This window comes from Pinus tabuliformis, chromosome 5_1 (assembly GCF_031772625.1).
Source record: "Pinus tabuliformis cultivar Carrire ecotype Pingquan chromosome 5_1, CPIR1, whole genome shotgun sequence".
Taxonomy (NCBI): Eukaryota; Viridiplantae; Streptophyta; class Pinopsida; order Pinales; family Pinaceae; genus Pinus; species Pinus tabuliformis.
The window spans coordinates 125,287,691-125,359,779 of record NC_142305.1 but is presented as its reverse complement, the minus strand read 5'-3'; the positions used below and the strand labels follow the sequence as shown (position 1 = coordinate 125,359,779).

At 40.5% G+C, this 72,089-nt stretch overlaps 1 protein-coding gene across 1 annotated transcript; it reads left to right on the top strand.

Moving 5' to 3' along the window:
* Window positions 1-24,108: 24,108 nt before the first annotated feature.
* On the top strand, window positions 24,109-26,299 carry LOC149163737 (cytochrome P450 716B2-like). The gene is made up of 3 exons (XM_089431837.1): window positions 24,109-25,163; window positions 25,549-25,736; window positions 25,822-26,299. Exons 1-3 carry the CDS (start codon window positions 24,167-24,169, stop codon window positions 26,113-26,115), a joined length of 1,479 nt encoding a protein of 492 aa, XP_089287963.1. The 5' UTR covers window positions 24,109-24,166; the 3' UTR covers window positions 26,116-26,299.
* Window positions 26,300-72,089: the final 45,790 nt, after the last annotated feature.

Sequence of the window (72,089 nt, the reverse complement as noted above, 5' to 3'; positions counted from 1 at the left end):
TTTGGCTGCCAAGAAACCGTGTTCATGAGCTTCTACAGGAAGTATGCAGGGGTTCTACAGGATGTTTCAAAATTTCTACAGGATGTTCAGCAATTCCTACAGGATGTTCTACGATTGGATTTTGGATGATGGGTGAGTGGAAGAGGCTGCATGGATGGATAGGGAGGTAGGAGAGGGGTTTGTAATAACTTAGTGACAGAGAGATGAGGTGATGAGAGGGTGTGGAAAGCTAGTTTGTCTTAAAGAGGGCAGAGGGAATGGAAGGCCAAAAAGGTAGGATGACGTGGGCAGTAGAGTAGTTGTGAGACGAGGGGTCTAATTTGGAGATGAGAAGTTGGCCTGGACGAAGCTTAGATGGACGAGAGAGTGATGGAGTTGCACTACACAGTGTAAACTGAACCAAATCATCCACGTCTTGCACATAATCAAAATATTACTAATCTATCCTAACTGTTAATGAAACCGATGAACAACAACGTTATTTCTAAAGAGAACCATGTATGGTACTGAAGCAAAGAAACATTCCAAGAGGTATAAGCGCATGGATAACTTTTACAAATGAAAATATTGCACCAAAGATTGCATGAGTACGCAAACTAGTGTTTTTGTTGGGTAGCAATGTCTGCAATTCCAGCCCCTAGAAAGAGGTGAAAATGGGAGTGCAGGCAACCCTTTTCTGGAACTCTTATCAATTCTAATCTCTTTACTCTATTCTAGACATCTGAAGCAACTCTATCTTCTAACAATGACCTACTTAACCACACCACAAAATCTAACTCAACAAACTGCGTTTCAAATGCATGTAAAGAAAACCATATTGCTGAAAGGAAAGATATCGATACAAAAGGAGGAGGCCCTAGGCTCTCAGGTTGGGCCCAACCCCGAGAGCTATGGCTCCTTTAGAAACTCAGAGCTGAGATCAAATATGACTACTTCTCATTAAAAAATAATAATCATAAGTCAAGAGGTATGCCAATGATGGCTACAAAAGAGCAAAAACAGAGCTGGCAGCTCGTAGTGCAGAATGTGCAACAGTTTTTCAAAAGTCCTTTTCGAAGGCTGAAGCCTTATCATTTATACATCACGAGGCCCCAAGCTGGCCTCCTAAATCTATGGGACTTGGCTGACCAAACTGGGAGTGAACAGCTGCTTCCACAAAATCTGTTTGGCTGCCTTCTAGATCCGGTTGTGGTGGCTTTTAGAGCTCGGAGTTGGGGGTGAAGATCCCGAGGAAGGCTATTTAATGCCGTGGACAACCCTCCTACGAATCCTCAACCCCATCTTGGCTATCTCCTAGCCCTTATCTGCTCGGTTTTGCTCCAACATGTGTCAAAAAACCTGAAATGAGCACGTGTTAGCCACCTAGGAATAGTGACTGCCCTTATTCGTAAAAATGACATAAACATACTAAAAAAATGATGCATAATTTATGAAAGATGAAGGATTGAGCAAGGGTAGTTAGGCCAAATGAGCCCAAAATGTTACCAAATTTAGGGCTCATCATCACCCCCCAGTTAAAATGATTGCTCATCCCTGAGCAACTAATCCAGCTCCTCGTCCTTCATTGCTTTCACCGCCACTCTCACATCCCAGGCTTCTGAAGTAGTATCCTCCTCACTGGCATGGAACCCAGCCTTCCTTTCCACCTCTTCCCACTGCTTATGCTCGTCTTTTTCTGTGCTGCCTTCCATCAATCCTAAAAGCAAAGGTGGGCTTAGCTTGAGGCCAATCCAACTGGCTTGGAGGTTCTGTATGGACTTCTTGTAGAGGGGCACCCGTACTAGAGCTTCCCTCATTCGAGTTGGAGTGTGATATTCCCTGATTTTGAGGCTGTGGGACAATGTGTTCCATCGGCGGGTGCAAGCATGAACACAGTTGTCCCCTAATAGTCACTCCATATCCTCGAAATGTGCTATAGCCTGAGCCTGCTGATCCATGTATTTCAATAAAGCTTGCGGGTTGGTGGCTAAGTGTTGGTGGGCCGATATCAATGCAGTGGGATCCCTTGGCTCTGCTCTAATCAGCAGTGGCTCATGTAACTCTCGGTTCATGACCTCTTTGACCTCTGCTGCTCTCTTTTCTTCATGGTTCAACCATGAGGCAAATGCCATCAACTGCATATCTCCTACGACTGTGTTGGGATCCCATGAAGTCACATTAGGAAGGGCCAAATTATGGAGATAGAACTCCGATAGTTTGGCCTTGTCCTCTGATGAACTGCTATTGCATAACTCTGTGAACTGCTGGGGGTCTTGGATTTGGGAGATACCCCTCTGTGCCAATGCATTAATTTGGAATTGTAGCCACTGGTCCCGTAGGTATAGGCCATAAGATTTGGCCAGTTGTCTACATTGTAGAGCATCCATGGCCCAACTGGCCATGCAGGCCAGTTGTGCCTCTTTTTGCTGCAACTGCTGTTTGAGAGCTTGTATCTCGATTTGTGCTTGTAGTTCCCTTTCCTGTAGATGCGAGGTTAGCTCCCCAAGACCAAATTGCAGTCCTTCTTTGCTTTGAGGTTCTGCTGTAGTGTCCCCTTATGATGTGCCCCTTTCTTTCCTCTGTTCCTGTAGCTGCAGTTTGAGTTTCTCATTCTCTTCCTGTAGGAATACCCGCTGGCAGTTTCCCACGTGTTTGGCCATAGCTAATTCTCTTCGTGCCTCCTTGAGTTGTTCCTCCAAGGGGCCTATATCTGCCACTCCTTTAGATTTAGCTATCTTCATCCACGTGTGGGTCCTCACTCTTTCTTCCTCCAACGCAAAGAAAAGCGGCACTGTGAATTTCTGTGGAATAATTTTTCCAGCCTAAGTTATAATACGAGCTCAAGCTTGGCTGGGGACTAGGTTCGGGAATATGCTCTACCTCTTCTTCCCTCGGTGGCTCTAGTCCGTCTTCCCTAAGTGGTGATGTGGCTGCCTCTCCCTCCATTCTTTCGGTCTCCTTGAGCCTGGCCAATGTTTCCTGTAGAACGGCCTCAGCATCCTGTAGCGGGGTTTTTGAAGCCAACCTGTCCATTCTCTCCTTCCAAGCAGTTGTCTTCAGGCTCCCCCGTTCATAAGTGACTGATATTTTTGAGGGGGACCTCTCCCTTGGTGAGGTAGGGGTGTCTTCTATGGTAATTGGGCTGCTGGATGGAGGTTGGGGCCTGCCTGTTTTGATTCTCACACTTCTCCTGGCTTTGAAATACAGAGGGATCTCCCTCTTTCGTTTTTCCTTTGGCTTGGGAGGGGTACTAAGGGTGGCCAGCACAGCTGCTGCCTCCCTTGCAAGGATTTCGGCTGTCTTCTCCTTCTGTTTTCCTTTCTTAGGACTTCCTGTAGAAAGCCCTGTAGCGGCTGATTTCTGGCTTCCTGTAGAAGCCGTTTTTGATTTTCCTGTAGAAACAGGTGGCACTGTTTTAGCCTGTTTGGCTGAGGGTGCTTTGTCTTTTGACTTTGTTGAGGCTGCTTTCGAGGTGCCTTCGCTGACGTGAACTTGTTCAGTCCTTTCCACCCTACTCTGTAACCTTTTCTCCCTGGGTGTCAATGTGGGTTTGTCATCCTCCGTTTCGGCAACTTGGTGTTTCTCTTGTTTCCCCTTTTGTTCTTTCTTTGGTGCTTTGGCCATGGTTCCTTGGCCTTTTCCTTTCTTCTCTGTTTGTATTGGTTCCTTCTCCTCGCTGCTGGAGGAGGTGAGCTCCTCGGTCAACATTTTGATGTCGCCATCCTTAGTCAAATTTCGAAAGGCTTCCCACGAGAGAGGGACGGTGTATGTGTGGAGTTCATCCTCCACGAGGAGCTTAATGAGCCCATGATGGGCTACCTGGTCTGGCATGCCCTCTCGTAATTTGGTGGCACATTCAGTCATGGACTGCAGGAGGAAGTAAGGAAGTCTTAGCTTGTTTTCTGAAGGTAGGTCCATTTGGTGCCTAAGTTCTGTGAGCAGCCGGAAATGGTACCCGTATACGATGCTGAATCGTCCTTCGCACGTGATATATTTCATAATTTGGAGGCTGACCTCACTCCAGAGCGGCTGTAGGCTAGCTCTGCGAACCCCGTTCTTATCCTCTGAGAATTGCTCCTCCAGTAGAAAGAACTTCTTTTTAGCCTTCTAGCCTAGTTTTCTCTCCTCCTTATCCCATGGTACCCCCATTGGGAGATCAGTGACTATGCTGATGAACTGTGGGGTGAGTCTGAGATTCAAACCCCTGAAATTGACAACGGCCAGCGTTTTTGATTTTGGCTTCAAAGCTCGCAGGAATTCCTCTGCCACCTCGTCATCATAACCTTGAAGCTTGTCGCAGAACGACATCCATCGTGCACGAGAAAACAGGTCTACCACCTCAGGGTTTTCCCGTAGCTTCTTTGAGTATGTCAGTTCCTTCCTAATGAACCCACCCGGCATGGTGAAAGCTTGTTGTGTTAGCCGGAGGTGGCTGGCGCGTATCAAAAGATGGGCCTTTGGGATTTCTTTAGACAGAGCACAAAATTACGCCTCTGTCAAGCACACGGTTCGTGAATTCACAACTATCTACAGGTGAGCCTTGACAGGGGCTCAATTACGAACCAAATCCTGTAGAAAACCTCGCATATACACTTCGACGACAATTCTCATGTAGAAGGAAGACGACGCTTGCAAATTTATGCGCAGACTGTAGTTCTACTTTTTTAGGACGTCGACTTCGCCACCCTTCAAACCAATTGCATGGGAGGACCAGGTTCAGGCTTACCTCTTCCAATTCGCCACCTTTGACGTGAATAGATTGATTTCCTTCGTAGCGGTGAGCTTCCTGTAGCGCAACTTCCTGTAGAAGTCACGCACGGGTTCTGGAGAGCGCGTCAGTGGTTCTGGGCCTTCTGTGCAGCCACCAGATGTTTGAACAAGCCGAGGACTCGGAGTAACAGGCTTCAGGGAATTTCGGACGCTTACTCGACTGCAAAGCGGTTGATGATAAATGAGTGGAGTGCCATACACGATCTAGTCGGTGGATTTGAATCCCTGCGGAACTCATGGCGTGGGGGTGAGCTGTCCCTGCCGGACCGTTGGACGACGTCACCTATTATCATTCCACTGTAAGTCTGCCTGACCACCGCATCATTCCCTGCATATCTACCGCCGCCATTTCTGTTAGATCGCCGCTTCTCCCCGACTGGACGCTTCCCACGTGTCCATTTCCTGTCTTGCTTGACACGACCAACACTTTCCGAATCTGACGAGACCATCGGACTGGTCGTGGTGGCCAGTTGAATGGCTACCCGACTGGCTCAACCCATTCATTTTCATACTCGCATACATTTTAGAGCATTGTTTATGTAATTTGACGAAAAAGGGTGAGGCACTTACCTGTGCGGCCGCGACGTTATTTTTAGGCTTCAGGACGAGGGTGACGGATCCGCTTGCTGCTGCTTCATGCACAGGCACGGGGGTTCCTCCTTGCCGACTGCTGCTGGTTACGAGACTGGTTACCTGGCTGCAGATGGTGCATGTGCCCGCTCTATGTGTTGCAGGTGCCTTCATGGTGTACGCTCTAGCTGGATGAACTGCTACAGGATTCCTGTAGGATATCCTGTAGCCGTTTCTCCTCCTCGGGTGCATGCCGAAACGGTGGAAACGGTGGCATCACGGTCACGGTCGCAGGGTCCTCGGGTGGCTTTGATGAGTAGCGCATGGGGCCTCTGCATAGTTTATTCCATTTGAGAATTGTTTCTTCTGAGAATCCAACGTTCTGATTTGACTGTGCAGGTATTTCCATTGCATGGCAACAGGGGTGGTAGAAGGAGGCAACAACAGTGGGTGATGGAGAAAAACATTGGCTTGCATGCCTCCGTATTGGACCTCGGCTTCGAATCCTCCCACACAGTCGGTCCTGGGCCGTCCCCTGTAGCTTCCTGTAGAAGGCTAAACTGTGATCAAATCATGCCCAGACCTTGGAAGAGATGAGTGTTTCTGGAGGGAGTGCTGGTGAGGTCACCTGGTAGCATAGTAGGGACCCTTGTCCTTGAGTTGAGGGACCTCTTTTCCTGCATGGAATACCTGCAACCTGCATGAATTGTAAAATCTTGAACCTGTTTTCCCTGTTTCTTTGTTCGTTTTTTTCTTTTTTCTTCTTTTTTTTTTTGAAAGACAGCAGGGGTGCCTCCGTGAGGTTTTCACCCTTACCATCTGCCTTGAGCGCCTCAGAGAGGTTTTCACCCAAGGGTCTTTTTTCAAACATTTTCAGAAAGACAGCAGGGACGCCTCAATGAGGTTTTCACCCCTACCATCTACCTTGGGAGCCTCAGAAAGGTTTTCACCCAAGGATCTTTATTATATACATTTTTTTTTTTTGTTTTTGAGATGTTCAGGGTATGCCCAAAAATGAGGCAGAACCCTTCTCTATGACCAGCACTGATTTTTCCACAGTTTTGATGAATTCTTGCCTTGAAAGAGGTTTTCTGTAGATCCTTAGTCGATGCCCATTGACGAGCATGGGGATGGCCTCCTCATCAATGGTCCGAATAAGAACAGACCCATTGTCATTACATTTTTCCACTGCATATGGTCCTAGCCATCTGGTTCTCAGCTTCCCCTTGAAATCCTTATGCCTGGAATCGTACAACAACGCCCAATCTCCCGGCTGAAATTGCTTGTCATTGAGGTGTTGGTAATGCCATACCTTCGTCTAAAGTTGAACCACTTCTGAGTGGAGAAGGGCCTGCATTCGGTGCTCGTCCAATCCATTCAGCTGCAATAACCTTTCTTGTTGGGCATGGCTGAGATCCAAGTCCAGTTGAGCTGCCATCCTCAAGGTGTTGTACTCGAACTCAATTGACAGCAAAGCTCTCTTCCCATAGACCAGCTCATAAGGTGTGAAGCCGGTTGTGGTCTTCCAGGTGGTGTTGTAAGCCCACGTGGCCTCAACCAGGCGATCTGCCCAATCTTTTCTACTGCTGCTCACCACCTTAGTCAAGATCCCTTCCAATGCTCTATTGATGACTTCCACCTGCCCATTTGCTTGAGGATGATAGGGGGTGGAAGTCCTATGCTTGATTTTGTGATGAGCGAGTAGGTCTTCAATTAAGTTGGAGGTGAACTGGCTTCCTTGATAGGTGACTAGCTCTCTTAGGTAGCCAAATTTGTAGAAGATGTTTTCTCTTAAGAACTTGGCCACCTTTTCTTCTGTTGCTGCTTTGATTGCCTTGGTTTCTGCCCACTTTGTCAGGTAGTCTGTGCACACAATGATGTAAGACCTTTGCCTCGAAGGAGGATTGATTGGACCCACAAAATCCATACCCCACTTCTCAAATGGCTCAAGAGTCACTTGAGGTTGGAGAGGCATTTCGTCCCTTGGAGTCGGTTTCCCCATCCTTTGGCATCGGTCACATTGGATGATATACCTTCTGACATCTTGATGAAGCGTGGGCCAATAGTAGATGCCTGTAGGAGTTTGAAGGCAGTCCTTTTGGCTGCAAAATGTCCTCCACAAGGCCCGTCATGACAGGTTACGAGGATATCAAAGACTTCCTCCTCCCTTACACAACGCCTTAAGATCTGATCGGGGCCAAGCTTGAACAGGTTGCCCCCGATCCAAGTGAATGAGGCACTCTTCCTTACGATCCTGCTCTTCTCTCTTAAGGATAGGTGCGGAGGGAACTGTGCTGAGACAAGGTAGTTTGCTATATCAGCAAACCATGGAGAGATTACTGAGATAGCAAACAGATGTTCATCTGGCATTTGGTCATCCACTGTTCCATCCTCACCTGCAGGTAAATCCAATCTAGACAAAAAGTCAGCAACAACATTTTCTTTACCTGGTTTGTCAACGATAGTCAAATCAAACTGCTGCAACAAAAGTAACCATCTAATAATACGAGCATTCATATCTGGTTTATTCATTAAATATCTAATTGCAGCATGATCCGTATGTACAAATGTTTGATAGCCAGTGATATAATGTCGGAACTTGTTCAGTGCATGGACCACGGCCAAGAATTCTTTCTCAGTTATAGTATAATTCAGTTCTGCCTTGGATAAGTTTTTGCTGACGAAGTATATGGCGTATGGAAGTTTTTGTTCAACTTGTCCTAAGGCTGCCCCTATGGCTTTGTTCGAGGCATCAGTGTGGATGTGGAAAGGTAGGGCCCAATTTGGACCTCTCAAGATTGGGGCAGACACCAACTTATCCTTTAATTCATTCAGAGCCTTCTAACAATCGTCAGTCCATTTAAACTCAACATCTTTTGCCAAGAGGCTAAACAATGGCGAGGCTAGCTTACTGAAGTCTTTAATGAATCTCCTATAATACCCTGCTAAACCTAAGAAACTTCGAACATCTCTTACCTTCTGAGGAGGTGGAACCTTCTTGATGAGAGCAATTTTGTTAGGATCCACCTGTAACCCTTGGCGAGAAATGGTATGTCCTAGCACGGTCCCTTCAGTCATCAAGAATTCACACTTTTCAGGACTAAGGGACAGGTTCATCTCAATGCACTTGGTTAGGACTTTTCCCAGATTGGACAGTGCTTCCTGGAAGTTGGACCCATAAGGAGTGAAGTCATCCATATAGATTTCCACCGAATCATGGACCAGCTCAGAAAAGATGCTCAAGACGGCTCTCTGGAAGGTGGCAGGAGCATTGCATAGTCCAAAGGGAAGAACTCGGTAAGCAAAGGTACCCCAAGGACAAGTGAAGGTGGTCTTATCTTGGTCTTCCGGGCTGATTTGGATCTGGTTATACCCGCTAAACCCATCTAGGAAAGAGAAAAACTTCTTTCCCGCCAGTCCATCCAACACTTGATCTATGAAGGGTAGAGGAAAGTGGTCTTTCTTGGTGGCTTTGTTCAGTTCTCGGTAGTCCACACAGACTCTCCACTTCCCGTTTTTCTTGGGAACCAACACCAGAGGGGACACCCATTCGCTATCCGAGATGGGGTAAATGAATCCGGCATCCAACAGTTTTTGCAATTCTTCCTTGACGATGTCCTTCAGGGCTGGATTCATTCTCCTTTGGGGTTGCCTAACCGGTTTACAATCTTCTTTGATGTAGATGTGATGGGTACAGACCGAAGGATGGACTCCTTTCATCTCCTTATAGCTCCAAGCAAAAGCATCTAGATGACTGGCCAACAGACTACACAGCTCCTTTTCCTGGGAAGGAGATAGGGAGGAGCTGATCTTTAATGTTCTCTCGGGGCCGAACTCCACATTTTTGACTCTGGGAGCGACTGGGTTGGTCACACAAAGGTCCCCTAAGGTGTTGGCTTGGGCATCCTCCACCAATTCCTCTAAGGACAATGCACTGGGAGGTGGATTCTGAATCAAGGTCTCAATCAAATCATCCTCGGTTGGGGGGCCTCCCCTAGTGGTGTCTAGGGTGCACAAGGGTGTTGAGTACACCTCATCCTCTTCTCCTTCCTCCAACCACAGTGGTAAGTCATGCTCTAATAAGGGTTGGGCAAGAGGGTACAGGACTAGCTGCTTGGACATAGGACCATTTTTGATGGTCATGTTTCCTGCACGACAGCTTATGTAAGCATCTGCAGTGGCTAACCAAGGCCTTCCCAAAATAAGGGGGTATCCAGTAAGCTTTGCCTTTGGTTGCAGAACCAAGAAGTCTGCAGGGTACTCCCAAGAGTCAACAGAGACCAAGACATCCTCTACAATCCCTTCGGGATTCATGGTGGAGCGATCTGCTAGTTGCAGGACTGTCGAGGTCTTTCTCAAGGAACCCTGAAGGTTGAGTTTGAGCGTGGTATCTCTGGTCATCACATTAATGGCAGCCCCCAGATCAATCAATGTGTGTGGTATGATGGTGCCATTGATGTGGACATCAACTACAGGACTCCCAGGATCCAAATACTTTGGGCAGATTACTTGCCCCAACATAAGATCAGACAGTTGTCCCATGACATTGATGGTTGAAGCGTCTCTTTTTCGCCTGCCTGGGTGTCTGAAACACTTTTCCTTAACCAGTTTGTTGTATATCGGTACATCTTTGATGGCTTGGAGAAGTGGTATTCTCACACACAACTGTTTGAGTTCTCCCAGAAGCTCATCCTCCTCTGGGTTGGGTTGTGTGGTGGCCGTTAGTCTCTCAGGAAAGGGTGGAATGGCTTTTGGTTCACTTTCCTGTTTCTCTTCTTCGTCCTCTGGGGGAGGAGGTTGGCGATCCGGAAGAGTCTTTCCAGATCGCAGGTTGATCTCCTGGATCTCCACAGCATAGGTAGGGCATGATGTTTCCCCAGTATATACCTGCTGGGCCTGTCGGTTGTTGGGGTTCGGGTTTGGTTGAGCAGGCATTTGGGGTTGCCTTGGAGGAGCAGGAGGTAATGGTTGTGGTTGAGCTGGTGGTGGAGGCAAAATGGCGGGAGGAGTATTGTACTGGGGCCTCCACCCCGGTTGAGGTGCATTCCACTGAGGCTGTGGCTGGGCATGTGAGTGAAACGAATGAGTAGTGGGCTGAGTATGGTACTGAGGCGGGTAAGACCATGGAGGAGGCACATACCAGGAAGGATGAGCAGGGGGACCCCAGGAAGGCATAGGAGCAGATTGGTTGGGGCTATAATAAGCTTGGGGTGTCCCTTGCATCCCCTGTTGGTAAGGTCTAGGTCCATGTGGCCTCCTTTGGTTGAGGAAATAGAGAGGTTCCGTGGGTGCTTCTGTCCCTTCGTACATGGCTTTAAGCCCAGGTAAGGTTGGACATTGGTTTGTGGGGTGGTCCTCCTCACAAACAAAACATACCTCAACCGAATGTAATGGGAACTCGTTCTTAGGGTGCTTCCTTGTACACCTAGGGCAGAAGATAGCCAAAGCTCTCTCAGCTTCCTCTTTCTTCTGCTGGATTGGGAATGTATCAAGTTGCATGGCAATGGTCTGTCTCACCTCACTCTTGAGGTCCTCTAATTGATTTGCAAACTCATGTTTGGAGAAAGGAATACTAGCTGAGAGGAGGTTTCCTCTACCTCTTTTTCGGGCTGCCCTAGAGTGGTTTCTAAACACAGTCTTTATATCCTCATAAGGTAGTTGGTAAATATCTCCTCCATTTAACATGTGAAGGGTATCTAAGAGGTCTTCAGGGACTCCTCGGAGCAGGACCAACTTGAAAGATTCAGGGTCAAGTGTGCACCTGGCCCGTTTATAGCTAAGTTGGAACCTTTCCTCGTAATCTTCTAAGGACTCATCATTTCCCATGGTCATCCGAAAGATTTCTCCCTTGGCTTCCTTGGACCTACAGTAGTCCCAGTATTTGGTATTGAAAGCTTGCTGCATTTGGGCCCAAGTGGTGATACTGTTCCCAGGTAAGCCCATGAACCAGCGTAATGCTGCATCCTTAAGGGTAGAGGGGAAGAGTTTCAGTTTTTGCTCATCTTCGGTATAGTCATAGGTTCGACAAAGGACGACAAACTCAAACAGGAAGGTATCAGGGTCCTCAGTAGTCAGTCCATGGAAGTGAGGTAAAGCGGAGGGGCTTATGTTCTTCATTTTCATGTCTCCATTGGTCTCTTGGATGGGGAAGGCACCTTCTATTCTCTCATCTTCTCCCCTATTGTCAGCCATGGCTTCAGATGGAGTGTTCTCTAACTCTTCTTATGTTATAGGATCTTCATATATCTCAGGAGGCTCGCCTATAGGTTCTTCTGGATCACTGTCACCAAAGAAGAGAGAAGGGTGACTCAGTGACGTGGTGGGGGTGTTGGGTAAGAATTTGCCTATTTTATCTCGATTTCTACGAGGCATGAAATGGAAAGACTTTTGATTGCTTTTGTTTTGTTTTGTTTTGTTTTGTTTTGTTTTTTTTTTTTTTTTTTTTTTTTCTGGTACCTGCAAAACTAAAACAGATTGAACTGCAACTAACTATCTTGATGAAATGGAAATGCGGAATTGAAATGAAAGCATGAAAGAACTAATCTATTTTGCTCAAATGAAATTGCAGGAATGAAATGCTAGGCTACGCTTGCGGAATTGAAATGCTAATCTACGCTTGCAGAAATGAAATTGCGGAATTGAAATGTTAATCTATGAAAGCAGGAAATGTCTATGCTACTTTTGCGGAAAGGAAATTGCAGAATGGAAATGAAATAAACTACTTAGCAGAAGGCGAGAGTAGGAAAATAGAAGAAAAGCAACAATCACCAATACTCTAACGCTTCCCCGGCAATGACGCCAAAAAGGTGGTGGGCTCTAGTATTGTAGCAATAATGCTACAACTCCTGGAACTTCTTTCTTTAATTTTATCAACACGGTAGTTCGTAACAAACTTGGAAGCGATGGTGCTATATGCACAAGTACTAGCTCTTGCCGCAGCTGTCACTTGGTCAGCTGGCACAAGTCCGCTAGGGGCTTAAGCCAACTTCTATGAGCTCTTAGAAGAAGATTTTTAATTGATGGATGAAAGCTAACTCAAAGGAAGCTAATCTACTTGCGGAAAGAAACTGGAAGCCAACAAGAAACACAAACCCTAGCAAACCCTAATTCTACCAGCTAGTCCTACTGATGCAAAGATGGGAATGCAAACTATTGAAAGATATGCCATTACTTCTATGAAGGTAAGATGCATGTGTCTAGACTACTTCTACCTGAAGAAAACATCTTTTTGTATTTTTGAATAAGTTATTTAGAGTTATCATGCATGTGCTTGTAACTGGCTTTTTACTGTGCAGAGGCGGATCACGGAGGAGAAATGCTTGGAAGAGGTCGGGAAGGCTCAGAGAGGGTCTAAGGAGTCCCTAACATCCTTCTAGAGAGTTTCACAAAGTTTGGCTGCCAAGAAACAACGTTCATGAGCTTCTACAGGAAGTCTGCAGGGGTTCTACAGGATGTTTCAGAATTTCTACAGGATGTTCAGCAATTCCTACAGGATGTTCTACGATTGGATTTTGGATGATGGGTGAGTGGAAGAGGCTGCATGGATGGATAGGGAGGTAGGAGAGGGGTTTGTAATGACTTAGTGACAGAGAGATGAGGTGATGAGAGGATGTGGAAAGCTAGTTTGTCTTAAAGAGGGCAGAGGGAATGGAAGGCCAAAAAGGTAGGATGACGTGGGCAGTAGAGTAGTTGTGAGATGAGGGGTCTAATTTGGAGATGAGCAGTTGGCCTGGACGAAGCTTAGATGGACGAGAGAGTGATGGAGTTGCACTGCACAGTGTAAACTGAACCAAATCATCCACGTCCTGCACATAATCAAAATATTACTAATCTATCCTAACTGTTAATGAAACCGATGAACAACAACGTTATTTCTAAAGAGAACCATGTATGGTACTGAAGCAAAGAAACATTCCAAGAGGTCTGAGTGCATGGATAACTTTTACAAATGAGAATATTGCACCAAAGATTGCATGAGTACGCAAACTAGTGTTTTTGTTGGGTAGCACTGTCTGCAATTCCAGCCCCTAGAAAGAGGTGAAAATGAGAGTGCAGGCAACCCTTTTCTGGAACTCTTATCAATTCTAATCTCTTTACTCTATTCTAGACATCTGAAGCAACTCTATCTTCTAACAATGACCTACTTAACCACACCACAAAATCTAACTCAACAAACTGCGTTTCAAATGCATGTAAAGAAAACCATATTGCTGAAAGGAAAGATATCGATACAAAAGGAGGAGGCCCTAGGCTCTCAGGTTGGGCCCAACCCCGAGAGCTATGGCTCGTTTAGAAACTCAGAGCTAAGATCAAATCTGACTGCTTCTCATTAAAAAATAATAATCATAAGTCAAGAGGTATGCCAATGATGGCTACAAAAGAGCAAAAACAGAGCTGGCAGCTCGTAGTGCAGAATGTGCAACAGTTTTTCAAAAGTCCTTTTCGAAGGCTGAAGCCTTATCATTTATACATCACGAGGCCCCAAGCTGGCCTCCTAAATCTATGGGACTTGGCTGACCAAACTGGGAGTGAACAGCTGCTTCCACAAAATCTGTTTGGATGCCTTCTAGATCCGGTTGTGGTGGCTTTTGGAGCTCGGAGTTGGGGGTGAAGATCCCGAGGAAGGCTATTTAATGCCGTGGACAACCCTCCTACGAATCCTCAACCCCATCTTGACTATCTCCTAGCCCTTATCTGCTCGGTTTTGCTCCAACATGTGTCAAAAAACCTGAAATGAGCACGTGTTAGCCACCTAGGAATAGTGACTGCCCTTATTCGTACAAATGACATAAACATACTAAAAAATTGATGCATAAGTTATGAAAGATGAAGGATTGAGCAAGGGTAGTTAGGCCAAATGAGCCCAATATGTTACCAAATTTGGGGCTCATCAAAGACAAAGGAGATAGCCAGGTTTCCAAAAGAAAATTCTTTTTAGAAGGTGAGGAACCCACTGAGGAAAAAAATGGAGTAAGGAGGGAAAGTTTTCCATATCCGTGGAATGAGGTAAGCTACCAACTGATCAAATACATTTCGTGTGAGGGTAGGTATAGTGTGGTCTATGGCTATCATTTTAGGATCCTTGAAGAATTGAGATTTGGAGCAGAAGCACCCCCTCACCAAAGGCTCAACATACCATACTTCCTACTTCAATCACTCATAGACTCAAGCACCAAAGTGAAGGAGGGAAATTCCCAACAGTTATCTCACCATGGGTTAATTAAGATCCTTATAGAAGGTGCCCTCCAGAACCTTAGAACTCCTATAACATGCTTAGTTTTCAGAGACATACCAGTAGAGGATGACATCAAAGGTCTCACTTATGATGTTAGTCCTACTTTTAGTGAAGAGGAAGTAAAGCAAGAAGAGGAAGATATTGAAGGAGATGAGGATGAGATGGATGAAGAAGGAGATGACACAGAGGAACATGATGAAGATGAAGAGGAATAGGGAGAAGATAAGGAGGATGATGAAGAAATAGAGGAGGATGTTAAGGAAGAAACTGATAGAGATGATGAATATCTAGAAGAAGGAGAAGATAGGAAGGACATAGAGGAAGAAGGCAATCGAAAAGAGGGGACAGAAAACAAGGAGGAGTCACCTAGGGTGTCTCTAGAAACCACTCAGAGAGAGGCAACAACTGCCCTTACTGCTCTTAGCACCCTAATCAAGAAAAAAGGAAAAAGGCAGAGGCAGACCCCCTTATATTTCATGACAAGAAAAAGCACAAGAATAAGACAGGGAAAACCCCAAGCATTAACCAAAATTCCTATTGTGATTCAAGACTCCCCTACACAAAAAGAGGAAATTCCTTCCCCTGAGTCCCATATCACCTATGTGAGGAGGCATACTACTAGATCAACTTCATCCAAGGGAAAGGAAATCCTACAGGATACACAGAAAAATCTACAGGAAGCAAAAAAAGTCCTACATGATACTATGCTGAATCTACAGGAGGCACAAAAATTGGAAAAGAAGGTAGGTGAGCAACAAGAAACTAAAGAAGAGGACATAGAGACAAAATAACCTAGCCCCCAACCTAACCTGGACTCCTATTACCATTTTATTGAGGGAGGCATGGTCATACCTCAAAAGTTTGCCATCCCACTATTCTTCGAGCTAGAGAAGGAGAGGGCTAGAACTCACCAATGGATGCAGATCGACAAATCAAAGGGGGTGGAAGAAAATGGGCACATGGAAGAGAAACTCAAGGAGATGGGCAGAGAGCTAAGTGGCTTAAGGGACAGAGAAGCAATATTGAGAAAGCAACTAGAGATAGAAAATGCATGGTTGAGGGGACAACTATAGGAAAGAGAGAATCAGTTGGCATGTATGGCCAGTCTCTCTTTGGAAGCAATGCAATGTAGGATTCTAGCTAAATCCTATGCTCTCTACCTCAAAGAACAATGGCTGTAGTTTCAGATTAAGACCCTAGCACAGAGAGGCACCATGCCATTTCAGGACTACAGGCAGTTTATTGATCTTTGTGATCAAAGTACACTAGAAGATAGGGCCAAAATGGTTGAGTTTTATTTGCACAACATGGCCCTCACAGAAATGAATGTATGGGACCCTAATGCTAAGCTAGGAGATCTACAATTAATGGATTTTTAATCATGGATGAACCATGAGGAATCAAGGGATGCAGACATGAAAAGGATATTGGCAAGAGAGTAAATTGAACCTCTTCTGATCAGAGCTGAACAATCAAATCCCATGGCCCTCATCAGTACCCATAATTTTATTGCAAATGATCCTTAGCTGGCACCTAGATATCTTGCTCCCCAAGAGCAAGCAATTTCACATTTTGAGGACACATTCAGGTTGCTAGGAGATGATAGTATACATGCTTTCCTGAGGAGATGGACCACATTGCCATACAGATTAAAGATAAGAGAATATCACTCTCCTCAAATGTTGAAAGAGGAACTCAACATGACACCTATGTATATGCAATCTGTGCAAAGGTTGAAGGTCAATTGGATAGGCCTAAAACTCAATCCACCATTACTCTTAGGGATGCTAGAAGAGAGAAAAGAAGAAGAAGAAAAGAGGCAATGAGAGGAGGTAGAAAAGTAAGCAGGCTTCTATGAACAAGAAGAGGAGACGACAACAGAGGCATGGGATGTGAGAGAGGGGCATGGGATGTGAGAGAGGCCACTAGAGCCATGAAGGATATGGATATTGATTAAGTTGCTCAGAGGATGAGAAACACTTTCAGTAGGGGGTGATGATGAGCCTCATAATTGGGTAATTATATGGGCCTTAATTCACCTCCTACCTTAGTCAAACCAGCTTTCCTCATAACTTATTACATGTTTTTTATTATATTTTATTTATGAGGTGAGTTAGAGTTGCATATTATACTTTGTGGACTAATATGCATTGAATGCAGGATTAAAGGAGAAAATCAAGGAATTTTGGCAAAGACTAAGGTCAAAACTCAAATGGGACAAGGGAGATAGATTGTAGGAGGTAAATCATCCTCATTTACTACTCCTCCATTCATCACATCAGCTCGGAGTGCAAACATCCAAATCATGAGGACTAGAAGGCAGTCGAGCAAGTGAGAGACAAAGCACCAGTTTATCTCGAGTTTGGGAGTTGAGCCTCCCTAATTTTAAGGAAGTTGTTGGGGACTTCAAATGTATAAGTAGAGAGGCCTAGGACCTCAGTAGGATTTGGATTTTTATTGTAAAACTCTAAGCTATTTTTGAGCTGCAATACTTGTGAAAGTTCTCTTGATGTAATTTGTTGTTTTGGTAATAAGAATGAGTTTTGTTTTGAGCCAGCACTGAGTTTACTCAAAGGGCTGAAGCTCTTGGGTTAGGGCCCAACCCTAGTAGCCAAGGCTATTCTTTATTTTACATGTATGTTTAGTGTAGATTCATAGCTTCATTGTTAATTTGCTTTTTAGATGCATCTCCATTACAAGTAGTGTAGCTTAGATTGGTTATTTAATAGTTTGCTTCCATTTGTTCCTTACTTCAAGTAGCAGGTTAGTAAGGAGAAAAAGGATCACCACAAGGTTGTTAGCAGGTGTCTCAGCTTCATTTCCTCCCTTTGGGACCATGACTTGAGGAAGGGACCTTTAAGTAGCCCCAAAAACACAGATTTCTAGTTCTTTTATGAGCTTTGGAGTTTGTTGTCTTTAATTTAGTATTTAGTTAGTTTTTCAAGGTAGATTTCATTATAATGTTTTTCATCTCCATTTCTGCAGAAGATCTCACTCATGCTTTCATTCCTTTCAACAACTTTCTTCATGCATAGGATAGATAGTTGATTCATTAATTCTGATTTTCTAGATTATGACAGTGTATCTTGTTGCATAGATTTTTGGGAAGACACACATGTTTTATGAAGAGCAGGTGCTTCATGAGGAGACTAAGAATTCATATCCAGAAGCCACCTTCCACTTCATCCACCTCAGCGATCTCTTGTTTTCACCATCACCTTCACTAGTTTTCCATCATTTTTCATAGAAATTCTCCCAAGCACATTGAACGAATCTAGCCATCTATTATCTTGGATATTGACTCGTGAGTAATCCCATACCTTCTACCACTCCATTCCACCCATCACACACCTTTCTTAAGCCTCCCATCACCTCCAATACCTCACATTTAGCTCTTGTCTGTATCCTGTAGGTTCCCTGTAATTCCTACAGATCATCCTGTAGGTTTCTAGTACATCCTGTAGATTTTCCTTAAACAACCTGTTTTGAAGCTGAATTGATGGAAAACATATAGGAAGTCACAAAAAACCTCCCAGGGGTCCTACACACCATCCAACCATTTCATAACCCTTCCAGCCATCCTCAAACATCCTTAATTCACCTGCCACATCCACAAGAACAATTAATTTTCATACTTGATTTTGCATAAAAAGACCTTAAAAGAAAATACAGATTTAATTTAGTCTCTTCACTTGCACATTAGTTTTTTTAGATGCTTCTTAGTTCTACAACTTAGATGGTAGAATTTGTTTCATGTTGATTTAGCATTTCTACCTAGCATAGCTTCTTAAATGGTTAAATAGGGAATGGTGTGATTTAGCATTACATGTCGACCTTCTCCATTATTGCAATAGTGTAACTCTTTTAGAAGTAGAGTTACCTTTCTTCCATAAAAGAATCGAGCTTCTTTTGACTCCATAGAAGTCTGGCTTGGAACCCTAGTGGTCTCTCGCCAGCTGAACAGTGACAACCGGTAGGACCATCAATTTTACTTGTGCATACAACACTGTCACCTCCATGTTTGTATGAACCCCGGGTTAATAAGTAAACCTGGTAGCCCAGGATTTGCAGCGTCCTTGCTGCAATACTGGCACTCACAAGGGAGGAATTTGTCCAATCCTTAGTTGTGACTATTATAAAATCTCAAGGAAAGTAACTTGTAAATTATTTGGATAATGTTTGGTAGATATGTTTTTGCATGTCCATTAATATTTAAAACTCACCATCCTCTAGAATAACCAAAAGAGTGGAAGTTTTAAGAGTTCTAATAATCTTATATGGATGCCTCGACTATCTACTAGGGAAATAAAATTAGTAGAAAAATCAAACAACACAACAATGTAAGTGGGATTTTGATATTTTATTATTTGGATTAGTTTTTGGCTCTGCAAATAGTCATGGCATTTGTTGTATAATTGTTGCTACTAAAATTGTGTTGAAGAAATTAGGGAGAAACTTGTTGTTCCTAGGTTTCAAAGGAAGATCATGACCAACCTTTTCGCCATTGATAGTTTTAGGCTAAGTAAGGTGAATATATTGGCCAATGTATGAAAGGATACCAAAGTTGTGAAGGGTATTTCATTTTCTAGCTAGTCAAAAATGCATTATATAACCAAGAAATATTTTCAATTAAGCCTATATGTCATGATGTCCAAGGTTAGTTTTGAATAAAGAAACAATTATTCTTAGTCTCTTGACCAGTTCTTTGATACACAACCTTTATTTCAAGTAGAGAAGGGGAAATACAGTTTCATGGTTATGTTCATAAATGATATAAACCTCCAAATTATTCAATAGACACTCCGTTATCTTTCCTACATTTTGAGCAAAATATCGACAATTCCACTTTGCTTCCTCCTGCTCCTTTTTAACCTATAAGTACCAAATTATGAGATGAATAGACTAAAGATGTTAGTTTTCAATTTTTACAACAAAGTACCAATTTTAGGATGAATAGCTCCTCCCCTTGATGAACCTGGTAATTTTAGAAGCAACATGTCAAGAATATTTCCCATGTTATGGAGTTACACATGAGTATCTCTTGCATAAATCACAATTTCTATAAGAACTCAAGAAATATCCTCCCCCCCATTAAGTTTAAAAGGTTGAAGCAATAGTCTCTTATACACTTGATCAAGATAGTCTACAAATTGTATTGGTCCAAATTTATTTTTTTGGACCTTTATATATTGTACTAAAATCATTCTGCATAGTCTTCCAACCTTTCATCTTCTTTTGGAGCCATCTTAAAATTTTGTTTGCAAAGGTTTGTTTCCTTGTTTTAGTCCAAATACTTCTCATAGATTCTCACTTCATATCATCCCATGTGTGGATGATTTATCCACCAAGTCCCATGAACCAAAGGATTGCTATGTTCTTGAGTGTTGTTGGAAAGAATTTCAATTTTTGGGAATTTGTAATATAATCATGACCTCTACATAAGACATAAACTCAATGAGGATGATTTCTATATGCTCCCTAAACAAACCATTGAAGTTGTGAAGTGATGAAGAAGAAATATTTTCATGGTTGACTCATGTTGAGGGTCTCTAATTAGAAATTCAAAGGTGATATTTTCATGATAATCAAAACTAGATCCTTCTTCCTCCACCATGATCATAAGTAATGGGTCCACAACAAGTGGTGTTTCAGGTGTTTTTATTCTCAAGAGGAAATTGATCTTGCAAAACGTTTTGGATCGTTAACTATATTTTTCTTAGAATCAAAATTTGATTCTTGTTGGAAACCAAGTAGGTCCTCCACTATTACAAATCCTTCAGTCAGAGGATTTATCTACTTACATTGCAAAATTAGTTTCTACTATAGTTTCAAGGACAAGACCCATTTGTTGATTTAATCACTTTGTGTCTTTGAACCTTCTCCTAGTTATCTGAACCATGAGATTCATCTTGAATAGATATTTGTGTATAGCATGAAGAACAAATATCACTAACGATTTTCCGCGTGGTTTCCATGTTGGTGAAGTGAGAGCATTATAATTCCTTCTTTTATGAATCAACTCAAAATCAATGTTAATTCTATGCTTAATTTTGCCAAAAAAATATCGTCAAATTCTTCTAAAATATATGTATTTAAAAATTAAATTTATCTTTTTAAATATTAAACTTTTAAAATTAACATATTTTAAATGTTTAAAAAGAATGATAACACACTTTAATATTTGAACATAAATTGTTTATGATATAACAAAAAATAATTACACATATAATCTTCTTCTATGTAAAGGATTAGAAATAGTACTTTTGTTCAAAAAAAAGTTAAGATGAATGAGAAACTAACTCAATCATATAAATTGAAAAGGGGATAGACTTCAAAACACTTATTCCATAATACTTCTCACATTTCCTAGACTGAAAAAATCATAAAAATTAACAACATTATAACTTTATTTTATATCATTATTATTACTATTTATATTAAAAATAATTAATATGTGAGTTATATATATATATATATATATATATATATATATATATATATATATATATATAATTTAAATTAATTAGTTTAAATAAAAGGAGAAGAAATATGTTATTTTTAAGATAAATCTTATTTTTTAATATGCTTTTATTATTATTATTATTATTTGGAATATTTAGTGGATATTCAATCTCTATTTCGCCCCTAATAAAAATTAATGATTAAATGCGAGTATGGGGTGACTTTCGAGGAAGGTGGGGCCATGGGGTTTTCACCGCCCCACCAGGCTAGCACGTCGTGGGATGTGGAACCACACCCTCAGCAAGTGTAACATAGTATGAGCAAATGTATAACGTTAACGATATTGATGAGATCAAAGGATATGGGTTAATAAAGTTTGAGGACATACATATTGGAAGCAAGGTGGTCATCATGGCCTACTTTGATATGCTAAACCACTAGTACATCAATGCATTTGCAAGAGAAGAATAGGTATTATGAACCATGGGGGAGCAAGGCTTTGTAGGTGAAAGGAAAAGGTTATCTCGAGGCTCAGAGGCAAACGACCAAGAATTTTACTCCTTCGTTGTGGGGTACACCTACCTCCAGTGTTTTCAGCTGAAAAAAGTGGTCGAGGTGGATATTGGGGGCCACCCACCTATTCCACTTGGAACACCACTATTGTACCATTATTTCTTTTAGTTTCCATAATTGTAGCACAATTTACTATTTTTGGCAGTTTTTTGGGTCATGAACTTCCGGAACAGTTTTGAGGCCCTAAATGACGATTTTTTGGAAAATGGGCAAACATGAGACTTCAATTGACTATTTCAGTCAAAATTTATAGTCCCCAAATAGATATTTCTAACGATGTATCATGCACATCAAACAAAGATCATATGCCAAAGTTATAACCCCGGGAAGTTGATGTCCCAATTTACCCCAACGAGGCCCATAGTTTTAGTGCTTCATTTCATAGGGTTAGGTTTTTGGATGTTTAGGGTTTTCCATTATTTCTCAATAATAAATAAGCCTTCAATCCTAATTATAACATGGTTCAGAGGCATGTAGCTGCCACATCTCTTCTCAGAGGTAAGCTACCATTGTCAAAGCTCGTTTATTTCCATTCTGTATGTAATGAAGTTTTATTTCTTTTGCATATTTATTTTTATGTTTATATCTGTATTCTATTGCATTCTTGCATAGTCTTCATGAGAAAGGCAAGGTTATTTTCCTATCCCAGGCCAAAGAATTTGATCAAACTCCATCTAGTAAGGAGTGGCATGATATTGGTGACTTTCTTGCTAGCAACTACTAACAGGGGACTATTGTTACTTTTTCCTCCTCTTCCTTAGCTCATTAGGAGAGCTACACCATGCGTTTACCAGGTGGCAATTCTCTTCAACTCTGGCTCTTTCATTTTGGGTTTATTAGTTGGGTTGTTGTTCAAAAAATTCCTCATGTTTTGTTTCCTTTTCCTACTTGAGAAACTATGAATTTTGGTGGTTTTAGCTAACTTATTCAATTTTGGGCAAGTGGTTGTTTGCAAAGCCTATGGAGGTTGGGAGGGCCCTCGGATTATTTTGGTGTATAATGGAAGGACCTCTTGTTGAACCAACACTCAGAGATGTATTCAGTTAAAATTTTTGCAAGCTTAGTCACTTGGTGTAATTACCTTTAGGGGCCACAGGGGCTTCATCATTTCTTCATTTCTGTATATCAATCTCAAGTAGGGTAGTGGGGGATCTTTCACTTCTAACTTAAAGCTCTCGGCTTCGATCAACATTTCTACTAGCAAAGTGGTTTTCATGTGGACAAGTGCAAGGGAGTAGATGGCATCTAGGTTGCAATGGACATCTTGGGCATAGGGCACCCTGCCAAAGAGGCTTCCACATGGATAATACCTCAACCCGAGCCCCTTGTTTACTTTGACTACCATCGTTTGCAATGGATCTGTGTGGATAAATCTAATTCTTCTCAACCGAACCTATGGCATTCTTGTATGTCCATAGATAATGTGTTAATCATGCCTTGCCAAATAGTCTACCTATTATGAAGAGTGAGCCCACAAAGTGAACACTGGGTTACACCAACAAATTGAAGGTTTTGCAGCAAGATATCAATAACACACCCCATCCCATGTTCACGAAAAACTATCTAGGTCAGCGGAGGAAGCTTTTTCTCATCATTCTTGTCAAATGAGGGTCGAATGGGTTAATTGGATTCTTGACACAAGATAAATGAAAGGGAGATGAAATCACTATGTGCACACATTCAAATTATATTGGCAAATGAAATTTCTCCTCGGGAGGACACTCTTGGATTGTTATGAATCCTGAATGGATCTGCTCAAAACAGTGGATCATATTCATGGACACATTAGGCACTATGATAGTAGATTCAATAGCATGAACAATAGGTTGGCGAGGATCGAACACCATCTAGGCATTCCCTTGACAACACCCAACAAATACAGCCAATCCATTCCCTATGACAAGCTCACTCAGACTCTCACCCTCCTATTTGACTTTGGTTTTTAATTATAGTCCTCGAACATGTTTTTCTTGAGACTAAATAAGCCAATACCTATCTATATCTCTTAGTTCTATTAGTGTTTAATTGTTTTTTTTATCTCTTAAAAAGTCCATTTTTAATCATGGTCCAATCTCCCTCTCACATACTAGTAAAACTAAATAAAAACCATAATATAATCTTATAATTTTTAATAATTAATGAAATTTCCCAAAAACAATTTATGATTAAATTAAATGTCTAAAATCACTATTCCAAAATATTATTTTATTCCCATCAAACAAGGCTATCCATAAAAACTCCAAAAATCAGTCTATCCATCGAAACAGGAAAAAGAATTATAAAAAAAAATAAAAAAATCAATCGAAATGTGTGTGGCAGCAATGCAACTCATTATCCCAAACACAACACCACTCGTCTTTTACGACACTCTACCGCATCTTCTCTTCGACTCTCCCTTCTAGAGGTATGCTATTTGACGCAAACGAATTGTTCCAAGATACTCTGTAATTGACATCCCCATTGATATTTATTTGTACAGAGCCTTCAAGCCTGACAGCCATTGTTTGTATCTGATTCCAGGCCTTGAGCTTATCCGTTTCTCAGTTCAGTTTTGGAGCCCGTCATATTATACTTACTATGGTTTGGAACGAAGCTGCGACAGTGCTACACAAAGTCCAACATCTGGAGAAGCCACCGTTCATCTTCACTGTATTAATCGCATCTTTTATAGGACTCGCCGCCTTCCTTTATCTCATTACCAACCGTGGAACTAGGGCTTTACGAGGAATTCCGCCCGGCACCTTTGGATGGCCTTTGATCGGCGAGACATTAGAATTTCTGGGATGCCAGAGGAGGGGAAGTCCTCAGGATTTCTTTCGCTGTCGAACACAGCAGTATGGAAACGTTTTCACCACTTCCCTTATTGGCCACCCGACTGTGGTATTCTATAGCCCCCAAGGCAACCGCTTCTTGTTCTCCAACGAGAACAAATTAGTGGTCAATTCATGGCCCAGCTCCGTGGGAAATCTCTTCCGAAGTTCTCTAATTACAGCCGTTGGAGACGATGCGAAGAGGTTGAGGAGAATCCTGATGACGTTCCTGAGGCCGGAAGCCCTTCAGAAATTTGTAGGGCGAGTGGACTCATTGACAAAAACTCACCTGGCCGAGTACTGGATTGGTAAAGATGAGGTGACAGCTTTACCTTTATTGAAACGTTACACTTTCTCTCTCGCTTGTGACTTGTTTGCCAGCATAAACAATCCTGACGAACAATCCAAGCTTTGGCATCATTTTGTGGTTTTTGTAAAAGGAGTAATGCAGATTCCAATAGATCTACCCGGCACGCGATATAACAAAGCTAAGCACGCAGCTAATGCCATTCGTCAGCAACTCGGCAGCAATATTAATGAGAGGAAATATGCATTGGAGGTGGGAAAGGCTTCTCCAGAGCAAGATCTGTTGTCTTTCCTGCTCTCTAATGTTGACGAGCAGGGTGCTTCTCTCACAGACGACGAGATTCAGGACAATTTTCTTCTGCTATTATATGCAGGTCATGACACCAGCAGTTCTACTTTGACGATGGTACTTAAATTTTTGGCGGAGAACCCTCAGTGCTATGAAGAAGTACTAAAAGGTACGCCCCGTCAAGTAATTATCCTCTAATATTAGAATTCGAGATCGAGATATCGGAACATCTATTCTGTTTTGCGGCAGGAGAAGTCCCTTATCTGGGAGTGGAGTACTTATTTAGGGGTGTTATGTTAGAGAATAAGTAGGGTAAGAATTCTTTAGATATTTATCAACAAACTCTTAAGACTTCTGTTGAAAAAGTAGATGGGTATTTCTGATAATGTCCATGTTCCCTTAACCAGCAGGCTGAAGACGACTTAGCTTAAGTGGGTGCATATTTAAGTTTATTTCATTTTCTTAAAAACAACTATATTATTTGGTATCCAAATTACAGACCCTTTAGGAGATGCAGTTTTCTTAAACTCACAAGTTTCATTTTATATTTCCAGAGCAACTGGATATAGCAAGTTCAAAGAAGGGAGGACAACTTCTAGAATGGGAGGACCTCCAGAGGATGAAGTATTCGTGGAGAGTTGGACAGGAAGCGCTTAGACTGTACCCTGCTGCTCAAGGAAGTTTTCGCAAGGCCATCAAGGACTTCACATATGAGGGATTCACAATCCCTAAGGGATGGAAGGTGAGCCCCTGCCTGAAATCCTTGTTTCAGTGTCTTATTGAGATAAGCGCATAACTATTTTACTATTATTGGCTATTATGTGCAGTTGCATTGGACTGCCGATTCGACCCACCGGAAATCCGAGTATTTCAGCAACCCGGAGAAATTCGATCCATCAAGATTTGAGGGAGTGGGACCTCCTCCCTACACGTTTGTCCCGTTTGGAGGTGGCCCGCGAATGTGCCCGGGTAATGAGTTTGCACGAATGGAAATACTTGTTTTTCTCCATAATATTGCGAAGAATTTCAAGTGGAATTTAGTGAATCCTAGTGAGAAAGTGATTATCGACCCTATGCCTGAGCCTGTCAATGGACTGCCCATAAAACTAGTCCCACACTAATAAGCGAAGCCTTACCTTCCTTACAATTTCTTATGAAGTTACCTTTCCATTACAATGTTAAGCTGCTGTTGTAGTATTTTTCATGCCGCATTATCTTCCGTTGGAATGCTTCTGTAAACATTTTATATGGATATCATATTCTTATTCTTATTTTGTAAACTTAAATATAATAGTTACTCATAGTTACTCTTTAACCTGGTAAACGGTGTGCTTGGAGTTGTGTTTGGATGCCTTTTTAGTCATTCTTCTTTAAAATTTTGGAATTATGAATAAATTTTATAAATATGTTTTAAGTTATCATTTTCCAAAGTTTAATTTAAAATGAAAGAGAATACAAAGTTTAATTTAAAAAGGAAAAGAATAAAATATAGTTTGGTAATATATCTATAATCATAATCATGTACACATCAAATTGACTAACAACTTAAGAAATGTAAACTCGATTTGAAACGCTGAGAAATTTTAACAAAATATTATCACAACCACAAGCTTGTAATCTTATCTATCTATATATTTTTCTGTTAAAACCTTGATATTGAAAGTCCATTTAAGAAATGTGTTTTATTTTATCATTTGGCGAGCATAATTTGAATTGAAATATAATTTTTATATTAATATTTATTATACCTTTAATATATATTTATCTATGTTTATATATATATATATATTACCATATCATAATACCATATTTGTGTATCATTTACCTTGAGGTTCTCATATGCCTCTTCTATCTTTGTGAACCCGTCTCGCACTTCAGCATTCTTGGCCTTCAATGAACCCATCTCTAAAGCAAATTCCTCCATCTTGTCCAATACTTTGTCCATAAAAATTGTCCAGACATCCCTACTAGATTCCTTCATTACTTGAGGTTCCTCCACGCAGTCAACCATTAGTTCTGCTTGTGATCTTGTCAGCACCATACACAACTTTGTTCAACTTTGACCCTGTAATTTGTCCCTGTCGAACTTTTTCAACTTCAATCGAAGCCCTGCGGAACTGTTGCGAATTGGCAGTTGTAGTTTTCACTTCAATCAACTCGACTCACCCTGAATCAAGCATCGATACCAATATGCTAAATGGAAGCATGCGCAAACAAAGAAGGAAGTCAAGGACATTGATGCTACAAGAGATCAAGGTTTGCAGGAAATCTTGAAATTGCAGAAAGCTCTTAATGATAGTCAAAATGAGAGTTGTTTTGAAGAAAGAAGTTGGGCATGGACCGATTGGAGGAGCTGCGTACGTGAAAGTCAAGGAACCTGATTCTTATGATGGGATGAGGAGTGCCAAAGCACTTGGCAATTTCTTATGGGATATGGAGAAATACTTGGAGCACTTGGGCATACCTGATGATGAAGCCAAGGTCAAGGTAGTTGCTCAATTCCTTACTAAGGATGCTAAGATGTGGTGGAGACAGAAGTTGGATCAGATTGCTAATGGTGATGCTAATGACATCTCTACTTGGTATGATTATGAAGTAGTATTGGGAATGGAGATGCTAGACCTGAGATTCAGGAGGAGAGTGAGGAAGAATATATGAAGAGATTGGAGGAGGAAGATCCAGATAGGTGAATTGAGCTATTGGCCGAGGATGAGGGAGAGCTTTTAGCCTCCACATCCTTCCTCTCTTCTTAAACTAGCATGGGGATGAGGCTCATTGTTTGTTGCTCATGGCAGTGAGTCCTCTATACTTATGAGAAGACACTTGGGGTGAGATGGACACGATTGACAACAGAATGTGAAGATGATAATGATGATGTAGGGAGCATGAATTCTTGTGGAGGCGATTTTACGGTTGCATTAGCTACCCAACTAGTCACCATCACAAGGGGATCTAGCACATGATTTTCTTGCAGAGTTTGGTAGATTGGTAGCATGGAGCAGGTCATGGGTGGAACTATCTAGGTGCCCACACTTATGGATATGTCTTAGCAATGGAGATTGCTGGGATGATGTTATCGAGAGAGACAACATTTTCAGAGTGGTGGACGATGTCAGGCCCACAGGTTGAATCGGGCGCACTCATGTGCGATGAGTGCTTGTATTAACCGAGTCAGGCATAGTGCAACGACGGGAAGACATTGGGTTAAAGGCGACCGAGTTGTGATGAGCGCGCCCATGTGCGATGGTTGCCCATACTACCCAACTAGGGTTGACGTGCGATGAGGAGAACGCATTGGATGAACATGTTGGTTAAAGGCAACGAGCGGGCGTGCACCCATAACGGGCGAACGAGATGACCGAGCATCAGGTGAGACATGCGATGAAGTTGTGCGACGACGGTTTGGTGCGTCGAGCGAGTGGGAAACCGACCCGAGCAACCTGCAACGGTGAAGTGTGACATGTTAAAGTGTTGGCCAAGTGTGCGATGGAGGAGGTCGAGTTTATATGAGGCCGCCTTGAGCATATGGGCAAGTTGATGTGTTGGTGGTGGGCCGACATGACATTTGCGACGGGCTGACCCACACTTGGAGTGAAGGGTCACGGCCCTTGGGCATGTTACAATGAAGTAACATGAGTATAAATAAGAAGTGTGTGGAAGGAATTTGGACATCCAACGAACATATCAACATAGAAGAGTGAATTAGGAAGAAGGCGAACAAGGAAATAGGCGGAAGGGAATTTGTAGGGCCAAATTTTGCCGAAGAGAAAGTCAGGATTTTTGGGCGGAAGATGTAGGCAACTCACGGACGAGCAAATGTATTGTAGGGAGGCGAGCACAGAGTTGCAGGCCTGACCTGACGGGTGACCTGACTTGATGGGCGACCCAACCCAGCGAGCGACCTGACCCGGTAGGCGACTCAACCTGAGGGCGTTGCAGGGCGCAAGGGGAGATTGCATATCTGATCTGGCGAGCGACCTAATCTGGTAGACGACACGATCTAGTGAGCGACTCGAGTTAAAGGAGGGTGTGGAAGTTGTGCAGGCAGATGACCCGAGGGCGAGTGACCTGTGTTGTAGGTGCGATGGTGATAGACTCGACCCGAGAGGAAATGGTGTGACAGTGTTAAGGAATGTGTATGTGTCGAAAGTGGAGTAGAAGCGTGCAGCAATGCGGTGAAGGTGTAGGGTGTGGGTAGGTTGATACGATGGGCAATGGTAGATCGAAATTCGAGTGGACTATGCACGACACGACTTGGTATTTATGCAAGCATGATTTGTATTGGAAGAGTGTTGGCCATGTTTGTTGGTAGCACGACACTTTGTAATTTTATGTACAATTGAATTACAAAACTTGTGCTTATTATTGATATTGGGCAGACTTTAGTTTATGGGAGTTTCCACTCCCATTGAATATTGTGCTGAATGTTTATCCATTGTGCTTCATTATAATTGATGAAGTATAATTGAAGTTTATTTCCACTGCGTTATAACACTTGAAGAATTGGAAAATTTACTAAGTGTTTGGTTAGGCATAGTCTGCACATTTAAGTATTGGTGAAATGAAAAATTGTGGCGGTGTCACACCTGGCTATGAGTGGTTGAAAGATTACCACTGGGAAAGGGGAGTGATAGTTGGTATCATAGCCTTGATCAGAGTCTATTTAAATAATAGGACTCCAACAAAGAGCCTTGATATTAAGACTCCATTTGAGGCCTTTTATGGCTTTAAGCCTATAGTTAGTCATTTAAGAGTATTTGGGTCAAAATCTTTTTCACATATTCCTAAGGAGGATAGGAAGAAATTAGATTTTAAGGCCATAAAATGCATATTTGTAGGGTATTGTTCTAAGTTTAAAGCATACAAACTATTTAATCCATCTACTCACATGGTGTTTGCAAGTAGAGAATGTTATATTCCATGAGCAGGTTGATGAAGGGAACATAGACAAAGGCTATGAGGAGTGGGACATGCCTTTCCTGATTGAAGACAACAATGAGGAAATTAAAGACATCCATGTGCAATAGTAGTAAAAAGAAGAATAAAGTGGTGCAGGTACAGTCAACAATATGAGTCCACTAAGGAGGGAGCAAGACAAATTTGAGGCAATTTGGTTGAGGAACTTCTCCATGATGCTGGAGAAGAAAAAAATTATGTTGCGTTAATCAGATGTGACAGCCAAAGCTCAATCAAGCTGGAAAACAACCCTGTGTTTCACAAAAACAAAAAACTTATTGACACTCAGTTTCACTTTGTTAGGGAGAAGGTTCAGTCTAAAGAAATTTTTATTGAATATTGTAATACTTGTGATAATGCAACATATATTTTTACCAAGCCCCTTTAAAGAATTAAATTTCAAATGTTTAGGGAGATGTTAGGAGTACAAGTGAACCCTTTCTCCATTAAGGGGGAGAGTTGAAAATAATGGAGAATATTGTATTATTGGACAGAGTTTGTTTCTCAGTTGTACGTATGTCATAGATTAGGAATAGTTCCTATTTTATAGGAGTCAATTCTAATCTCCCTAAAATGATGTAAAATTATATATTTCTAATTTTATGATTAATTTAATAGAGTTTTCTCTGCTTGGGTAGTCTCAAGGTGTAGCTTTCTCACCTGTGAGCTGCTAGTTATAGAGTATAAGTTTCAGCTCGATTTTTTTAACATGGTATCAAAGTTGGTCAGCCTTAGTGGTTGAATTAAGTGCCTTAGTGGCTTAATTGAGAGCCTTAGAGGCTAGAGTGCCTTAGTGGCAAATTTGATGGCCTTAGTGGCTAGAGTGCCTTAGTGGAAAATTCAAGGGCGTTAGTGGCTGGAGTGCCTTAGTGGCAGATTCGAGGGCCTTAATGGCTAGAGTGCCTTAGTGGCAGATTCGAAGGCCTTAGTGGCAGCAGTGGAGCTTTAGTGGGAACAATGGAGCCTCAGTGCTTGATTAATTTGAGAGCCCTCGTGGCTGGGTGTGTCATGGAGCCTTAGTGACTGGAGAGAAGATTCCTTTTCTCTCGTACATAATTGGGGCAACACGAAATTTTTCCCTATTTTCCGTGCTGGTTAAAGAAAGGAGAAGCACGGAAATCGGGGTTGAAAAATGCATTGATTGACCATAACTTGGACGAATTTCTACCAATGCAGGAAAAAAGTGCAGACCCAATACTGTCAACCCACACTGGTGCAATAGATCGTGTTTTTAGATCAGATCGTGTGGATCTATTATGGATCGAGCGTGGTGGATCAGGTTCTAGATTATTTCTGTGGATCGATCATTGTGGATCTACTCATATCTGGGTATCTGTAGATCGTGGATGTGTATATCCCGTTGATCGGTTGGGAGATCACTGTTGAGACCCTATTGAGGATTAGATCAGAAGCTGAGTCTAGGAAGTACCCTCAAATATTGCCCTCTTTGGTATGTTTTCTTGTTTTTTTTATATCGCCTCTATAATTTTTTACTGTTGGCCAGATTGAATGTTAGAGATTGAGGATCTTGAGGCAGATAATAGATTTATCTAGTCACAATGAATAATCATATGGCGAAAGCGTACTTGAATGGGAGCAATAAGCTTGATGGGTCGAATGATTCAAATTGGAAATTCAAATTGTAGATACTGCTTGAGGGGCAAAGTTCATGGGAGATTGCAAATGGGGATGAAGTGAAGCTGACTATAGCTAGAGGTGGAACAACTACAACAATTTAGAATTGGGAGAAGAGGGAGAATAAAGTGAAAGTGTTGTTGAAATTATGAGTGAAAGACTACATCACCCCTCACATTAGAGAGTGTAAATCTGCAAATGGTATTTGGGTGACTCTCAGGGATCTGTATGAGATAAGGAATACAAATCACTTATTGTTTCTGAAGAGTAAGATTCTCTCCATCAGAATGGAGGAGAAAGAATCAGTTGTCACATTCATCTCTCGGATGAAAGAATTGAGAGACAAGTTGGGTGATATAGGGGAGAAAGTGTCGAACATTGATCTTGTCACAATTACCATGAATGGTATGACTGATGATTATTAGATGTTTATTATAAGGCTGAATGAGAGGGAGAAATCCCCCACTTTCGAAGAATTGACAGGGATCTTGATGCAAGAAGAAGAGAGGTGGATCAATTTGAAGCCTCAGAATGCAGATCTCACATTGATGGCGAAGAAAAGTCCCTTTAGAGGGAAACCAAGAGTAGGACAGAAATTCGGTGGTACACCGCAGAGAAAGCCACTTAAAGGTATGTCTTCAACTAGAATTGATTCAAGAATCAAGTTTTTTTACTATGGTAAATCTAGTCACATTTCTAAACATTGTTATAAAAAGAAGGGTGATGAAGCTAGATGTAGACAGAAGAAACATACAGGGCACTTTGTCGATGAAGATCAGAATCATGAAATAAAATTGTTTGTGTCAAATTATGCTCTTTCTGCTGAGATTGATGAGGCTGAAACCTGCTTTGTGGATTCTGGAGCATTCACTCACATGATAGGTAATAAGCACTTGTTTAAAAGTTTTAAAGAAATAGGCAGTGGTGCTAATATATACCTTGGTGATGACATATCCTACTAGATCAAAGGGTATGGATACGTTCCTATGATATTACCTCATGGAAATATCAAATGCATCCAGAATGTGATGTATGTACCGAGCATTAAAAAGAATTTGATCTTTGCCTCTATGATTGTAGATCAGAACTTGAAGGTAGATTTTTTAAAAACCTATTGTGTCATAACGGATTTGTCGGATAAAAAAAAATCGGTTGCATCTGGATATACGAGTTGTAAGCTTGTACAAGTTGAATTTTACAAGCGTGTCACACCAAGCTTTGACTTCAACAACGATGACAGTAGAGAATCTTTGGCATCAAAGGTTCAGACACATCTATCTTCCTGACTTATTTCTTCTACAAAAACAAGGTATGATTAATGGACTCCCTATTTTAAAAAATGTACACATGTTGATTGTGAAGGTTGTGCACTGGGAAAGATGCATAGGGATGAATTTCCCTCAAGTTTAAATAGAAGAAAGAGATATATCCTTGAACTTGTGCACTCTGATATATGTGGACCGATGTAGACAAGGTCATTAGGAGGAGCTTATTATTTTTTATTATTTGTTGATGATTGCACAAGATATACCTAGGTATATTTTCTCAGCAAGAAAAGTCATACATTTGAATATTTTAAAGAATTTAGAAGTATGATTGAAAAACAGACAGGGAAGGTCATCAAAATTCTCCGCTCAGATCAAGGGGGAGAATACAAGTTGGGAAACTTTATCAAATATTGCAGGGACCATGGAATAATTCAGCAGTTTATAGTACCCCACACTCCACAGTAGAAAAGGGTTGCAGATAGGAAGAACAAAACTCTGGTGGAGTGTTCATGCAACATTTTGAAAGGTAAACCTATCTAATGGTTTTTGGGAAGAAGTTATTAATATCGTAGTCTATTTAACGAATAGGAGTCCAACAAAGAGACTTGATCTTAAGACTCCATTTGAGGATTTATATGGTTTTAAGCCTAAAATTTATCATTTAAGAGTATTTGGTTCAAAGTCTTTTGCACATATTCCTAAGGAGGATAGGAAGAAATTGGATGCTAAGGCCATAAAATGCATATTTCTAGGGCATTATTATGAGCTTAAAGTATACAAAGTATTTAATCCATCTACTCACATGGTGTTTGCGAGTAGATATGTGTTACAACGGACAAATCCCTCTTGTAGACAAGAGCGCTCTCCCTAGGTCCTTGATAGAAACTAGAAACAAGCAAACAATTGAACTAAGGCTTTCCCTAAGTTGGACTTTCTTGAATTATAAGTATTAAAGTCAATGGATGAGCCTCTTACCCACTTCATGAAATGCTCGATGAAGATCCTTGGTTGTGACTTGTTGCAGTTCCTCGGTGCTTGATAAGATCTGCAACCATAAACAAGAAAAGGATCAAAAGCATATGTGATATAATAATGCAAAAAAAATTAACCTAATCATCAAGGAGATTAGGAATTCAATTTTACTTAATAAACAAATTAGACAACTGTAAATCATTCATCATTCCAATAAGATAATTCAATGGGGAAAAGTGTTCATTTGTATTAATTAAAGATAAAGAAGAGCCTTACAACATTCGCCTAGATGACGTGAGGTTCCTCCCAAATGCCTTCAATTTCCTCCTTAGATGACAATATTTCCAATCTCAAACTAGCAGAATAAGTTTATCTTCTCTTAGTTCTGACCTCCTCAATCCCTCTACCCTCTAGTCATTTTATAGGCTAAGAGGAAGAAGTTTCAAATCCAAAAGAGGAGGGTGATATACCCCAATTGAGGGATAGGTCTCCTTGAGTAAAGGGATTAAGGTGCATCATCTGAGGGTTATAGCTCGAATAGTCACCACCTAGAAGCTTTCAGTTGGGAAATATTTTACCAACTATGTTTCTGGAATGTATTTTTTATTTTTACTTTCTTTGATTCACCTGTGCGGTCTATAGTGGCAGACATAGAGTAGTTATGCTATGCTCTTAGAGTTAATTCTAGTGAATGTACGAGAATATCTAGGAAAATCAGCATAGGTGATACTTAACAAGGTGAAGCAACTATTTTGCCCAATTTTCCCATCTCTTTCAAGATATTTTTGGTTGTTTGAATTCTAAGTGAGTTCATTCAAACATGTTTACGGATGGTAAAAAGGCCCATAAATTGATCAAGTGTCATGGTGGCAACTTGATGTGTAACATATTTCCCCCTAAAGTGCGAAGTCTGTGAAATAAGTTTGAAAAGATTGAAGCGCTTTATCATACCAAGGATCAGATCAGAGACAATGGTTGGAAACCTCCAGGGAACATCCAAGGATTACAATTAAAATGTATATAAATAATCATCACTGAAGTAGGCATTCCCATACTTAGAGTAAAGATAACTCAATGAATAATTACGTAAAAATAAAAAATCATATAGATAATAGACATAGTATGGGCGCAACCATCTGTTATGAATTTGTCTACATAATCATGAATATAAATCTCCTCGCAACCTGGATTGATGAAACTAGATCCAGGGTCTTGATCTTCATCTCCCGATCCATAGTACGAATCTAACCGTGCGAGCGAATATTTGCAGTCGAACATGGCATAAACCACTTGATTACCAGTCAATGATGTGAACCATTAACAAGCACAAGAGAAACCACCAATAATGACAATGGTCCTCAAGGTACTTCTAGTACGATATATGAAATAAGTGATATGAATTCGAACACTCATAGAATCATTTGATCGAAGGCCAATGATGAGAGCCTCTCGTTGAAGGTGAGAAACTTGCCATTAAGGCATGCAGGCTTCAAGGTACTGAAGGTTTCTAGATTGGCTTCCTATAAATTGACCTGAAGTCGATAGGAAGCGACCCACCGTAGGAAAGCCTATGACATGAAACACAATGTCAATTTTTTTAAAATAGTTTGCAAGGACTGAGTCAGGGATGGTCGACGCGATTGAGGGCTAAAATTTGTAAAGTAACATGAACTGAGGTTGAACTTATCTTAAACACATAATGACATGTCAATTGACTTAGAAACTTTTGACTTAATGATAATACCCAAAACCATGAAGGCTTTCAATGAGGTTTGATTAACTATAAGACAAATGGATTTCTCAATCTGGACAAGAAATGTGAGGGAGTGTCGTGTTCAAGAGCGACATGTTTCCTTTATAATAAAATGTTAAATGGACACCTTTTCCCAATTTTCACCCACCATTGCTAGAAAGTACCTCTTTATTTTTTACAAGCTTATGGAGGACAACATATGCTTGTATTGTAAGCTCATCCTTCGAATGAGTCCATCGAAGTATTCTTAACGAACCCTAAGAAGGAATGGTTCAGTCCTGTTATTCTTAACGAGTCCTATATTGTTTAGCTTTTACAAGTCCAGTAAAGGAGTAACTCGATGTCATTTTCTTTTAAGAGTTTGAAAAAGAAACAAAAAGGAAACTCATTCAGTTCCTTTATTGTAAAATTTTAATGAGCCCAGAGAAAGTAAAGCTCGGTGCTTTTCAATTTTAGGGAGTCAGAAGAAAAACATAAGTAAACTCCATCAGGTTATTTTTTATAGGTTTAGTCTCTCAAGTCCAAAAAAGGATTAAATAATACAAGAGAGAAATCTATTGACCATGTTTGATCAACGTATACCTTTTTCGTGAACAACCTTTCCTTAGTCTGTAAAAGGGGTAAACTTATACTTAGTGGATGGTTTTCATTTAATTTTACGAGTTCGAACAAACAAGTACTCAACAATATTTTCATTTTTTAAGAGTTTGAAAATAGATTAAAAGAGGACTCTATGATTTTCTCTTTTCGTAATTTTTCAAGAGCATGAAAAGTGATAAAAGTCTACTTATGGTCAAAATGATTTATTCTTTCTCTGTAACATGTGATGCAAATTTAAACTCAATAAATTATTATAACTGCTCAAAAATATAAAATTTTCCCTCCTAAAAGGTCTTAATCATAAATAAAATATTTATTTTTAGCTCAAAAACCCTATAAAAGTGGAAAAAGTAAATTATTTCTCACCATTTGCATTTTTGCCATTTGAGAGCACAAAAATGGGCATTTTACCACTAGACTTCCGTGACTGATTCCAAGCTAACCGGTGGACAAAATCACAAATCACTTCCTCCAGGTAGAATATCTCTTGCTAATTAACCTTTTCATTCTTTTAAATTTTAGTTTTAAGCTTTCAATCAATTTTTTAAGGTAAATTTTTTTTAAAAAATTCCTCCCTTGTCCCTGCGCTGATGTTCTTCCATCGGGCTGCTGAGGACGATAAATTTTTACACACAGAAAATCATGCCCTACGGGAATATCCTCCAACAATTCCACGTAGCTATGACCTGTTTGTACAACAGTGGAAGCGCAGGTGCCGAGGGTTTTAAAAAAATAGAATGAAACCCCAAAAATTATGAGATTGACTTTAAAAAAAATTCTAAAATATTTTAAATGGTCATTTCAGGTTTATTAATTTCTAAAAATGGAATGGACGGAAAGAGAACATGAAGCCAATGATTTGGAATCTTTGGAAAATCCAACTACCATGCAGGCTCTGAGAACTTGTGGCCTCCTGAAATACTGGCTCATACCTAGGATGAAAGCTCAGGTAGATTTGATGACATGGATGGTAAGGACCTGGAATGTCCAGGAACAATGTTTCGTGATTGGAGATCATCGTGTTACCATTAACGCTGATGACATCTATTTATTGAATGGGCTTTCTCGTCGGGGAGTCAATATTTCATTATTTGGATAGAGGACAGGAGGAGATACTACATATGGGTACCTATAACGTTTTTCTGGGGGTGCACCACCCAAGGATGGCAGGATTGATATTCAAACATTCGACTCTTTCCCCTGAGGACCATTTATTTCATTATTAGCCATTTTTGTGGCATCTCTGCCCTTCATTTGGCCACACGGGCACAGATACAAACTGCCATGGAATGTTGGGAATCCATAGTGTTAAATTGGTGCAAGGCACTAGTTAAAAACATGAAGGGACAACTGACTAGATGCAAGAATGGGAAACTGAAGAACTTCGGTTATGGAACCATTCTTATTGCTTCTTCCTTAGAGAGGATTCCACTTCTTCGATGAAAGTATATGTTTGCAGATGAGGGAGGTCCCAATCATCCACATATGTTGAGATGGGTTGCACTTATGGCACGTCACGGTGTTATAGACATATTTGGGCACTTCAACCCCAATCTTATATGTTGATAAGCTAGGGCTCTTTAACCCCTTAAAGAGTTGTTTCATACCCTAAAAGAACATGGTCATCTGATTACATCATTCCCCAAAAGTTCCACCTGAAAAACCATCCAGAAATGGCCTAAACTGAACCATACTGACTGATACACTGGCTAGGTGCGATGCACACTGAGTGATACACTACTCAGTTGCGATGCATACTGTTTGGGCCTTCTATAGGATGTGATGAGCGAGGATGGACAAATGTTCGGGACAGTTTCAAAACTTAGCATCCACTTAGAAAACTGTCTCGGACATTTTTCCATCCTCACTCATCGCATCCTATAAAGGGCCCAAACATTATGCATCACACCTGAGCAGTGTATCACTCAGTATGCATCTCACTTGGCCAATGTAGCAGTCAGTATGGTTCAGTTTAGGCCATTTCTAGATGGTTTTTCAGGTGGAACTTTTGGGGAATGATGTAATTAGATGACCATGTTCTTTTATGGTATGAAACAACTCTTTTAGGGGTTAAAGAACCCTAGTTTATCGACATATAAGATTGGGGTTGAAGTGCCCAAATATGTCTATAACACATGGAGGCGATGGACCAGTAGTGAGGTATACTCCTGAGTTTTTTGATTGGTTGGGCCAATAGATCATTTTGATCGAGGACTTCCCATTTGAAAGGATGGATTATAGGGGTGACCCTGATATCCCACTTCCAGCTGGAGCTCAATGGGGTGACCTGGGTGATAATTTCTCATTTCGACATGTTTTCAATTTTTTATATTTTTTATGTATTTTTGTCTTCAAAGGATAATTATCTGAAATGCATGTGCATATGTGGGCCTAAACCGACCAACAAGGCCGAGGAATTTTGACAGATAAAGAAAGGAGCCTATAGAAGCTGCGATAGCTAATCCAGGTGCAATAGATATTTTGACATAGGTAGAACACAACCTAGAGAGGTTGGTTTTGGATATCCCAGAGACTTGGATGGATGACATCCCTCTCTGATATCAGAGACATGTGGTTGGGGTTCCGGGGCCACTTAGGTGATTACTGTGTTGAGTTGCTCGTGCTATAGTTTGCTATCATGAGCATCATCATGCTTAGTTGCTCTAGTTTCTAGGAACACATTTTAGTTTTGGGTGTCAACATATTCAAAGAATAAAGGCCACGAGGCCTTATGCCCTTCGATGACATTTGTTTTTGTAAACACACTTTTATACAAACATTTGTAATGAAAAGTAATACTTTTCCTTTCAAATTATGTTGATCAATATGTGGATGATTATTTTTTTAATTTACAAATCTCACAGATGTCTATTTAACACATGGTTGGATAATGCATCTATTAATGTGCTTAAATTTCTTGGAATGTGTTGATATTCGATATAATCAAATTGCATTTCCAAGAGACAGACCCATAAAAACATTCTTAGCGTTGAAGGACTTCTTACTGTATAGATATTGTTTAAATGTAATACTACGAGATGTGAATCTAACCTAATTATCAAATTTCTAACACCAAATTTGACAGCATAAGATAATATATCAATGACTGCGATATATTCTGCTATATTTTTCTTTGTTTGACTGAGGCATATTCCATGAATAGAGACTAGCTCATGACTGGGTGAAAAGATAACCTAGGTTGCGGAAGATAAATTATGAGTACTATGACTAGCACCATCAGCATTAGGGTATTTTTGAGGTCTAAAATGGGCCTCCTAAGGAAATTATAAAATAATAGTAGAAATAATAGAATAAGATTAGATTACATCATCAAATTTTAGAGGGAAAAAATACAACTATTTTTTCAACTCGTATTGTCAACTTATCTCCATATGGGTTTACTCAAATTTCAAGTGGAAACACTCGTTGCATGCATAATTTGATTCTTCATCTAAGGCATACCCATGTTGCATACTTTCGATGGACCTTGCTACATGAAAAATGAAAAATACTTGAAAAACACGATTGCAATCACATTTTTTCATGTATTTCTCATTTTTCGTGTAGTATGGTTCATCAAAAGTATGCAACATGGGTGCTCCTTGGATGAGGAATTAAAATTTTCATCCAACAAGTAGTCCGGCTTGAAATTTGAGTAAAAAATTAGGGAGATAAGTTGAAAATTCGAATTGAAAAAGTAGTTTTATTATTTTATTATTTTATAATCTTTGTATTTTTTTATTCCAAAAATGGTGAATTAGCTCCCATGGTTGACATAATCATCTTGAATCCTATTGGTTGTTATAAATTTTATTTTGGTTGTACATTTTTCTTAGGAGGCCCATTAGACCTCAAAAATCCCCTAATGCAAAGCCAATGTAAGTTTGAGGGAATATCAACATTTGCAAATCAAGTGCAAAACATGATAAGAAGGAGAAGTAGTAAGAAATGTAAAAAATATTAACTACCAAACACACCTAAAAATGGTAAATAATGTACAAATCTCCATGAAATTTTTATGCATAATACTTATTTAGGTAAAGACCATTTATGGGCTTTCCTAAAGGAATACCATCATAATCATCCAACTCATAGGCTCCTTTATCTAATGTGTGTTTTATGATGTAAGGGTCATGCCACATGGGCTCGAATTTTCCTGCACCTAACTTGTCATGAGCTTGATCACAAACCAAGACTAGGTCACCTTCTGTATATGAATGAGGATTCATGTTTTAATCAAATTAAGCTTTGAATAGTTTTTTATGATCCTTGCAAGCCAGTGCGACATCACAGTGAGTTTCATCTATACATTTTAAGTGTACAAAATGTTCTTCGTCTGCAGAGGTAGCATGTAGTAATTCAATGGCTAGTTTCATTGATGGGATTTCAAATTCACTGGGTAATACTTCTTCCAAACCATAAACAAGTGCTGAGAAAAGCATAGTATGCTAGTTACCTTTATGCATACAAACTATCCATTTAATGATATTTGTTAAAACCTTATTGACAACTTCGACTTAAGCATTATCTTGTGGATAATAAGGAGTAGAGATATCATGGCGTAAGTCAAGCTGTGATGATAGTTCAATCATTATAAATTTATGAAAATGGCTACCGTGATTCGTAACAATAGCTTGTGGGACACCAAACCGATCAATCACATGATTGAAAATGTAAAGTGTTGTAGTTTCGTCGTCGTCTTTATATGTAGGCATCATGTTGACCCATTTCGTAAAGTAATCAATTGCAGGGATAAAATACCCATGCCCCCCAGCTGAGTGAGGGTTACATATGACGAAAAATATGCCCCATTTTGCAAAAGGACAAACAACTATGATAGGGTGAAGAGGAGTTGGAGGTGTTCACATTTTGCGATTGTAGACTTGGCAAATATTGAATTTTTAGACTGCAGTAATGCAATATTTAAACATTTAATGCCAAAAATAACTAGCATGTAATATCTTTTGTGCAGTAACATATCCTGACATATGACCACCACATGCTCCATAATGGAAATCATTTAATGCTTTTTTGGCCTCTTGGAGAGTCAAACAACGTCGAAATATAGAATCAGTATGGTGACGATAAAGAGTGTCACCAACAATATTATATTGTTGGGATTAGTATCAGATTCGAAGATGATCAATTCTAGATAACTCAAGCCTAAAAGTTTGCGTTTGAAGATATATAATGATATCTCCATACCATGGATCTAACATTCTAATAAGAAAGAGAGATTCATCAACAAAGGAATCTCCTACTACTGTTTCTATATTAGTATGGGGAAAGTCACACAATAATTCGACGAAAACCAAATATTTCTTTTATTTAGATCTTTTGAATTCTAAATCAAATTCTTGCAATATAATTATCAATTTGGAGTATTTTTCCCCTAGCAATTGCTTGATAAGAATGTACATCATAGGGTTGCAATCTGAAATGATAGTCGTTTTTCATAAAAGTATATAGTGATGGAATCGTTGAACAACTTGAATAACCACCAATGATAGCTTCCCCACATGTGCGTATTTAATATCAGTTTTAGTGAGATTTCTACTCAAATAATAATTAGGGGAATTTTGAGGTCTAAAATGGGCATCCTAAGGAAATTATAAAATAATAGTGGAAATAATAAAATAAGATTAGATTACATCATCAAATTTTAGAGGGAAAAAAGGAAAAAACTATTTTTTCAACTCGTATTTTCAACTTAATGCCTTATGGGTTAACTGAAATTTCGAGCGAAAACACTCATTGGATGAGGAACTTAATTTTTCATCCAACGAATACTCTCGCTCTAAATTTGAGTAAACCTTAGGGAGATAAGTTAAAAATACAAGTTGAAAAAATAGTTTTATTATTTTATTATTTTTTAATATGTTTACTTTTTTACTTTTTTACTCCAAAAATGGTGAATCATCCCCCATGTTGGCATTATGATGCATGTGTTGTACTTGATGGCAACCCACTTGTAGTAGAACAAGTATATGGCAACTAGATGAATCTACAGGATAGATCAGAGGTGACAGAATGATGGAACAAAGATGAATCTACAGGTCAGAGGTGACAGAATGATGGAAGAGAATAATGGTAAAAGGTTTGATACAGGGACATTGTTAGTGTGTGTTGTCCTTGATATTTGATGAATGAACTAATTGATAAAAAATGTAAAGAGGATGTGACAAAATGCATGGAAGTTGTGTTTACAAATGTGAAAAAATGTAGGCAAGTTAAGAGAAATCAATTCAGAAGTCATGTATGATGGAAGATCACATTATAACAGGTCAATTCAGAGGTAACAGGACAATGGTACAAAAGAACAGGATGTTGGAACAAAGGACTATAGATCATAATTAAGAAGTTGAAGAAAAAGGATGTTTTCAAGCATGCTAAGTTGTATACGCGGGTTCACTGTAGAAAATGAGCATATACGTATGCACACACTTTCACAAGAGGAAAAGCACGTATGGGATGAAAAATTAAGGAAATTAAGGTGAAATAATAACAAGGGTCAATACCATGGTATTAGCCCTCAATATTGAGCAAAGTAACGGTTATTTGATCCCGTCTAAGAATACCATAGGTTCTAAGTGTTGTTTTGGTCCGAGGTATTGAGAAAGGCTAAAACTATATAAGGAGGAGAAGATCAAAGGGCTAAGAGCACAAGTAATCAATATCTTATGAAGTGTGAGATAAAAATCAATTATGCATGTTATGGGTCTATGATTCTTTGCTTAATATGGTCTAAGTATTCACCTGAGTGTTTAATGACGGATGAGATCTAATGATGGATCATGATCATAATGACTTATCATTATCAGATTTGATAATTAATAGGCTAGATCTGAGTGCTAACAAATGTTTTGTGCTTCAAATGCTATAATATGTGTATATTTGAAGACTGGGATAGTTGTGAAGTTATAGGTTTTTATTTGTAAATTTGTACGCTGGTTCGCCTTGGTGAAGGCGCGTATACATATTGGTTCGACACTTCCAAGTAGCATATACAAAAGAAAATATTGTTGTTTAGAGATTACTGATCCATTTGATCAGTGTTGCTATTTTACCGATGTCTGTCAATGATGTCTTCTTAGATCTGAAAGTAGAACTGAATGCATAAGGAGATTGAGTCTAATTGATTGATTGATTAAGTGAGAAGGGTGATCTTTGATGCTGTCTGTTTAGATATCTATAATTTGACAGTAGATATTCAGATTGTTACTGGTTGGTATAGTTTTGATTCAGAGGTTTTTATGATTTAGTAATTTTGGAGGTATACGCAGGTTTTGTTAAAGGAAGTAGCATATACACGCAGGTTGGCTTCATTGAAGTAGTGTATACATTCTGACACATGATTTTTGAGGTTACAGTTGGTTCTGGTTGTTGATGCAGTGTTCTAGGTTCAGATCTGTGTACTGGTTACAATGATTTGTCTGTTCCAGTTGATTGGTTGAATTTTAATTAAGGTTTGAATGGTCGATTCAGTGTTTGAGAGGTTTAAGTGATTGATTGATTCAGTTATGGTTGATTCAGAGATTGATGGTTGGGCTTCAGTTATATCAGGTATTGATGATTAGGTTCCAATGATTGGCTGATGTAGATGTATTCATTGGATGTATTGCAGTGGTGATTTATTTTGAGCTTCAATGTTACTAATGGGTACAGTGTGAAAATTTGATGAAACGTGGTCTTCATATTGTGTTGTTGTCTACCACGAGTATCCAGTCTGAAAATTTTCCCTCGAGGATACTGAAGGTTGGAGCCTTCAGTGAGGAAGTCGAAGCTTCCTTCTAGTAGTGGCTGGTGATTTGATCAGGGGTTTGGAGCTCCTTTCCAGTAGGAGCTGTAGAATGAGTGAAATTTGTAGCCTTCTGTAGGCCGGCGCCTACGTACTAGTAAATATATTGACTATTACAAGAGCTAGGGGGTTGTAGCTCCCTTCCAGTAGAAGCTAGAGAACGAGAGAAGGTTGAAGCCTTTTGCATGTGGGTGCCTGTGTACTGGTATGAGTCTGCACCAGTAAAAGATTGTAAACAAATTATTCTTTATATTAAAAGAAGACAGAGATAACATCAGCATATGGTTTTTCTCCCGCATTGGGTTTCCACCTTAAATCTTGGTGTTCATGTGTGTTTCTTATGTGTGATGGTTTATTCTGTTATTACTCCACTTGGTTACTGTTTAATGTTTAATAATGTATTGATGCACTGATTAAAGATCAACATATGATGAATTAACTGAATCATAAGTTCACTGGATATACACTGGTTGCCTTAAGAACAGTTGTGTGCACACGCGAGTTCCCTTCACTGAGGTAGCGTATATAAATTTGATTACGGAAATGAAAAAATTATTGATTTGTAAATACTAATTCACCGCCACCCCCTTCTCAGTATCATTTCCAACAATTGGTATCAGAGTCAATCCTTTGGAAAAAGCTTGATCACTTGAAGGAGATCCGTAGAGACAATGGGAAAGAGGCAAAAGAAGAAAGCACCTCAGAAGAAGAAGACATATCAATGGAACTGTGATAGCAGGAGAGACAATTGGCTATTATGTGGAAGAAACTCTTTAGATTTAGAATCACCTCAGAATGAATATGAACAAGAAAAAGAATTGTCAGGTACGAATTTGTTGTCCTCTCGTGATACATTTCTCTGTTCATTTGAAGATAATGAATGTGACAATGAAACAACTGAATTTTCTCTTATGGGTGAAAGAGAAAGAAATCGAATAGAGGGAGAATTTAAAAATCTCATAGACAGAATTAGAGAACAAAAATATCTAATTGATAAAAGGGAATATGGCTGCAAAGAAGAAGTTACCAGGTTAAAAGCTCAGTTGGAGGAAGAAAACAAAGTGAGGAAACAATACAAGGAAAAGGAAGATCAATGTCAAAGGCTGCAGGATGAAGTGACATCATTGGGAAATGAGGTAAATGAAAAGGATACAACAATCAAGAAAATTATAGAAATATCCAATTACTATAAAAGTATTGAAGCTGAAATGGTCTCTCTAAAAGAAGATTTTGAAAATTCAAATAAGTAGAATGAAAACTACCTCAAGTAGATGAAGAAGAAGAAAATGAGATTCTCAAATTAAGGCAACAAGTGGAAGAAGGAAGAAAGGCTAAAGTGTTGGGCAACAGATCCCCCCATAGTGGGTTTTTGGGGCTTGAAGCCTGAATTTTGGTAAAGTGTAATGTAAAGACCCCGCGAAATGCGGGCGCGGAGCGCGAGAGTCTAGGGTTGTCCGCCCTAAAATAATATAATTTAATGTATGGTATGTTGGCCTACCCATGGTCTATGGACCATGGGATTGTATAAATAGAGCAAGGCTCTGTGTAAAGTTATATGGGTTTTGGATGATGAATTAGCTTTGAGTTTGTAAGTCCAAGTCTTGGGTTGTAGTAGTAGGAAGAGGCTCTGCAGCTGAGTGCACAGAGGCCTAGTAGAGTCCGCAGCTGTGTGCATGAACCCCTATATCTAAGTGCACAGGGAGGAGTTGGGATTGTACTTGGATAGAGAATTAATAAAAGATAAGTTGATTATGGAATATTTTGTGTCTATGCTTCTGTTATATTTATGCATCTCTTTAAAGTTTTATGATTGCGCGCACTTGTTATGAATGTTGAATGATTAATGAGAATATTGGGCCCACATAATTAAGTTAATATGTATAATAATAGCACAGTAATGAATAAGGATCTAGACAACACCTCTTCACACTCTTTATAGAGCTACACGGAAGTAGTTGCACAAGTTGTGAAGGATAGACAACTGCGTGGAGCAGCGCAAGCACACAGGTTCGGTTCGTGAACTTCCTAGACTTCATCAAGACATCCCTAAGGTGTGGAAACCTGGTTCCAGCACCCTCCCATACTACCTTGGGTGAGATCTTATTCCGCGCACCGCAGACTGTTGCCGAAAGGGCCAATAGTTTCAGAGTTTGTTTGGCCAAATACTTCTGAAGCTTGGTCAGGCCCCAACAAGCCAACAAATGGTTCCGTTGCCGGGACTGGGATCTACCTAAGGGATGTCTGATGTCATTTTCTCAAAGGACTACAAGGTAAGTACATTAAATCTTTGAATACCTAGATTAAGATGTTGTTTTGTAAAAATCGGGTTATGCAAATACATTAATGTTTGGAACGACGTAGAGCGGAAAGATCTACAAAGGTAGCGGGGAATTAGGAAATAGTCCCTTAATTTCACCTTCACGAGAGAGTGAGGAAGAGCTCGCTCGGGTCTCTCCGAGAAGTGCGGTCAGTTTGATAAGGTAGCACATTCCGCAATTACCAACCCCACCCATGCCACCACCCGCTTCACCTGCTCCAGCTCCATCTCCACCCACTCCACCTCCACCAAACCTGCAGTGCAGCATGGCAAGTGCGATCAAGCTACCCTTATTTAGAGGAGTAGGGAATGAAGATCCGGACCATTTCTAGTTCATGGTAAGAGCAGTGTGGGAAGCACAAGGGGTCACGGACGACAACATTAAGAAGGCTACATCGGTGAGCACATTGCAGGATCGCGCATTGACATGGTATATCAACCACTCTAATGATCACCCAAATGCAAGAATAACAGAGATCCAGAATGTGCTGAACTGATAGTTTAGTTGGCCGAAATCAGAGACATATTCAATCATCAAATTTAAAGAGATCGTGATGCTTCCAGGCGAGACCCCCTGGGATCTAGATCAGCGAATGAAGAGTACGATCTACGAGGCTAATATGACGCTCACAGATGCGCAACATCGCGCGTGGTTTGTGGCATCTTTGACACCGCACTTGAGGACGGCGTTGTCGCAACAGAGACTTTCTACCTAGGCCGAAGTGTTGGAAATGGTGATGAGGTTGCATGGGACACCAAAATAGGATCCGGGGCTGGGAGTTCAACAAATCCATGCACAACTACAAAATCTCTGCCTAGAAATGCAGAGCTTGAAACAGGATAGGGCACTGCGGCCAGAGGCATGTGAGGAAGTGTGGTGTATAAAATGCAAAGGCTAGGTCTATGACAAGGATCACTGTCCAGTATGCGCAAATTACTTGGCAGGAGGAGGGCCAATGTCGTTGAGACCAGAGGCACAGGCATAACTGAGTGCGACATCCGCACTATGGTGTGCAATATATCAGATAGGGGGAAAGCACATGACGGATAATTTTCATTTGTTGCAGAAGTATACAATGGCACCCCAACAACTTTTTTGTAATTTCTATAGGTCGGTGGGCCACGACGAGTGTACTTGTCGCAGCTATGAGTTAATGATGGATCGGACCCCAGCCTAGTGGATGCAGACAGAAACGCGAGCCCTCGACCTAGCGGTGGGGATGGCGTGGGCTGGATTTCAGGGGCAAGGCTGAGGACGAGGAGGAATGGGACCAGGAAGGGGTCGCAGACAGTTAATTTGCTACAATTGTGGAGGACCACGGCACTATGCCCGAAACTTTACCAACCCAACAAGAATATATTGTTCATATTGTGCTCAGTTCAATCATGAAGTAGTAGATTGTCCTACGTTGATCGCACAGTTGCACAAGAAAGGAGTACTCCAGACTAATTTGACTCAAAATATTCAAATGATAAGGTCTGAACCACGCGAAGAGGACCCAAATGTGAACATAATGCTCAGAAGTGGTGCAACTACAGGGGAAGATAAGGGGAAGTAGCCCGAGGAAGATACATGGGTTTTCAAGGCTCCTACAAAGGAACCTGATTTTGACTTAAAACGGGCAAAGGAGACGTTTATGGAAGCTAAGAAGAGCTTCGTGGAGGCCTGCACTTCAGGGAGTAAGGATCAGCCAGAGCCAGGGATGGATCCTTCTATGCTCTACCATTTTGGAGATATACATGAAACTGTTGCGGTGACAATAAGACAGTTAAGGGACTACAAGAGTTGATCACCAGGTGCACAGGGTCAAGGGAACCGCGCGTAGTCCATAAAATAGGAAAGCATGCATTGTGCACCAGGAGGGAAATGAGATTGACAGTGTAGATTGGCAAGTATGAAATGGACCAGGTAATCCTAGACTTGGGTTCGAACATGAATGTGTTACCAAAGCAGACATGGGAACACATGGGCAGACCCACGTTACAGTGGTCCCCTATTCAATTACGAATGCCGAACCAACAAAAGATTTTTCCCATGGGAAGGTTGCAAGGGGTAACAGTTGATATCGAAGGCGCGAGCACACAGACGAACTTTGAAGTAATAGAGATTATCGATGACAACAATCCTTATCCTGCGTTGCTAGGAATAGACTGGGCCACTGATATGAATGAAGTCATCAACTTAAAGAAGTGGAAGATGATATTCGAGAAAAATTTCCTTTGTATAGTCGTTCCGCTAGACCCAGCTGAGGGAGCTCACTACACCGAACTAGTGCGTGACAATGAAAGCGACGATGAGCTCGATTGTATTTACTAGATAACGACGCAAGACCAGGATCGGGTGAACCTGACTGCATATGGGAGAATCTCATGGGAGTGTGACAATTCATGTACTTCAGATTCAAATGAAGAAGTAAAACGCTGGCAGAACTGGTTGCACGAAGTGACAATGTTGAATTGCAACATGATGATTAGATCACTGCGTTGTGTGAGGAAAGAGGCAAGGGAATTACCAACATATGATGGATTAACAATGGTGACTAAATTCCTGGACAAATTTGAAGGTGCAGTACCAGAATAGCAGCAGTATGTTGCGCTGGAATGGGCGCTGCACGCCACACCTGCACGATGGTGGAATACACATCAGAAGACCATTGGAAACTGGCACGAATGTAGGTGATGGATGCGTTTGCGGTTTGGAAGTCCCTAGCATTGAACGAGAGCCGGGCATCGAGGAAAAAGTAGTTTGCGCGCCCACCTATGTCGATGGGTGCAGACGTGTGCTATGAAAGTACATCCCACACTAAGGATAAAAAATCAAAGCCCGATATGGCAGCACGAAAAGCGACGCACACCACAAATATTCCACGTCAGAGCATTCACAAAGCTATGTGGAATCATGAACATAGTTTACCAGGTGGAACGAACTGATTAGGACTTGCGCATGCCAGTGGTTCGATGGGCCTATAGGGCCATGCACAAGAAATTGAGCGCAGGAACAATTTTGAAGACGACGAGCAGAATTGAGGCCAAAGCTTTGGAAAAAAATCCTCACGCAATAACTCCCATAAATGGGACAGCACGCGAGGACCAGAGTGAAGAGATTATGCAGCCGCGCGAGGATGAACATATGCAGATTCAAGAAGCCATTCAGCGAAGGAACCTTGAGCTTCACGAACTCGAAGAAGATCAGGTACGACTAGAGAAGAAAAGCATGCTAATGGACACAGATATCAGAAAACTGGAGACCAAAATCGCGCAAGCATTACGCGTCGACAGAAGGACAGGACAACATATGGGCAGCCATACCACCAAACTAGAAGATTGTCGCCGAGAATTTTGGCTCTACTACCATGGCTATGACCGCACCTTATCAAACCAAGTAACCAGGGAAGCGCACCACATAAGGAAGAACGCAAAGCGCTGACTAGCGTGAGTGTAACCAAGGAAGGCCCACAGACTAGGTTGGAAGGTGAATTGGAGCCTCGTACCGGTGGTGTGACCACTTGACTATCTGTAGGAAGCACAATCTTAGCGCCCCAAGCAATTGAAAGAGAACGTGGGACTATAAAAGAATCTGTATGGGAGCTGCATGACAAGGAGGTTGCGTGCAAGATCGGTATGTCATAGGGGTCACAGCCGTGCATAATGGGCTGCTGCTACGCGGGTATGTTGGCAGATGACTGTTGGTGTCACTAGTCATGACAAGAGGTCCAATTTAAGGCAAAAAGGAGGGGGCAGCGGAAAATTAAGAAACGAATTAAGAAGCCTCACACAGCTGGCTGAGAGGCAACGCCAAGAACAAGAAGCAGCCACACAGCAGAAGGTTGCCGATGTAGCAGCAGCAACACCGACAGCAGAGACTGCAACCGCGCCAACCAGAGAAGCTGAGGAAGGCCAAGAGAGGTCCTCGGGGCAACAGACCAGGGAAGTGGATAAGGAGGAGGACCATGCGGACCCCAGTACAACATCAACACCACTGAAGCAGTTGCGCAACCCAGAGAAAATAGCCCTAGGAAGAAAGGGAAAACCACAAGGACGTCCACCGACCCGATCATGCTTACAAAAGGTGATCTATTGGATATCAGTGAAACGATTCGAGAAGTCGTTGAGGACAGGCTCCAGGGATTGCGGATGGAGTAGATCACTGCATTGGGGGCGCTCAGCATGCGTGTTGCGCAAATAGTTCTTCGATAGCAAAGTGACTTGGGACGAGTCACGATGATTGTGTTGGGGGCATGTTGGGCAACGGATCCCCCCATAGCAGGTTTTTGGGGCCTGAAGCTCGAATTTTGGTAAAGTGTAATGTAAAGATCCCACGAAATGCGGACACAGAGTGTGAGAGTCTAGGGTTGTCCGCCCTTAAATAATATAATTTAATGTATGGTATGTCGGCCTACCCATGGTCCACTGACCATGGGATTGTATAAATAGAGCGAGGCTCTAAGTGTAAAGTCATATGGGTTTTGGATGATGAATTAGCTCTGAGTCTGTAAGCCCGAGTCTTGGGTTGTAGTAGTAGGAAGAGGCTCTGCAGCTGAGTGCATAGATACCTGGTAGAGTCTACAGCTGTGTGTGTGGACCCCTGCAACTGAGTGCGTAGGGCGAAGTTGGGATTGTACTTGGACAAAGAATTAATAAAAGATAAGTTGATTATGGAATATTTTGTGTCTATGTTTTTGTTATATTTATGCATCTCTTTACAGTTTTATGATTAGGCACACTTGTTATGAATGTTGAATGACTAATGAGAATATTGGGCCCACATAATTAAGTTAAGATATATAATAATAGCACAGTAATGAATAAGGATCTAGACATCACCTCTTTGCACTCTTTATAGAGCTACACAGAAGTAGTTGCACAAGTTGTGAAGGACAGACAACTGCGCGGAGTAGTGCAAGCACACAGGTTCAGTTCGTGAACTTCCTAGACTTCATCAAGACATCCCTAAGGTGTGGAAACCTAGTTCCAACACCCTCCCATACTACCTCGGGTGAGATATCAGTCCACGCACGGTAGACTATTGCCGAAAGGGCAGTAGTTTCAGGGTTTGTTTGGCCAAATCACTTTTGAACCTTGGTCAGGCCCCAACAAGCCAACATGAAGAAATCATGAAGAAGCAATATCTAGAAAAGGAAGAGCAATATCAGGTTGAAGTAAATATCTTAAAAGGAAAATTAGAAGAAAATGATACACTTTTATGATTTCAAGATAATACTAAGATTTTGGATGATATTCTTAGTAGTCAAAGGTCTCCCTATCAAATCTGGTCTTGGTTTTCATGAAACTGTTAAAGGTGAATCTAGTTCTCAAACTGAAGCAAGAAACTCTAATGCAAAATAATGCTTAACAAGGAGATAAGAGGTCAACCCCATCAAAAACCAATGAAAGAAAGTCTTCAAAGAAAATCATTTACCCCTAACCATGGAAGTGTTAATCGATTCTTTCCTCTAATAAATAATGTTGAATGTTTTATATGTCATAATTTTGGACATGTTGCAGAAATATGGAGAAGTAGAATGGTTCAAACTAATAACTGTCACATAGAAAGATCATCAGATTCTAGGTACTTTAAGTGATATTGTTTTTCTTGCAATATGTTTGGTTAGAAAGCCATTGATTGCTTTAGAAGGAATATGAAACATATAAGATTCTATTCTTGTAACAATTATGGGCATATAGCAAAAAAATGCAGGATAAAATTCCAAGCAACATACCAAAAGGAGCAAACATCATCACATTCCAAGGTATGGAAGAAGAAGGAATTAGAGTTAGAAAAATGTGGCATAACTCAGTATACAGATAGAACAGTCTCAGGAGAAACTAAAAGTATGAAATTTCAATGTTCTAATTCTCATACACATTTATCATGAATACAAGTCGTGTATATACGCGAGTTAGAAGTTGCACAGTTGCATATACGTTAGTTTGATGTAGAAGCAACAAGACAGACTTAGGAAAAGGGGTCTAATATGGTTCAGTCAATTATTAATTATCCTTTATGTTCTGATTGATGATGATTATAGTTTTTTGATGATATGTAGAAGTGATTTTGACCCTCATAAGTTGTTGATAACTTGATGTATAACTAGTTGATGATGATGCCTTGATGATGCTTACTGATATATGCAATGATCATATCTGACAGTGAACAGTTGGCATAGCTTCCGGGGGAGAATATACTATGCTTCTAATAATGCATTTTTGGAATTATGTTTAGAAGTCTTTGGCACTTATGTTGTTGAAGTGTTTAAATGATAAATCATGCTATGTTGCAGTCATTAGTTGCCTATGATGAAATTTCAGATGATACTTGTATTGCTTGAGCCACATAGTTGTTATTCAAATCAGATTTATGGATGATTGTGGATGACCCTTTTGATGATTCATATAGTACATATGGTATGTTGCTTACATGGTGATCCTCATAAGGACAAGGAGAAGAATAAAGCCTGAGTACACAACTTCATTATTTGATAAGTGTCATTTCTTTTATGCTGCTATCATCATGCCTTCAAATATGCATAAAATTCATATCATGAAGTTATGGATGAGGATTCCTATAGTTCTTGGCTGTCACATGATTGAGGATTGTTTTTGTTGATGGTATCAAGAAAGCTTGACAAATGACTATGATCTCATGGTTTGTTAGATACATATTGCTATCTCTTTGATGGATACACACTATGTTGGATACATGGATGATTACTTAAGTTGCATATTGATAAATATTGTTGGTTGGCCAAGAGAATGGTGTTATTGCAGGTCTCATGAAGACGTAGCTATTTGAAGACATGGATATTCAGATACATCGCTTATAATGATGATGAATTCTTACTTTATGATGATAGTTTTGATACTCACATATGTTGATTATCATGGTTGATTCTTATAAGATGTGGGATGTTCCCTAGTGATGATAAATGGTTGATATATTGAGGGTTCTTGTGGAAAGATCATGAAGTTCTTGATGATGATGTTATGATCATAGATGATTACTATGGTGTTTTCACATAAATATGATATGATGTGAATGATTTTGTGTTACTTCTTGGAGATATGACATATTCTTAGTTGATTCATGGAAGGTTATGATAAGGCTCTTTCTACTAAGGAAATTGAGAAAGTTGATCTTGATGAGATCAAGAGGATGAGTCGATATCTATATGTGGCATACTTTGTCACAGGTTGATGATATTTACATTGTCATATCTTGGGAAATGATGATGGACATGTACAGGTTGTTGGTCTAGATGCCGTTGACAGATGCTTATGGTGTAGATCATATATGGTGTATGATAGTTGCTGATGACTCTCATGGTCTTGTTTAGATCTTTGGTCTTTGTTATATATGTCATGTATATCATTTGATGTAGAGGTAATGTAAAGACCTATGATGGAATAATTGTCATATTCAATCATGTATGGACTTTTCAGATCATGTCAAATATGTAATCCCACTTGGTTGAGTGGTTGAGTCATTTGGTATATCCCCACTTGGTTGGGATATTGATGTATGTATGAGTCGTTGGTGATAGGAAGGTAATACTCACATAGTTGAGTTATAGAGTCATGTTATTCTTTTAGAAAATATCTTTTTAGACTCTACATGTGCTTAGGAGGAGAATGGACGGTATATTGCATCTCAACATCTACAAAGGGGGAGTTTAATCAAAGAATTCAGCATGTGCCTAGGGGGAGCATGATAAATGTTTATATTCAGCTGTTCAAATATAGAAGTCTTCATTTGAAATTGGTCAGTCATCCCTTTGCCCTTGATGTCAAAGGGGGAGAGTAGCTTGGTGTTTGGAGAGTTGTGTTTTAGCTTGATGTTTAGAACAACTTGGTGTTATTTACAGGTTCTGGCGACCAAACATCAAAGTAGTTGCCATAAAGTCCAAAGGGGGAGATTGTTGGCATTATGATACATGTGTTGTACTTGATGGAACCCACTTATTGCAGAACAAGTATATGGAAACTAAATGAATCTAGAGGACATATCAGAGGTGACAGAATGATGGAACAGAGATGAATCTTTAGGTCAGAGGTGACAGAATGATGGAAAAGAATAATGGTCAAAGGTTTGATATAGGGAGATTGTTAGTGTGTGTTGTTCTTGATATTTGATGAATGAACTAATCGATAAAAATATAAATAGGATGTGATAGAATGCATGGCAGTTGTGTTTGCAGACGTGAAAAAATGTAGGGCAGTTCAAAGAAATCAATTTAGAAGTAATGTATGATGGAAAATCACATTATAATAGGTCAATTCCGAGGTAACATGGCAATAGTACAGAAGAATGGGATGTTGGAAGAAAGGACTCTAGATCAGAATCAAGAAGTTGAAGAAAAAGGATGTTTTCAGGTATGTTAAGTTATATATGTGGGTTCACTGTACAAAAAGAGCGTATACACGCGGGTTCATTGTACAAAAAGAGCGTATACATATGCGTGCACTTTCACAAGAGGAAAAGCACGTATGGTATGAAAAATTAAGGAAATTAAGGTGAAAGAATTCCAAGGGTCAATACCATGTATTACCCACAATATTGAGTGGATTAACGGCTATTTGATCCCGTCTAAGAATACCAAAGGTTCTAAGTGTTGTTTTGGTCTAAGGTATTGAGAAAGGCTAAAACTATATAAGGAGGAGAAGATCAAAGGGCTAAGAGCACAAGTAATGAATATATTATGAAGTGTTAGATCAAAAGCAATTATGCATGTTATGAGTTTCTGATGCTTTGATTGATCTCGACTAAGTATGCACCTGAGTGTTTGACGATGGATGAGATCTAATGATGGATTAGGATCATAATGACTTATCATTATGAGATCTGGTAATGGGTAGGCTAGATCTAGGTGTTAACAAATGCCTTGTGCTTTAAATGTTATAATATGGGTATATCTGAAGACTAGAATAGCTTCTAAGTTATAAGTTATAATCTGCAGATATGTACACTGCTTCGCCTTGGTGAAGGCGCGTATACGCACTGGTTCAACACTTCCAAGTAGCGTATGCAAAAGAAAACCCTATTTTTCAGAGATGACTAATCCATCTGACCAATGTTGTTATTTTACTGGTGTATGTCAATGATATCTTCTTAGATCTAAAAGTAGAACTAAATGCATAAGGAGATTGATTCTGATTGATTAATTGATTAAGTGAGAAGGGTGATCTTTGCTACTGTCTGTTTAGATATCTGTAATTTGACAGTAGATCTTCAGATTGTTACTGGTTGGTACAGTTTTGATTGAGAGGTTTTTATGATTTAGTAATTTTGGAGGTATATGTAGGTTTTTTTAAAGGAAGTAGCATACACACGCAGGTTGGCTTCATTAGAGTAGCGTATACATGCTGACACATGATTTTTGAGGTTACAATTGGTTCTGGTTGTTTATCCAGTGTTCTAGGTTTAGATATGTGTATTGGTTACAGTGATCTATCTGTTCCAGTTGATTGGTTGAATTTTGTTTAAGGTTTGAATGAATGGTTGATTTAGTGTGCCAGAGGTTTCAGTGATTGATTGATTCAGATAGTGATGGTTGGGCTTCAGTTATATCAGAGGTTGATGATTGGGTTTCAATGATTGGTTGATGAAGATGTATTTGTTGGATGTATTGCAGTGGTGATTTATTTTGAGCTTCAATGTTACTAATGGGTCTAGTGTGAAAAATTGATGAAACGTGGTCTTCATATTGTGTTGTTGTGTACCAGGGGTATCCACTCTGAAAATTTATGAAACATGGTCCCTAGAGGATACTGAGGGTTGGAGCCTTCAGTGAGGAAATTGAAGCTTCTTGCTAGTAGAGGTTGGTGATTTGATCAGGGGGTTAGAGCTCCCTTCCAGTAGCAGTTGGAGAATGAGTGAAGGTTGTAGCCTTCTGTAGGTTGGTGTTATAGACAATTTTGTGCCTTACAGCAACAGGCATGAATTGTCAATAATCCAAGGGATCCAAAGTTCCCTAAACATGATGTTCCTACCCCTAGAGGAACAAGGTCAGCAAACCAACAGCTCTCAGATCAGTTCTCCACCTGAAAACACTAAAAAACAAGCAATCCTGAAATCAAAGCAGGTGCTCCACTAGGCTTCTGCGCTGAAACACAACTCCTCCATGGTGTACCTGCGTTGCAAAGCAGGTAGAACAAAGGCCACCTGCGTTGAGCGAGATTGGACAAGTGGCACACTGAGTCATTGCTATGGAATCTTCCAAAAATGACACTTGGATCAGGGATTTCGCCTTGTGATGAGTCAGAGGCTCTGTTTCTCCAAGTGGAAGCAAGGTTCTCCAAGTGGACTCAAGAACTGAAGATCAACTAAAGATCAACTGAAGAGAGAGAGGACACAAGGCAGCTACACATCAGTTGCAAGCTGACTCATCCTTTCTCAATTCATCTATATATTGAGCTCTCTCCTATGAGCTCAGGAGGCTGGAATTTTGTGCAAAGTAATGCTATGCTGTTGGTTTCACTATAGAGCTATTGGGTGATTGCTTGAGGGAGGTGAAGAGGAGAAATTCTTTCTGCTGGGAGGTGTTGCTGGATTAGGACCTTCAATGGTTGTAACACTCTCAGAACCTTTACTTCTTCATTAATAAAAGCTATTGAGGTTCTTCTATATGCATTTGTTCCAATGATGTTTTGTGATAATTGTATATTTGGTTTATGCTAATCCGTGAATCAGTTATGATTGCATGCCTCTTGTAGTCTCCTTCTTTGTCATTTTGCAGGATCTCATTGTAGCTGGGCCGGCAAAAGAGCAAAGAGCTGGGAGCAAGCGGCCATAGAGAAGAGTTTGGATTCGACATTAAGCGCAAGGCAACGGTTAGTGCATTTATCCACTCTCTTTTGCTTTCATAAAGAAGTAAACCTTAAGTAGTTTTCTTTACAGTTATTGCTGAGGTACTATCACCCTTAGAGTGGGATAGGGTCATCCGAGTCGGATACTTTTCCCTACAACAAACTGGCGACTCCACTGGGGATCGTATCTGTTTGATTGTTTGTAGTATTTTGCTATTCATTTCCTGAACAAAAGAGTACCAAATCGAAAAGCTTTTGACTATATCAAAAGCGAAGTAGAGAGCAGCTACTCTAGCTCATTTCTGAGCATGTTCATGATTTGAAGAGCTGATCTACAAGGATCCTTGTAAGCTCTTAGTGATAGCTTTTCATCCTCCTAATCATCCCTTTGAGTGTGCTTGACTGATTGCTTCTGATTTGAGCAAAAACTGTGCATTTTTGAGAAAATTGTGACCCGGAAACTGTGAAAACGCAACTTTCGTTTTCCAAAGCAGGTAGTACACAGGCTACCTGCTTTGCAACGCAGGTCCCGAAGGGGCTACCTGCGCTGAAAGCCAGACTGGCTGAGCAGCACCTGCGTTGGCCCAATTTTGCCTAGTGCAGTTGGGGTTTCCTCCCTTTCTCTTGCCTGTTTTCACTATAGATTTGGCAGCCAGTTACCAGTCTTGTACTAGTTCTGAAACCAACCTTACTTGCCATCATTCCGCCTCTGTTATATAACGAAATTGTACTTGTTCTTTTGTATTTCTTACATCATTTACAATTTCCCATAACGAAAGTAAACTAGTCTTGCTTTGGCCTCTTAGATCTGAACCTGTGTTAGGCATTTTGCTGGTCTAAAGAGTTAGCTTGTTTGCTGTCCATAGCTGATCAGTCATTTTACTTTCGTCATTATGGTTTGATTTCATGTATTTCCAGTGATTAAACAAGTAAATCTTAAGGTGTCTTTTGATTTTGGACAAACTTGTTTGTTTTCGCTTTAAATCGAAATCAAAGTTATATAACAACTTTCTTTCTGTAATACATCAACATTAAGAAAGGGAAAAGAAAATACATGCATTGTGCATTTTGCATTTGAAAAGTTTGCATGATGATTTAGGAGAAAGTGCATTAGTTTGTGCTGTATGAACTGTGTGAAAAGAATTTGCCTTTCTTCTCCCTCAGTAGTTAAGATTTTCATCAGTCAAAAAGATTTGAAAAAAGCTTGCTTCTCATCTTAGGCTGCATTTAGGAATTTGTCATATACATCTCGTGGTGAACCTTGAAAGGCAAACTTTAAAAAGATCAACTTAAAATATACTAAATGAACCTAACAACGCATTTGAAACATAACGCAAACATATAGAGGTCTAGGTAGAGACGTGTTCCGGCATCGTTAAACATAGTGACTGTCGATCTCTACGAAGGTGGGTGATTCCTCCTGAGAGTCGGTGGCACTAATACGGACTTGTGCTCCCACGTACCGTCGCGTATATATTGGGAGACCCCTATAGGAACAAAGCCTTTATCCATAGGAAGCCGTGTCGGCTGCCCTACTGATCGCGATGCAGTGAACACAGCATTCACGAAGATCGACCACCCGTACCGTAAAACGTATTCTGTGGTTTCGCGAAAGGTTTGGCACACCCTCTGCCTAGATCTCCAGAGCAGTTTCTTTTGGCCTTTTTCAAACTCTATAACTGAAAAAGTCCAACCGAGCATTTGTCACTTCGGGCTCGTTAATACATCGAAGGAGACTAGAGTCATCTTTAGCTTTTTCTCGACTCTTAAAACATGAAAAAGCAAAGTTATGTTTAAAAGCGTCTAATAAAATTCATTCAAATCGGAAACACAAATTTTCCCCTTTATATTTTAGTTGATCGAGTAATCCGCAATCGTGGAAGAAAGTCAATTGAATATCCATCGTTCCCGGAGGCTTGCGAGTCAACCGTCTTGGTCTCAGGAATCGAAAATAGTCCGGACAAAGCGAGCTCGTCAAACCAGTTCAAAATCTCCTTTAAAAGTTAGAACAAGTGTTCCAACAACATCTGAGATTCTGGTTACTCCACACATTTCCGGAAACCCTGCCTCCATAGAAGAAGTTCAACCGCCACAGAATGACGGTAATACTGATCCTAGTCTGGGGGAAAATACTTGTATAACTGAACCAGTTCCATCTGTAACTGGTCGAGAGAGTTTTGTTCCTCAAACATCTGTCGCTGTTGATACAACCCCTTCTTCGGCACCGGAAATCTATTACGGACCTGACGGTCTTCCTCTTCCACCTGGTCTGATTGCGATAGAGGAAATTATAGAGGAACCGCAAGTATCCACTCCAACTCATTTTGGAGTAGGGGTCACTCTATTTCCTGCTACGACAGAAGTTTGTCCATCACCAGTGGAAGTTCCTGTAGAATCACTAGGCAATCAATTGGATAGACTAAAAATGTCTGAACAACCGTCGACATCTAGGACTGTGTCAAATGACACGGCGACGACAGAATTACCTGCTGCAAATCCAACAATGTTCGCCGGCATACCATCTGTCCCAACTAGCTCTCAGTCGCTAGAAGGAGTCCACCAAGAGACTATCTCGACAGTATGGTCTGTTCCTGTTTGTTCCGGAGTAATGTCTGGTAACTCTTATGGTGAGACTCATCAAATTGACCCTTTTGGGAATCTGATTAGGCCATCCAGTCCTCCAGGACAATCAATTGCCTTGAGCTCCGGATTACCACCGTATGGGGGGCAGTATGCCCTTTCATTGCCCCCTCCGGGAGGATACCCATACGGGAGTTCTCAACCTTATTCAAGTTATGGTGGAATTGCAACGAGTAGTTGGGTACCTATGCTATCCCAGCCACCAAGAGTTGTATATTCTATGCAACAGTGTGTACCTGTGACGAACATCCCAACTACACCGGCTATTGTAACCGTGTCGCAAGTTCAAACAATGCCTGTTGTATGTCAACCTCAGATTCCTCAGGTTCTCATGCAACAGCCCCTTGACCCTGCAACCCAACCACAATCGCCTACTGGTGGGGCGACACAAGTACAATCGGGTACAATCACCTCACATCTTGGTCCAATGGTTAGTGTAGCGCAACAACCCATGGTATCGCAACCGTGGATAGTGCAATACCAACAGCCACAATTCCAACAAGTGTACCAAGGTTCTGAACAACAAATCTTTGCGAATACTGGACAACCATATATCCAAAATGGTCAAAATCAACCACTTTATAGTGGTCAAGTCCATCAACCGTATCAATCATACCAACATCAACTCCATTATGCTGGTATGCAAAGACCAACTGTTCAGGCGATTCCATCGTATCCTGGTTACGCTTCACCTAACTTGAATCAACAGTTACCATTCGTGGCGACTTTAGAGTTGCCTGATTTACATCGGTTAACCAATGATCCAATTGCTTACGCCCCATGGTGGCCAGTGATTCCGCACAAACTTCCATCTGACATTCCTAAATTCAATGGAAATCCAGGCGAAGACCCGTCGAATCATGTGATGACATTTCATCTATGGTGTTCGTCGAACACTTTAAATGACGATTCGATAAGGCTTCGCCTCTTTCAGAGGACATTGACAGGTCCAGCGGAAAAATGGTATATAGAATTGCCTAGAGCTTCGTTCGACAATTTTAGCTCCCTTGCCACGACATTCTTAACCCACTTTCAATTACCAATAAGGTATGAAACGAGAACAGAGATATTGACCAACTTCAAACAGACAACCGCAACTCATATATCAGATCATATACATGAGTGGCGACGTCGACGAAGAATGGTTAAAACATACGTTCCTGATCAGCTTTTAGCTGAGTGGTTTATAAAGTCGTTACTTCCGGCCATAACGAAAGATGTGGCAAAGGGGGGAGTCGTAACAGAAGAGCAAGTTATTGCTCGTGCGCAATATTTGGACTTAGTATATACTCAGTCCGGCACGCTCTATGACAAAATACCAGACGCCCCTAGACCAGAGTTTTCAATCCCTCCTCCTCCTAAATCAAATAGTGACTCTCATGCCGGCGATGGCGTGATTGGCACGGCAAACACGAATCCGAAAAGGACCAATCAAAAGAAGGCCCGTAAGGATTCGAATCAAAATGCGCATGAAGAAGTTCTTGCTTCGGAAGTAAATGCCGTATCAACAGATGAAGGCAAAGAAACCAATCAACCAGGAAGCAAGAAAAATCAAAACAAAGGGAAGAAGAAGAAACAAGGAGAGTCATCTCCTCGAAGAACTTCTTCAAGCCCTCCTCGAGATAGGAAACCACCTTATGGGTGTCAGATATGTGATGAGGATCACTGGACGAGAGAATGTCCATACAAAGCTGATCTAAAAAGATTCTTAAAGAGTTCGCAAACTCCAGCTGTGTTAATTGATCCGTTTCCCGATCGAGGAAAAAACCTGGTTGGTAGTGGAAATGCTTCCCCGTCGCAAGTGCTCATGTTATCAATATCGAAGCAACAGAATGATGCTTTGATTTCGACTAGGAACAAAGATTACGGGAATCCACAAGTGTCAAACGATAAAGGTAAAGATCAACCTAGCAGTTCGACAACAACTTCGGCAGAAGTTGTACCCCCCATCACACATGAATTAACAATAAAACCGCCGAAGGGAGTAGTACACAAGTCGACATTTAATCCTCGTGCCAGAGCGGCACAGCATTATAACATAGTGGAAGATTTGGCGCAATCGCCGTCCGCTATGTCGACTCTTGAAGTACTACAAAATTGCCCATCCCAAAGGCAGGCATTGTTATCAGCAATTGGTGGAGTGGATCCTAAAGATTCTAATCTTGTATCCTTTGATCACAAAGGATATGATCCTCAGTTACCAGCTCAACTAGCTTTCCTCGTCCAAGTGAAAGCCCTCAACAAAACTGTTCATCGAACAATTATTGATGAGGGGGCATCGACATGTATTATGTCGATGAGTTGCTGGAAAACCTTAGGATCTCCAACCTTGTCGCGATCATTGACGACATTAAAAGCATTCGACGGAAGGACATATACCCCTTACGGTATCCTTAGTAACTTGAAAGTTGAACTAGGGGGCAAAACAGTAGAAATAGATGTTGAAGTCATCGATGGCAATCTTGACTATAACATCCTACTGGGAAGACCATGGATTTATGCCATGGAAGCTGTTGTGTCGACCTATTTTAGGAAAATCGCATTCCCCTTTCAAGGAGGGATTACGATCATTGACCAACAAAATTTCCTCCCTAATGGTTCACAAGTTACAGGAAGCGTTCCTATGATCCATGGAAGCGACCATTCGTTTCAAAATATCGGAGTAGGCCTACTAAAAGATCCTACATTAATGGGAACTTTCGCCCTTCCGCCACCATTCATTGTGGGAGAAGTGGCGACGGTAGGGGCCTGCAATATGATATCTTCCACACAAAAGATGTCAGAAAACGATATCAACATGGATCATGTAAAGGCTTTGTCCCCAAGCCCAATGGAAGTATTGTAGCAATCAATTTTCTTGGCCTGGGGGGCAACCCCAAATCAACGCTCATCAAGCGTTTGGATAGATAGGTCTAGAGAATATGGCACCCCTTCATGTCCTTGGTCACGAGTGCATGGAACCGACAAAGGAATAGTCCAATCAATGGTAATTGATGGGGCACCATGGAATGATTCCCACCATTGTTCCCTTCTCCCGGGTTGTGGAGAAGATACTCAAGATGACCTTTATCGTCCTTCAGTTTTCAATTTTCTATCGAATACTGTAAATACAGTGGGCTATGAGGATAGTTCTTTTACTATGTCAACCTCATTAAAAAATGAAACAATCCCCTTTACTATTCCAACCAACAAAGTTGAATGCAATGAAGCTTGGGGGGCATGCACCTCGATTTGCGTTATTATGCTGGGGGCATGCAAGCGTATCATCGAGCAGTTTTAGCAATGTTCATGCTCGTTAAAAAATAAACGCAAGATCCGAGCAGTTTTAGCACATAGTTCATGCTCGTTAAAAAATAAACATAAGTTGTGAGCAATCTTCCCCTAGAGTTCAAGCTCACCCAGAAAAATGAACCGGTAAATAACCTTGAGAAATGTAACCTTTGACTGCCATATTAAAATCCATTGGTCGTGTTCATATGCCATCACCTCCATCCGTTCATTTGGCCAATCGTTCATCTCCATATGTTTGTTTACCCATTTTGAGGAACAGCTGCGAAGAGTGATTTCACTTGGCCATCCTTGTGACACTGCCGTGATTGGAATATTCCAACCTGTACCTGGAATCTGCTGCTGCCCTGTTCATCACTCGTTCCTCAAAAGACGAGTCTTCTTTGAGCTCTTTTCACTGACTCGTAAAATATGAAAAGTTTGCCGAGTTTTGGCCTTCCAGCTCGTTAAAGCTAACGGAAAGCTATCCCTCCTCTAGATTTTAATCTTTTTGGACCTGAGGGATTATTGCACAAAAATATCGAGCGCTTGTTTTGTTCGGCTCGTTAAAGCAATCGAAAATTCATCCCTTCTGTATTGTTTTATACTTTTTCGGACTTAAGGGATTAGATGACGAAAAAGGAATTTTGGAGTTGACTTTATGTACCTTTTCAGACTCTCTAAAAATGAAAAGGACCGAGTTATCCTTGTCGTGAGACTCGTTAAATTCATTAAATAGCGACAAACTTGTCTTTAGACGAGAACGAGTTTCCCTATCGCTAGGCTCGTTAAAACATAGCGATGGGCTTGCCCGAAGGGCAGGTTATAGAACAAGCATATGTTATCCTCCTCAAGCTTGACAAAAATAAAGAGGTACTGGTCAGCAATGACTGGGGAAAAATTGGGAGAACCTCACAGCATTAATGATAGCAAGTCGCTCTTGAACATGACACTTTGTCCTCCGTATCACATCGGATTGGGTTGTTTCATTCACCGGTCTCATAACCATGGTCCTCGCCACACCATCCACAATTGGGGTAATGCTACCAATCCATCACATCAGTGTCGTTATATGTTCAAGAGATGTGGTTCTGCAAAGAGTCAACCGTGTCCCATCCACTGCCATACATTATCCTTCATCCACTTCATGGCCGCCACCCTGAATCATACATCACAGTTTGTTTTCACCTCATCACAATCACTAGCTCCGTTCCGTGTCACTGATGTGGGATTCATTAAGGCCCTCCTTTGACGGATCGCTCCTTGTCGACATCAGCTCATTATCCAAGGAGTTGATCTAGGAACAACCCCTTCAGTACTTTGAAGCTTGCATGCCTCAATGGCAAGTTTCTCACTTCCGGCGACAGGTATACATCAATGACCTTCGACCAGAAGATTTTGCATGGTGGTCGACGCCAAGTCCTTTATTCCCACCATGTGAATTGTACTGCCGTACCTTGAGGGTCATCATCCTTATCGGTGATTCCTCTCGCGCTTGTTAACGGTTTACATCATTGACCGGTAATCAAGCGATGTCTTTCCATGTTCGACTTCAAGAAATTCTCACATGGATCGACTTGTACATCGAGTGAAGATCGGAAGAGATTGAAGACCCCGGATCTAGTTTCATCCATCCGGGCTGCGATATATATTCAGGACATAAAGACATTTGATATGTACATCATTACAGCAGATGATCATCCTTCTCAAAGGATGATAATTTCAGCAGAGAATTATCGGTCTACAATCAGACGATCGTCTGTTCTATGTACCAAAATGTATTTATAAAGCTGAGCATGGGAATGCCCGCCTCAGCTAGATCATGAAAATGTATGAAAAATAATGTATTGTATTGTATCTTATTACAGGACACTTCTCAGCAGATTGAATGAACTTCGGATCCTCTCAATAAAGCATTTCACCCGATAAACGACCTCATACTTTAGGGGGCATCTGTTATAGACAATTTTGTGCCTTACAGCAACATGCATGAATTGTCAATAATCCAAGGGATCCAAAGTTCCCTAAACATGATGTTCCTACCCCTAGAGGAACAAGGTCAGCAAACCAACAACTCTCATATCAGTTCTCCACCTGAAAACACTCAAAAACAAGCAATCCTGAAATCAAAGCAGGTGCTCCACTAGGCTTCTGCGCTGAAACACAACTCCTCCATGGTGTACATGCGTTGCAAAACAGGTAGAAAAAAGGCCACCTGCGTTGAGCGAGATTGGACAAGTGGCACACTGAGTCATTGCTCTGGAATCTTCCAAAAATGACACTTGGATCAGGGATTTCGCCTTGTGATGAGTCAGAGGCTCTGTTTCTCCAAGTGGAAGCAAGGTTCTCCAAGTGGACTCAAGAACTGAAGATCAACTAAAGATCAACTGAAGAGAGAGAGGACACAAGGCAGCTACACATCAGTTGCAAGCTGACTCATCCTTTCTCAATTCATCTATATATTGAGCTCTCTCCTATGAGCTCAGGAGGCTGGAATTTTGTGCAAAGTAATGCTATGCTGTTGGTTTCACTATAGAGCTATTGGGTGATTGCTTGAGGGAGGTGAAGAGGAGAAATTCTTTCTGCTGGGAGGTGTTGCTGGATTAGGACCTTCAATGGTTGTAACACTCTCAGAACCTTTACTTCTTCATTAATAAAAGCTATTGAGGTTCTTCTATATGCATTTGTTCCAATGATGTTTTGTGATAATTGTATATTTGGTTTATGCTAATCCGTGAATCAGTTATGATTGCATGCCTCTTGTAGTCTCCTTCTTTGTCATTTTGCAGGATCTCATTGTAGCTGGGCCGGCAAAAGAGAAAAGAGCTGGGAGCAAGCGGCCATAGAGAAGAGTTTGGATTCGACATTAAGCGCAAGGCAACGGTTAGTGCATTTATCCACTCTCTTTTGCTTTCATAAAGAAGTAAACCTTAAGTAGTTTTCTTTAAAGTTGTTGCTGAGGTACTATCACCCTTAGAGTGGGATAGGGTCATCCGAGTCGGATACTTTTCCCTACAACAGTTGGCGCCTACATACTAGTAAACATATCGGCTACTACAAGAGCTAGGGGTTATAGCTCCCTTCTAGTATAATTTGGAGAATGAGAGAAGGTTGAAGCTTTCTGCAGGTGGGTGCCTGCGTACTGGTATGAGTATGCACCAGTAAAAGATTGTAAATAGATTATTCTTTATATTAAAAGAATACAAAGACAACAAGAGCAGGTGGTTTTTCTCCCGCATTGGGTTTCCACCTTAAATATTGGTGTTCATGTGTGTTGCTTATGTGTGATGGTTTATTCTGTTATTACTGCACATGGTTACTGTTTAATGTTCAATAAAGTACTGATGCATTGATTAAAGATCAACATATGATGAATTAACTGAATCATAAGTGCACTAGATATACTTTCGTTGCCTTAAGAATAATTGTGTGCACACGTGAGTTCCCTTCACTGAAGTAGCGTATATAAAGCTGATTATGGAAATGAAAAAGTTATTGATTTGTAAATATTGATTCACCCCCCCAATGTTATTTCCAACACCCCATGGTTGACATCGTCATTTTGAATCCTATTCGTTCTTATAAATTTTATTTTGGTTGTACATTTTTCTTAGGAGGTCCATTTTAGACCTCAAAATTCCCCTAATGAAATCACATGTTCACTGCTAGAGTCATCTTCTTGGACTAACACCATGTCAATAGTGGCAGCAAACGCAACTAGGTATAGAAGGTAATATAGATGATAATTATCTAGATGTAGTAATGGCACATTAGTCAATGTGTGTTTTAATGCATCAAAAGATTTTTCAGCAAGCTCCTCCCAGAAAAATGGAATGCCCTTTTTCAACGGTCATGTAAAACCCTGGGTTAATTCAACATAATTGTGGATGAATCTACCCAGAAAATTTTCTTTCCCTTTCAAACTCTGGAGTTGTCGAATACTAGAAGGAGCAGGAAAATTCATAACTGCCTCTACCTTAAGGGGGTCAACATGAATTCTTTCTTTGGAAATGATGAATACTAGACGCTGACCTGATTGCACACAAAAAAAACATTTGTGCGGATTCAAATGAATATTTTAATGCCTACACCTAATGAAAATTGCATTCAAGTGCAATGGGTGATCTTTCCTTTTCATTGAACGAGCTGCCAGGTAATATAAATAAGGTTGAACAATATGCTTGATATCATGGAATGCATAAGACATTGCTCGCTGAAAAGTTGCACCAACATTTTTCATGCCAAATGGGAGTTTGCGATAAGAAAATGTTCCCCATGTGCAAATAAATGTGGTTTTATGGATCGACAAGGATTATTTTTATATGATTGTGGTTGGAAAGTCCATCCATAGGAGAGAAAATATCATTCCCAACACAGTCATCAACAATCTATTCAACATATGGAGTTGGATAATTGTCTTTAGGACAAGCTTTATTAATATCTCTATAATCGACACATACTCGAATGTTTCCTTGTTTCTTATTAATATGTACAATGTTTGATACCCAATTAGTTAAAGGAACAGGATAAATGAATCATGATTTCAATATTTTTTCAACCTCAGTTTGTATAGTGGGTAGGGTCGATTCTTAGCATGCGGGGAGTATGTTTATCTAATTGTAGCTCGAAAATCCATCCATAAAAGATAAAATTTCATTCCCATCACATTCATCAACAATCTGGTCGATATACGGAGTTGGATAATTGTCTTTAGGAAAAGCTTTATTAATATCTTTGCAATCGACACATACTCGAATAGTTCATTGTTTCTTATTAACAGGTACAATGTTTGATACCCAATCAGTGAAAGGAACAGGGTAAATAATCCTTATTTCAACAATTTTTCAACCTCAGTTTGTATAGTGACAACTTTTCGTGGATGTATGGGATGTAATTGTTGTCTCACAAGCTTAGCATCTGGATAAGATTTTATCTCATGTATAACTATACTAGGGTCGATTCCAGGCATTTCTTCGTACGAACAAGAAAAAATGTCGTGGAATTCCTAAAATAGGGCTTTATAAGTCTAAATTTATTCTAAAGAACAAGAAGCTCATATATGAATATTTTCAGTTATCCCTGGTTTCACAAAGATGTTTATGGGTATCACTGCCGAAATGTTTCCCAAATGATTTTTAAAACTAGAAGAAAGGATAGATATTGGACATCGAGGATCATTAATAATCTCAGATGAAAACATAGACGAGAAATTATCCTCAATTTTGTATGGTAAGAAAGATGAATGGTGATGAGAATCGTCCCATGGCATTTCATCCAAAGCCATAACTTCCATAATCCCTTCATAAGTTAAAAATTCTTTGTCAAAAGGATCAGGTATAAAAACTGGTTCCAAGCGTGACAAATGAGAATTTTCATTGATAATTTTATTCATTCAATCGTTTTCAGATGTTGATAGGTTGGAAAAAGGCTGAATTTCCTCACAAGGCAACTCAAAAGGACTAAGAGGCATCTCATCACCATATAAGAATAATTTTGACTCTAAAGGTACTTTCCATGGATCTTCTGGTTCAAAAGTACTTGATGTAATCATATTAATCTTGGCAACATTATGAGGTAAATCGAGTGATGGGAACACGATATTTCCCATCAAAGATGAGTCTTTGAGAAGACCAACACCAACTTCTTCATACAAAGTAACTGATTTTCCAACAAAAGGCACACTACTAGTGGAATTAGGGTTTGGGGTATAATAGGAAAATTGGTCTACCGTCACAATCCTTCCTTTGTGAAGAAACATGATCCTCCTAAAATACGATGAGACTACTGCTGACATAGCATAAGTCCATCTTCAACCAAGGAAAAGGTTGTAGTCAAGTTGAGCATAAACAACCTCAACTTCAATTGCAACTGTTTTACCCTCTAATTATATTGGTAAATCATTTAAAATACTGAAAGGACAAAAACCTCTTCCATCAAAGGCTTTCAAATTTGTGGGAGACTGATTGATTGCTAGAGAGCCTAAATATTTCCAACATGCAATGGACATAATACATGTCAATGCTCCTTTTTCAATCAATATACAAAAAACTTGCTGCGTTTTGACATGGAATGGTATTTGAAAATCCATTAGATGTGGGAGATGTGGAACAAGATTCTCGAGATAAAAAAAAATTAAATTGGAGTCTTGAGTTTCTACTGCTCCAATATTTGATAATAATAATTTCCTTTGTGTCGAACAAGTCTGCAACACCTCAAGAGCCAACATTATCGAAGGTGATGTAGCCAAATCTTCGACAATGTTGTAATTCAGACCAACCCTAGCATGAGGGTTAAACGCTGACTTTCGATGAAAACCCTTAGGAGGCGGTCGAGTTATCATATCAGGGTTTGGCTTTTCAATGTCTAATGGTTTAGAAGAAGGAGGGGTAGATGTGGAAGTTTGACCGGGTGAATAGGACTCTTTGATCCATAGTCTTTAGACCTCGTTGCTACCATAACTTTTGAAAACATCATCATGGTATCTACTGATGTGGAAGAGGAATATTGGTTATGAGAAAACATTTTTCTTTCTTTTGGAGGAAATGATCCTTCAAAACAAGGGGAGTGGGTGAACTTTTGATAACTTTAGAAGCTTTGGCAAGATGAGGGCACTCCTTAGTGTAATTATATTCATCACAAATTAAACAAGGATATCAAGGTTTCTTATTTTCATCAGATGGTTTGTTCTTTCTTTATTTCTCCTTAGAAGGAGTGTCTTGTTTACCTTTTTCTTTTCCCTTGCTCTTACCTCTAGATTTCTTACTTTTTCCACCAGATGATTCCATGGTGTTTATTTCAAAATTAATTTTGGGAGAAGGATCTTCTTTGAGTGAATCAGGTAAAGCCAAAATTTGAGTTTTCTTAGATTCTTTCTTTTTATTCTTAGATTTTTGGCTAACATAACCAATCATACCATCCGCACCATTTGATCATGTAAGGGTTGGATTAGTTTGACTGGGACGGGGTAAATCTAGGATATTTTCATACAAAGTACCAAACTCAATATAAACAAGATCTAGGTATTGAGCTTGAGCAATAACTTAGTTACTACACGACCTTTGGAAACATCTTCAGTAATCACTGGAAAAAGTGATTTTATGAACCATTCGGCGAAAATCTAGTTTGGGATATAAACTTTAACCAAACGACGTCTTTGTCTCCATGCATGAATGTTGTTGTGGGGAAAAATGCCTATGCAGGACGATCCTATCCACCTAAGGTGTGACAGTGCCTTAGCAACAAACGAATACAGCTATGCTGGTTTCTTCCTTTATGAAATGTGAAAGAAGAGAGATCAATAGACTTACCGGTGTCTTCCGTTTGTCCCTCGATCCGGTCTCTCTTCTCTTTGGGTGTTCACAGCTACTTGCCTTCTTGCTTATCCAGCTTCAACTTCCTGCAAGATCACAAGAGAACAGCTACTTGCGACAAGAGAACAACTACTTGCGACAAGAGAAGAACACTACACAAAGACAGATATTCACATTCATAACTAGTTTAGGATTAGAAATAAACCAAATACACTAATACATTCATACATCAAAAATACATCAGCATATAGGAGAAACCAAGATAGCTTTATTGATGAATAACAAGGTTCAGGAAGAGATACAACCCAGAGGGCTCCAAGCCAGCATCTCCTTCCCAGCAAATGGAATTCCTCTCTTTTCCCCCTTCAAAGCATTAAGCACCCAATAGTTCCAGTCTCAAACCAACAACAATTCTTTGCAATAACAAAATTCCAGCCTCCAGATCTCATGGATGAGAGATCCATATATAGATGTTTGGAGAGAGGATGAGTCAGCTTGAGATCTGACTAGTGTCCTCTCCCTCTGTCAGTTCTTGAGTCCACTTGGAGGTTCTTGCTTCCACTTGGAGATTTGGAACCCCTTACTCATCACTAGTCGAATTCCCTGAGGCAAGTGTCATTTTGGAAGCTTCCTGGGTTTTGACACCTTGAGAAATGAGCCTGCCACTTGTCCACTCTCGTTCAGCGCAGGTAGCCAGTGTTCCAGTTGACATTCAACGCAGGTAGCCAGTGTTGGCTTTGACATTCAGCGCAAATAGCTAGTGTAGCCACTGAAATGATCCTGAATTGACTTGTTTTGAGCAGTTTTTGGTGGAGAACTTTTGTGAATTACTGTGGTTTGTTAGCCTTGTTCCTCTAGGGGTAGGAACAACATGTTTAGGGACTTTGGATCCCTTAGATTATGGACATTTCATGCTCAATGCTGTAAGGCACAAAAATGTCTATAACAGTTGCCCCCTAAAGTATGAGGCTGTTTATCGGGCGAAATGCTTTATCAGGGGGATCCGAAGTTCATCCAATGCTGGGAGGAGACCTGTAATACAATACAATACAATACATTATTTTTCATACTGCTTTCATGATCTAGCTGAGGCGGGCATTCCCATGCTCAGCTTTATAAATTCATTTTCTGTACATAGAACAGACAATCGTCTGGTGGTAGACTGATAATTTTGATGAAATTATCATCCTTTGAGTAGGATGATTATCTGCTGCAATGATGTACATGTCAATGTCTTTATCTTTCCTGAATATATATCGCAGCCCGGATGGATGAAACTAGATCCGGGGTCTTCAAACTCGTTCGATCTTCACTCTAAGTACAAGTCGATCCATGTGAGAATTGTTCTGAAGTCGAACATGGAAAGACATCGCTTGATTACCGGTCAATGATGTAAACCGTTAACAAGCGCGAGAGGAATCACCGATAATGATAATGACCCTCAAGGTACTGCAGTACAATTCACGTGGTGTGAATAAAGGACTTGGCGTCGAACACCACGCAAAATCTTTCAGTCGAAGGTCATTGATGTATACCTGTCGTCGGAAGTGAGAAACTTGCCATTGTGGCATGCAAGCTTCAAAGTACTGAAGGGGTTGTTCCTAGATCAACTTCTTGGATAATGAGCTGATGTCGACAAGAAGCGATCCGTCAAAGGAGGGCCTTAAGGATCCCACATCAGTGACACGTAACGGAGCTAATGATTTTAATGGAGGTGAGAATGATCTGTGACATATGATTCAGGGTGGCGGTCATGAAAGGATGAAGGATAATGTA

Coding starts and splice junctions, on each gene's coding strand:
- LOC149163737 (XM_089431837.1), top strand. CDS start 24,167: ATGGTTTGGAACGAAGCTGCGACAGTGCTACACAAAGTCCAACATCTG. Junction 25,164..25,548: donor CTATGAAGAAGTACTAAAAG/GTACGCCCCGTC, acceptor TTATATTTCCAG/AGCAACTGGATATAGCAAGT. Junction 25,737..25,821: donor CAATCCCTAAGGGATGGAAG/GTGAGCCCCTGC, acceptor TATTATGTGCAG/TTGCATTGGACTGCCGATTC.